At 47.1% G+C, this 70686-nt stretch overlaps 3 protein-coding genes and 2 long non-coding RNA genes across 5 annotated transcripts in view; 3 read left to right on the forward strand and 2 right to left on the reverse strand.

Annotated features, from left to right (window-relative positions):
* Nucleotides 1-10419: 10419 nt before the first annotated feature.
* LOC121835679 lies at nucleotides 10420-25243 on the reverse strand. Its single transcript, XM_042290127.1, has 2 exons — nucleotides 25234-25243; nucleotides 10420-11130 (listed from the first exon to the last, which is right to left on the reverse strand). The coding sequence occupies exons 1-2, from the start codon at nucleotides 25241-25243 to the stop codon at nucleotides 10589-10591; spliced, it is 552 nt and encodes a 183-aa protein (XP_042146061.1). The 3' UTR covers nucleotides 10420-10588.
* A 444-nt stretch (nucleotides 25244-25687) lies between these two features.
* LOC121835680 (SEC14 domain and spectrin repeat-containing protein 1-like) lies at nucleotides 25688-42398 on the forward strand. Its single transcript, XM_042290128.1, has 8 exons — nucleotides 25688-25882; nucleotides 26318-26377; nucleotides 26704-26812; nucleotides 28748-28832; nucleotides 30057-30155; nucleotides 39776-39889; nucleotides 41096-41252; nucleotides 42367-42398. Exons 1-8 carry the CDS (start codon nucleotides 25786-25788, stop codon nucleotides 42396-42398), a joined length of 753 nt encoding a protein of 250 aa, XP_042146062.1. The 5' UTR covers nucleotides 25688-25785.
* A 5081-nt stretch (nucleotides 42399-47479) lies between these two features.
* LOC120840759 lies at nucleotides 47480-53589 on the reverse strand. Its single transcript, XR_006077759.1, has 3 exons — nucleotides 53092-53589; nucleotides 52338-52480; nucleotides 47480-50915 (listed from the first exon to the last, which is right to left on the reverse strand). It is a non-coding gene; the product is annotated as an uncharacterized LOC120840759 (long non-coding RNA).
* Nucleotides 53590-53901: 312 nt separating this feature from the next.
* Nucleotides 53902-60065, forward strand: LOC121835681. Its single transcript, XM_042290129.1, has 4 exons — nucleotides 53902-54034; nucleotides 54111-54233; nucleotides 54738-54824; nucleotides 59862-60065. Exons 1-4 carry the CDS (start codon nucleotides 54002-54004, stop codon nucleotides 60063-60065), a joined length of 447 nt encoding a protein of 148 aa, XP_042146063.1. The 5' UTR covers nucleotides 53902-54001.
* Nucleotides 60066-68854: 8789 nt separating this feature from the next.
* The window catches only part of LOC121836043, a 5995-nt gene continuing 4163 nt past the window's right edge, over nucleotides 68855-70686 (forward strand). Inside the window, exon 1 of the long non-coding RNA XR_006077760.1 lies at nucleotides 68855-68962. This is a non-coding gene — a long non-coding RNA (uncharacterized LOC121836043). The remainder of the gene's footprint in view (nucleotides 68963-70686) is intronic.

Genomic DNA, 70686 nt, shown 5'->3' on the forward strand with positions numbered 1-70686 from the left:
TGTTAGGTGTTTTTTTTTACTTAGGCGTTCTAAAACCTGACCACGTCCCACCGTTACTAGACCCGCGTCCAACGTTTTTAATTGGTTTTTGTCAATTTGTGATGTCACGTGACACAACCCGCCAGAGCACTAGTGCGCCAGAGTAACTCGAATTCATTTGGAATACGGCCTTGATTTCGTTGTTTCGTAACCATAGCGTAATTAATTATTTAAAAAACTAAAACATTTAAATTTAATTACTAACACTGTTTACAAGCGTTTATTTGATTTTGAAATCTACTTAGGCGCCTTCCAATCCACAGAAAACTGCACGCACATCGACATTATCAATGGCGGCCGTCGACGGTTAAGCTGCAGCTATGGTCTACTGCAGCTGCGCTCCTCTTCTGCACTATAAGGTTTGGAGTGTGTCTTCTACATATACGGTTTAATCGCCTAGTCGTAAAGTTTGCTCTGGGGAAGGTAAGAGTGGGTGCCCAGTGTCCAGGCAGGTGTTTCCGCTTCTCGAGTGCTCGCGCAACGAAAGCAGTGGACGTAGCTTCATGTACGTACGTATGACACCTTCCCCAATAAAGCTCGCGCGCACGGACGCACACAATGTTTTGTTTGAATTTCTAAAAAGCTTTGAACTCGCGCCAAGGGGTGGGGGATCATGGTAGCTAGCGTGAGCAACGCAAAAGGAATAAGTCTCTTAGCGGAACCTTATATCCCTTTTTGAGGCTTCTACGAATTTCCTTTACAATTTTAGCGCTCTGCCTACTACAAGAAAAAAAAAAAAAAAAAAAAGAAGAAGAGAGAGAGAGAAGACATCTGAACAGTTGAACAAATGAGTCAGTAAAGAAGAGTGTGACATAATTTTGTTGACATTAAGGGCTTCAAACTGGGAGAGGCAAGAGTTGATAGTATACTGAGCACCTCTGCAGTTTTAAGCGTTAAACGTGTGGTGTAATGAACCTGACAGCACTTGAGCACCTGCTGTGCACTTGCAGCTCCCACATAGCTCGCAAGTGTCGCCATTGCTGGGTACTGACAGATTGTTCCAGTTAGTGGTTTCTTCAAACTACAACTTATGTGGTGTGAAGCTAACACGACGAACCGAACGCTCGCGGCGCATAAAATATTGGCATGGCTGAGAATGACGTCACATGCAAGCTGCGTACCGTAACCACAGAAACATCCCAGGTACAGTCAGCATCAAAATGAGGTGGAGCGACGGCCAGATTCAGCTTACCCCTGACGGGATAAGCCGTGTAGAGCAAGACTGGAACAGGCTGCTGTGATTTTGTGCAAGGGGGAGGTTAATGGTAATGATAAGCTGTGCATTTAGCCAGCAACAACTGATTGTAAACAAAGAAAACATGACAGGCGTGATGATGCATCAAAACCAACAGCTGGCCCTGCAACGAGTTCTCCCAACCTTGGAGCCTCGCCCATGCATGAAATCTCGGTGGTCCGTTCCAGCCTCGCTCTCAGTGCTATTGCGACAGTGGCACCACATGTGAGATTTTTGCCACTCCGGCCGGTGTGGCGACAAGCCAGCTCATTTTGATGCCGCCTGTACAAGAGCGAATCCAGCCAACGTGTTGAAAGCCCATTGAACAAGCTGACCTAGCAGAGACGATTGTTGCACCTTTAGCAACAAATACAAAAATCGCACAACCGAATATGCTTACTCTTTGGCCTCCCATCAGCAGGAGGATGGTAGGACTCTTTGCTAAAAAATCACACTTCATTAATGTTACGCCCTCGCTAGCCCACACAAAAGCTGGTTACATTTTGAACAACATATTACTCTGATTATATCTAACAAAACTGATGTACACTGACTATTTACACCTCCACCCGCCCGCTAAATTTACCAGCCGTGTTTATTGTTTTTATCATGCCCTAGATTTGGAAGCAAGCCCTATAACACCTTCCATGTTAAGACCCGAAATCACAGCATGTGTGTGCTTACGCTAACTTCCTACCAGTCCAGACGAAAGATAGTTGCACTCTTAAAGGGGCCCTGCAAGGCCTTTTTTTACTGGTTTTTAATTTGCACCGAACCTGAGCGCATTGAACGTAGTAACTCGAATTTCGCTTTATTTTAGAAGTTATAGGCAAATTAAAATTACAAAAACAAGCAAAAAGTAACCTCCTTCATGACATCCTTGGTCGCTTGAGTGGCCGTGAACTAGAGAAGGGGTAGCGAGCTCAGCGAGCGCTCACGGCTGCCGCACTCCGTTTTGACGGCTCAAGAGGACGCCACTAAAGCATGTTCTGGATATGAAGCGGGCAGCCAGGGTGGCTCGCAATACATGTGCTGCGCAATTAAACACCAATTCGGCATGACATTTCATTGGCCACAAACGACAGCATACATACGGTAAAGATCAGTTCAGAACAAGAGCCACTTCGCGCTGCCATACCGCGCAACGGCCAAACCGCAAGCGAAACCTGCTTCGAAGGCCTTCAGAACGCTCGGAACCGGTTGTATCCTCGAGCCGGTATACAACCACAGCGCCGCCGCGTACATCCGGGACCTTTGTAACTCACTGCTCGTTCGTGCCTCATCCCACTACCCTTTTTTAGTGTGCGCAGCCTTTTCCACTGCTTGGTGGCGGGTATGTCGACGGGTCATTTCTTGTTTCCGTACTTTATAAACTGCATTTGTTTCTTTTCTGATCTAAAATACTGAACAAAAGCTACTTTCATAAGTGATTGAAACAGTTGTCAAGATGTGGAAACCACAAAAAAGGTAGATGCTTAAATATGATTGCCGGGCCCCTTTAACAAACCACAGACTTTTACAATAGGTGAAGAATTCATTAGATGCCTCTGCCACAAGTGTTATGCACAGGCTTAAAGTTGCTGGTGCAAAAATGATTTCATAGAGATGCCCCTGTGCATTGTCTGTTTCATGACATTGGCTGAGGTGGGGGGAGGGGGCATACCATTTTGGATGGTAAGAGCGACAACCTCTTCTGTCACCCCACACAAACCCTTGCGAAGGAAAGCAGATAGCGCTATGACTTTGCTGCGTAACTTGAGGCAGGGGCTTGTAGAGAAGCAGAGAGTGAAGTGTCTTCCAATACCAGCTATGACACTACCGTAAAACACTGATAAGAAACTACAGCAAACAAAACCGCATATAGGCATGACTTGCCAACATAAACCCGTGTACCGTAAAATCCTGAGCAAGCGCCCACTCAAAATTTCTAGACATTTCCTCAGAATTTAGGGATGGGTGCTTCATAGGTCATCAATATGCAAAAAATATGTGTCCAACATATGGAAGGTTACTTAAAGAAGGGGATGGACAACAATGACTTCCAATAGACAATATGCGAAATTGTTTGAACGCCTGGCAACACTCTGTGCGCTGCCATCTTTGTTGCGTCGAGATTTCTCTGCTGTTTGTCACTTTCATAGCGTTGTCGGTAGCAATTGCGGCCTACTGCTCATTCTCATCGCTCCTCATTCACACCTGCGAGCTAAGGGTTAGTATTGTTTGACGCCTTTCTTGCGCATGTACATGCTTATTGCCACACCGGTCGCTGGTTTCTCGCCGCAACCAACATGGCAGACATAAACTTCAGCTTGAAATTTGGCTTTGAGTGCCGGCAAAGGCGCGGGCACGGGCTTGGGCTTCTGGTTTTCGAAAGCGCTTTCTCTGCGCGAATGTTTGTGCGAGTAAAGGATTTTTCAGAACTACGCTTTTGCACCCTGGCCTTTGCCAGCACCGAAACCAACTAGTGAGACAGAGCATGCTCTTCGGCGCCTCACTACATGGCACTATGCATTTCGCATATTGTCTATTGGCAAATGCATTTACTGACCCGAAGTTCACATATATACCGGGTGAAACAAGGACACGGTAGGCTCTTTAAACCGACCGGAAAATTCGGTTTCTTAACCTATCGCGCTACGACTTTGTACAGCGTTGCCCACACATGGTGCATTTTTTTCGTAAAATTTGCAAAGAGCGGACTTACCTGAGGAAAAAGTAAAGAAAGAAAAAGGCTTAGCTCCTATGGAAACGCAGTGACGCCACCGGTCTGCAATCAACACGGCGCCGTTTTGCACGGTAGACAAGAGATGGCGCAAGCGGTCGCGACGCCAACTGCCGCCAACGAACGAGCAGACGACGCCGAGAGCCGGCGTAATTAGCAGACAAGGAACTGCAGTTCCTTGCTGTTACCGCGCCTGTCTTTTTTGTGTCTGCGACTGTCGCCGCCTGCGGAACGCGCGCCGCTTTTGAGTCGAAAAGCTCGTCTGCTAAAGAGCCTTTGAGGAATACCTCGGCCGGCTCTCGGCGCCCGTATGCTCGTTCGTTGGCGGCGTTCGTTGCGCCATCTCTTGTCTACCGTGCAAAACGGCGCCGTGTTGATTGCAGACCGGTGGCGTCGCTGCGTTTCCATAGGAGCTAAGCCTTTTTCTTTCTTTACTTTTTCCTCAGGTAAGTCCGCTCTTTGCAAATTTTACGAAAAAAATGCACCATGTGTGGGCAACGCTGTACAAAGTCGTAGCGCGATAGGTTAAGAAACCGAATTTTCCGGTCGATTTAAAGTGCCTACCGTCTCCTTGTTTCACCCGGTAGGTGAAGGAGGGAAAAGGGGAAAGTGAAAGCTGCCACAGTGACAAGAGAAAAAAAAGTAATGTTTCACCCTCACCTCTTTTTCCTTCTCCTATATATGGTAACTTCAGGCCAATAAATGTTGTTGCAAGTTAGAAGTCATTGTTGTTGTCTGTCCCCTTCTCTGTGTTACCTTCCTTATGTTGGATACTGTTATCAAATTGCTTATTTTGTACTTAAAGGGGCCCTGCAATCATATTTAAGCGTCTACCTTTTTTGCGGTTTCTAAGTCTCTTGGAGTTCGGGCAAGCCAGCGGGCACGGGGAGAGTAACTAAATATCAGTGCGCCATATTTTAACCGGACGACGCGGAAACCTCCTTCGCCGACGGGAGCGACCCACAGTACCGAAAGCGCGCAAAATGTGACGTCTTTGGTCCTGGGCTTACTACTGGTCAGAGCCGCTAAAAGCTTCTTTTTAGTCGAAATACAAAATGTAAGTGGCGCGAACCATTTTAATTATTTATAAAAATAGTTTTTGTTCAGTATTTTAGGTCAGAAAAGAAACGAATGCAGTTTATAAAGTACGGAAACAAGAAATGACCTGTTGACATACCCGCCACCAAGCAGTGGCACCGACACGGAAAGGTCCCGGATGTACGAGGCGGCGCTGCGGTCGTATGGACAGGAGGATCCGACCGGCTCCGAGCGTTTCGAAGGCCTTCGGCGAGAAGCTCTGTCTTGCGGTTTGGCTGTTTGGCGGTATTGCAGTGCGAAGTGGCTCCCATTCTGAACTGATCCTTACCCCATGTTGCTGTCATTTGTAGCCAGTGAAGTGTCATGCCGAATTAGTGTTTAATCACGCAGCAAATGCAATGAGAGCCGCTCTGGCTGCCTGCTGCGTACAACCTATTCAGAACGTGCTTTGGTGGCGCCCTCGCGCTGTCGACACGGAGTGCGGCAGCCGTGAGCGCTCGCCGAGCTCACTACCCCTCCTCTAGTTCACGGCCACTCAAGCAGCCAAGGACATCATGAGGAACGTTATTGTTTGCTTGTTTTTGTCATTTTAATTTTCCTATAACTATTAAAATAAAGTGCATTTTGATAAAAATAAAGTTTAACTAAGTTACTACATTCAGTGTGCTCAGGTTTGGTGCAAATTAAAAACCAGTAAAAAAGTCCTTGCAGGGCCCCTTTAACTTTGTACAAAAATATCCTTAGCCTATTTTGCAAATGTTGCAAAAAGTGGGGGTGGGGGGTTATTGTTGCATGGGCAGATTCTTAATATTTCACGGTAGGTAAAGAGAAAAAAAAAAAAAGTGTCTGTGAGAAGTTGAGGCAGCTATGGTCGGAGGTGACAACAGTGTTCTTGCCAATCTCCTGTTTAGTGTCCGGTTCCGTGGTACTTGACGTGAGGCACCCACTCTTGATGCGGAAGTGCAGATCATGTACCTGCTTGCTCCTCTTGGTGCCGGAGCCTTTGGAAGGGCTGCCGGCGGACACTGGACCTGCGCCTCTAGTGATGTCCGGTCGACACCTGGCAATCTCTGTGGGCTGCACCTTGATGCATCGCCCGTGCTTCCTGGCACTGCTGTAGGCCGCTTCCAAACCAGGTGCAAAGGAATCGCCTGCAGCTCCTTGTGCGCTTCATTTCTAACAGCACCTGCTCCAGGCAATGGTACCGCCACTGTTCTTATTGAATCTGCTGCAGTACGTCAGCAGCATCCTTTGAAAGAAAGTATCATGGTGTATCTTTTACTAACAACCCGTTCAGGACCAGCTAATATTCATCCTTTCTTTGTTCCTCATGTGTCACTACTTTCCTCTTTTTCAACTACTGCCTGTTAAAGAGACTGTAACAGATATGTAGATAGATAATTGACAGTTGCCAAGGTGCTGCAGAACAAAAACATTGTGCAAGTTTTAGCATGTACAGAGAATATCATCCCATGAGTCGACTATGCCACGCTTCCATACGATCCGAGGGCCGTTTTGAGGGGGTGCAGCAACCGCAGACGAGCCTGGAGGGGCCTCATCACGACCAGCATGTGTCAAAGGAACCAATTAGAAGTTCCTAATGGTGGCCGTGTAACCCATTAACATTCATACAATATTAACACAAAGTATGGTCTGTGACATATGAGCAGGGAAAGTAGGCAAAGTTTTTCCATTACCTTGTTGGGTTAGGAAGTTCCCAGTCCATGATCCATGACATATTCGTAGCTTGGAGGTAGCTTTCCAGCCACTGGTAAGTATCTCGGTCACTAGTGAGAGTGACGCGAAGCACGTCGATGTTGTCAATGCAGTTCTCGGTGTCTCATATCTGTCCACCTCGCACGTAAAAAATCTCAAAGTCCATCATCATCACAGGTAGAACGAATAACGGAATTCAGCTGCTGTAATGCAAAACCTTGCAATTTTCACGCCCTCGTGTCGGTAGGCACGAGTGTGTTCGCTGCTTGTAGCGCGCATGTTTAAATTTGCAAAAATAAAAATGCATGTGAGCTTATTAGTTGTAAAGGCTGAACTGCAAATTGTGCTAGAACTCGGATTGTATAATCTGTTTTCTTTAATTGAGAAGTTCTACTGAGGGGCGTCTGCTTTTTATAAATGGCGGGGCGTGCTGGCTGTAGCATGTAAGACCTTGCTGCGCAATCACGTAGAAATACAAGTTGAACAACATATTTAGACTTGCTTTGGTGTTGTATGATATGCTTTACTGGTGCGTTATCATAAATTATGAAACAATGCTTCCCACACTTGCGGGAACAGAATCTGCTCTAGAATCTGGTTAAATAATGCATACTCATCGATATCAGTAATGGTAACAACTATGAAAATAGCAAGAAATAGGAGGCGACATACCAACTCAAGGCGGCCAAACAAGAAAATCCCAAGTGAAGCCAAAAGTAGAGCTCGCGGTCGGTGGGAACGCCCCTGTGGAATTAGGGAAAGGACTCATTGTTTTTTAGTGTAACAGAACATGGTTTATTTCGAGTGAAAACTGATTTCAGTAAAGCAAGCGAAGGCACGTCCACCTTCGACCGTCGTTTGAACAAGAAGGGAGAAGTGGCCCCCAAGCTTGGGTAAAGAGGGGGGCTCGTCATTTATGACCCCGCGGTGGGGCGCGCTCTCCCTGCGGCTCCCCGTCCCTCTTCGCAGTTTCCTGAAAAGGGGCCGGTGCCTCAATCTCGGGTCGTCCTAGTCGTTTGCCGCCCTTTCTTCCCTGCTCGGGCATCTCCAAGTTCTCTTCTTTTTATTTTACAACACGTTCCCCCCAAAATGACGTCATTTTTTTTTTTTTGTCCCGTTATGCGATCTCAAGAGGGTGCAATAACTGTACTATAGGTTTTTTGAGCGTTGACCCTCTGGGCATCTTGAGCAGGCATGATCATACTTTGCCGTCTCTTCCCGGAAACACCTGCTGGATCCTAGCGAGTCCCCACTGCTGTCGGGGTCGCAGGCCGTTGCGAAGAAGAACCAGATCACCCCCTTCCAGCAGTTTTTCTTGGCGTTGTTTCTGGCTTTGCACATTCCTCAGTTCCGCCATGTACTCTTGGCTCCATCGGCGCCAGAAGGCTTCCGTTGTCATCTGTCGGTGGGTCCAAAACCTGCGAAGGTTGGTGTGAACACCTTAGACATCTTTCCTCCCTATGCTTGGCTGCGTCGTCAGTCGTCTGCCCGTTAAAAAGAAAGACGGACAGAGTGGCACGGGCTCTTTGGGTTCAGCAGGGCAGGCAGCTGTTGCACAATTTTTTCTTTGCAGAAGAAACAGCTATCAAGTTTCGTTCATTGATGCAGTAATGCTGCGGAGGATTGATAGCGTTCTTCAGAACTTCCCTTCTTCTCGTTTTTCTTCTCTGCCCTTAATCCACGTGGCTGTTGCCTCGTGCCTATAGCTTGTTGTGTAGCTAGGTTCCCGCGGTTCTGGACTTCGACTCTCAAAAAGGCAAGCAGTCGTGAGATTAGTGGCACGATACCTCGTTCAATGGTGCTTGTCTCCATCGGCCGTTCCCGAGAGTCCTCAAATCTCGTGGACATCCCACCAGCTGAAGCGTCCAGCGTCGACACGTCTGATGCCTGCTCGTTCACGATCGTTCTGTTAAAATTCAGCAAGATTTCTTTTGTCAGTGCACGGTAAACCATTGGAAACAGAGGAGCACCAAAGGTCTGATGCTTCTGTCCGAGTGCCTCCAGCCTTTGGAGATGGGAGATGATGGTGTCGTAGAGTCAACGGAGACCCCGGACGTCGTCGGCGTTTCGCACTGGCTGTAGATGTAGGAGCTTCTGCATGTGTGTCTGAACGAGGATGTCCTCATTTCTGAAGCGTTTCTTCAGCAGAAGCACCGCGTCCTCGTAGCACCGTGATGTGAGAGGCAAACCCCTGATGGCACTTGACGCCTCGCCGGTCACCGCAGCCCTGTGGTACCCGAACTTGTCGAAGGTATTACTTGCTCGAACTGCTCCCAGAACTCTTGCCAGGAGAAGCTTTTGCCGTCATACTTGTGCAGCTCGAGCTTCAGGTGCTTCACTCGACAGGCAGTCGTTGTCGCGTTTCCGTTGTTGTGCATCGCCGATGAATCCGAATTTTGTGGTGCCCTTGCTCGGACTTCCTTCAACTCTTCCTGAAATGTTGCAATATAGGTGAGGACCTGATCATTGTATTCAATTGTTTGCACAAAGTTTTGCTCGGCTTCTTCCGGCACCAGTGGCTCGATGGCGGCGTCCACCTCGTTCAGTTGGGCTTGGAGGGCACCAAGCCTTGCGGAAAAGATGCTGAGGTTCTTTTCGTTTTTCTCATTGCTTTTGATGTATGAATCAATTTCAGAAAGGAGTTTGGTCACCTGTGTTTGCAGGGCAGTTCGTTTCCCCTTGAGTTGTTCCATGGTCCGGAGCTCGTTGCCTCAGCCGTTGGCGAATCCAAGATGGCTCCTGCCTTCTTCTCGTTCGTCTTTTTCCCTTTTCTGTCGTTGGATGTTCTGCGTTGGAAGTCACGTCCTAATTTCCTTCATTCCCGGGTTTCGGCACCAACTTTTTAACAGTGTGGAATTAGGGAAAGGACTCATTGTTTTTTAGTGTAACAGAACATGGTTTATTTCTAGTGAAAACTGATTCAAGTAAAGCGAGCGAAGGCACGTTCACCTTCGACCGTCGGTCAAACAAGAAGGGAGAAGTGGCCCGCACAAAGCAAGGTCCAAGAGGGGGGCTCGTCATTTATGACCCCACAGTGGGGCGCGCTCTCCTTGCGGCTCCCCGTCCCTCTTCGCGGTTTCCTAGAAAGGGGCCGGTGCCTCGGTCTCGGCTCGTCCTCAAAGTCGTTTGCCACTCTTTCTTTCCTGCTCGGGCATCTCCAAGTTCTCTTCTTTTTATTTTACAACAGCCTCTAAAGGTGTCCTTTCTTGTCTATGGAAGTAGGAAGCTTCTGGAGGCGACATGAGGTTACCAGGGGTGAAGCCAGAAGCGTGGAGGGACACGCCCCCAATGATAACCAAAAACCAAGAGATGCTATTGGACAGCTGTTGAGCCAGCTCTCCTTTTCGTCCACAAGCGTCTCTTGGTTTTTGCTCATCGTTGGGGGCGTCGTGTCTCCTCCACAAGCTTCCTACCTCCATGCGAAACGGCGCTCTGTTGTTTGCAGACCAGTGGCGTCGCTGCGTTTCCATAGGAGCTAAGCCTTTTTCTTTCTTTACTTTTTCCTCAGGTAAAATCGCTCTTTGCAAATTTTACAAAAAAAATGCACCATCCGTGGGCAACGCTGCACAAAGTCGTAGAGCGATAGGTTAAGAAAGCGAATTTTCCGGTCGATTTAAAGAGCCTGGCGTCTCCTTGTATCACCCTGTAGAATGCTTTCAAGGTTCAAGGTTCAAGGTGTTTAATGGCACAACTTCCACACAGCCGAGTGCCTGAGGCAGCCAAAAGGCAGAAGCCCGTACAGCCAAGTGCTGGCTGCCTCCTCGGCTGTGTGTTAACAGGTGAAATGATGATGATGAATATACAAATGAAAGGGAGGAAGAAATGATAGGTACACAGAGTTACTGAGCTCGGAGAGCACACGACACAGTCCTGCTGAAGTCGCGGAGTTCGTCCCCAGTCCCCGGCAGGGGTGGGCGCGTGCGCTCAGGTAAGGACAGGTACGTGCTCACCGCGTCGGGGAACAGCGAAGCTTCGTGTCGCCGGGTGCGGGCGCGGAGAGGGATAGGGCAGCCTGTCCGGCTAGAGATACGGGGAACTGATGCTAGGTAGGAGCCGGCCAGCGAAGGGCCAGCGGCAACAGCAACGAGTCGGACACGCGCCACTGTTCGTCGGTGGCTCAGGCGGTGCCAACCAAGAGACCGCAGGCGTTCATCGTAGTCGGAGGAATGGTCGTGGCGGGCCAAGGTTCGAGTCGCGCGGCGCTGCACACTTTCTAGGCGCTCAGTGAGGTGTATCTGATGAGGGCTCCATATTGAAGAACAGTACTCCAGTCGAGGAAGTACCAGAGCCGTGTACAGTGTTTTCAGGGTCTCCCGTCCGAAACGCCGTGAAAATCGAGACGCGAATCCCAGTACCCTGCGAGACCTGCTCACCACCTTAGCTGCACTTGTGAAGACAATTGTATCTGCTCACCACCTTAGCTTGCTGCACTTGTGAAGACAATTGTATCTGTTTTTGTATTTTATCCTCGCAGTACATGTATTGCAGTATTTGTGCTCCAGAATAGGTTTTCGAGTATATCTGACCAGCCCTGGCTATCTATTTCCTGGTGGGCAGCTTCTATATAGCATACAGATGGTCTTCGTCCCAAATTCAGAGGCTAGAAGTATTCGATTTCATGTGGCAGACTACCTACCGAGCAAGTGCCCACTCAAAATTTTGAGATAGTCACAAACCATTGGGGGATGGGTGCTTGTTAGGTCATCATATTAACATGTATATATGTGTACTGTGCACATTTTTTTTTCTTTCTTTCAAATGTTATAAAATTTGGGGTTGGGCACTTGGAATGGGCAGACGCTCTAAGCACTAGAACAGCGACCACGATCATCATTCTTGACCCCAAGTACACATGGTTTAAACTTTCAATGTTATTTTACACTAATAGGTATGGGGATGGGTTAAACTAGTTGGTACGTGTCTGTTATATGCATTGGCTTGTGCAAAATACACAAACACACACAGGAAGGAATGGGGCTCTGACCGCTGTCTACAAACTAAGGTTTACTACTCCTTCCTCTTCATTCCTGTTTACTGGGACCACTAATAGTGTTCACTTTTTTGATGGCTACTTAAAAATGATTACCCCTCTCATTGGATTCATATGTGCAATGTTTGACAAGTAGTGAGCCTGCTTAAAAATAAGCAAGCACATTAGAAAAGAACCATGCCAGTGTGTAGTTTTACTTTTTCCACATCATTTTAACAGCAATCCATCGAGCTTGGCATGTTGTAAAATTGTGAGCCACCATTGTCGAGAAACATCACAGAAAACTTGGGTGATGTGACTTTCCTCCAAGACATTCCAGCTTGTCTCACTACCTGCCCCACAGTTCCATGAATGTGACTTAGAACTCTTATGCCTTGGCACCCTACTCACTGGATCTGGCACCATCGGACTTTCATCTATTCCCTGCGCTCAAACAAGATCTGTAAAGACAGCCGCTCCAGCAAGGAAGCCGTCATAGACGCTGCACGTGAGTGGTGTGAGGACCAAGAGAAATTACTTTTTTCTCAGTGGGTGGGCTCCACTAGAAGTGCATAACACTCAAAGGAGACTTTGCAGAGAAATAATAAAGGGCCATTTGCATGTGACAGTCCCATCAAAAATAGGCTCACTACTTCTCAAGCTTCCCTTGCAGACAGGTTGTCTACCAATCTTTAACAACTTTCTACAGTACTAGCCCACAGTTCTTCGTTATGCTTCATATTTTTTGTTGGGCGTATTTGCGCGCCTTGTGTTGCACTGCCAGTGCTCGTGATGTAAATTTGCTTTCGTGCTTGCCTGCTCGCAAGTGCAATGTGCCTGAAATAAATGGATGGATTTCTAAAGTTGTGTGCAGGGAGTTTTGTTGTCGGGTCTGCTGCATATATAGTCGACCATGCTGATCATCTGAGAATGTCTTGCCTCGTATATTTTCCCTACTGGTTTCAGAAAAATTAGGCATTCCATGATTTGACTGCACATGGCCCAGTGGAGGTCATGCAGCCAGAAGTGTCAGTATTCTGTAGTGGAAATTTGGGTTGATGGAACCTCGCAAGTGGTTAACATCACCAAGTTTGGAAAAGAGGACAAACTGAGATGAGAGTGCTTATTTTTGTAGCTGCTGGAAACAGAAACGTCAATGGCAATGTGCCCAACATGTAGTGCATCTTTTTGCGGCTGCATTTTGAAACCCTGTTGCTGAAGCAAAGTTCACGCTGGCTGACCTCGGTTTCCCTTTATGTCTAGACTACCTATTCACCAATGCCAGGTGCCAGTTTGGCCAGCTTTTTGTAGTCGCAAAGAAAGATGGAGGTCAGGCAGGCAAAGCCAGCCCTCGCACCGGGGGGCTATGTTGCACGTTTTGGACTCCCAGGAGACTAGGGAGAAGGAAGTGACGTCAACGATGCTCGCTGGATGTTGATTGGTGTAGTCGCTGATGACAGTATCTGCAGAAGTTGCCAAGACACGTTCATTCACACCTACGTCACTTCCTTCTCCCTAGTCTTCTGGGAGTCCAAAACGTGCAACATAGCCCCCCTGTGTCGAGCACAGGCTCCAAGTCACTCGGGCAAAACTATCCGAGGCTTGCGGACATGTGTGAATACAATCCTTTGAAGATATTCTGAGGTAAGCATAGCTAGGACAAATCTGACACCTGCTGTCTGCAGCACGCGTACGCATAACAGTGGGCATGTGGGCATATCACATTGCAGAGGCTAATTGGTAAGCACAGCGAGGACGACCCTTGACATCAACCAATTCGTTCACACACGTGCCCAGTCGTCGCTGCAGGTGAGGACGATGACAGTAGATGGCCAGTCGGCTTGTGGAATATTTTCTCACTGCCCGCTTCCTTCGCTAAATTTGTAACAATCGCTACGTCACTTCGCGTCACTCCACTGTGGGTGTACGAGTGCGTGCACGCTGCCCGCGGACATGCTTCAGCCCCTCGAGTGATCGCGCAAAAAAAAAAAAAGCACTGGTCGAAGCAGCTGCGTTCACGCTTAGTACCGTTTCCAGTGGAGCACAAAAAAGCTGACATCGGGTATAGATCAATTTCGCCGCAGGGTTACAGGCTTGACAATGCACTTCTCCATTTCGACTAGCTGCGGGGAGCGCGATTGATTCTTGCAGAGGCGTGACAGTGTATATGCAAAGCACAATTCAGACGTGCACTCGCGGTCCAGATCACCGCTTGTGCTCCGTTGGCGTCTCATACGTACCTGGCGCGATTCCTGTTGAGGCCAGCAACGGGCGAATGATGTTACACCCGTGAATAATGCTGCCAAGCGGCGAGTTGGGCATCGCTGTAGGGCAGACTACACAACACCGCAGCGGCGCGTCGTTCGAATGAAATAAAACATTAGCTACACTGGACGTTTTAGCGAAAGCCAAACGAGCTGGGTTTATTTCCAGGCCGTAAATGACTTCGGAACGCTGGCAGCGGTCACGGGTCCTTAGGCCTAAACACACCCTTCCGCCCTGGAGTACGCGAACGTTACGGCAGAAAGCATAAAACGGCCGTAGCGTAGCTGCCCAGTCAGCATTGAGACCTGTGCGCGTATGTTATCCAGTTTCACACTAACGATACCTTCCAATATCTAGGACTGCACCAATGCACTTTTTCGACTGGGGCGTGGAGTACTCCAAAACAAAACGGCAGGGCGTCTGCTCGCGTCGGCGGTAGCGGGGGGGAGGGGGGCTGCACGCAGCTTAGAACAGCCCGTAGCGCGCGCGTACCACGTGACTGCGCCAGCCAATCGCGGTATTCATCTCTCCTCCCTTTCCTCCTCTCCCTCTTTCTTTTCTCTCTCGCGGGGCTTTGCCGTGGGGGGTCTCACAATACGCGGCCGGCGTGGGGCGTCGAGCCCAAAGTGATGAATGTCCCACAGCAGTAGTCCGCCGAACGCCCAGACGTCGGACTTGAAGGGGAAATTAGGAGTTGCACGCACTCCGGAGCCATCCACCTCACCGGGAGGGCGCACTTGGACAATGGTGGTAGAGGTCTGTCTCGGAGTCTATAGTGCTCCTGGAGAGGCCGAAGTCGGCGACCTTGTAGCAGCTGTGTTCATCGACGAGCACGTTCCGGACGGCCAGGTCCCGGTAGATTATCCCTCGGCTGCCGATGTAGTGCGTGGCCCACGAGCCCTGCCGGGCGAACTGCTCCAGGTCCCTGGGGCCCTTGGGACTTGTCACGGGACGAACGGGAACAGCTGGTCCCTGGTCGGCGAGCTTTCCGACCGCGGCGCGGGTCCCGAAGATGATGAGCCGGCAGTCCCTGACCGAATCACGATCCCGACGGCCCACGAAAACGACGGGTTACTGGTTTGGCCCGCGGCCGGCTGGGGTAGCGGGGCCGCCTGACGAGTCACGCGCAGCTGTGGTCCCTGGACGCCGCTGAGCTGCCGCAGCCAGGAGACAGTAGCTCCCGAACGACGCGAAGCAAAGGCTGGAGGTCCTCTTCGTAGGTGCGGAACGTACTGCAGTAGAATGACCACTTGGTCTCCGACCGCTTGTGACGACGCTCGCACCGCGCTCTTGCGTTGACATGTGGCACACGTGAGCGTAGGTGGCAATAACTGACCAATGGCAGTTACGCGTACCCTTTCCCTCGGAAGCCGTGCTTGGGGGATTCCCCTACGGGTTCACCCGGGAGCGAACGCTGAGGTGACGTCTCTAGGTCACTGCTTGCCAGTAAACAATGGTGTCTGGCGCGTTCGCGAAGGCAGCAGGTGTATTGTGCTTTGCACTTCCCTTAATGTGACATTTCGCCACTTACAGGGGCTGTCTCTACGAAAACTTCGGATAATAGTTCCTCCGTCTACGCAGATTGTAGCGAGACGCCTGTTGTTCATTGTCGGCGTTATCTCGCGCTGCGTGTGCATGTTTCTGCGGGGGCTGAGTTTGCTCGTTGGCCCCGTTTTCCCTCTCATGGTAGGGTTTCAGATCGCACACATGTACCGGCCCACTGACTTTTCTTGATTGCAAGTTTGTCAGCTTGTACACGAGTGGGGAGAGATGTTCCTGCACTCGGTACGGGCCACACCACTTCGGAGCCAAAGCGGCCGAGAAGCCTTTGCTGGCATCACTCAGAACATGGTTGCGTCTGAGGACGAGATCGCCCACTTTGTAGCGGAGATCTCGATGCGAGCGGTCGTACTGAGGTTTTTGTTTCGCTCGCGCTACCCCGAGATTGCGACGCGCCTCCGAGAAGGCTTCCGTCATCCGAGTTTGTAGCTGCCGCGCGTGGTCCGTTTGCGTCGGCTGCGCGTTGTCCACCCCGGCGCTCGCCCCTAGGACACGGTCCATGGGGTTCGGAAGCTCTCTCCCGAATGTGAGGAAAGCGGGGGTGAAGCCCGTCGAATGGTTGAGAGTGGTCCGAAGTGCGAACCCGATCTCGGGGATATATGCGTCCCAGTCACGGTGCCTTTCCGCGAAGGCGGCCAGCATTGGTTTGATGTTTCTGTTACATCGCTCCGTGATGTTCGACTGCGGATGGTAGGGCGTGGTTGTTCTGTGCTTTATGCCAAGGGCCTTGCACGCGTCCACGAATACCTTCCCGACGAAGTAGCTCGCTCGATGAGTCAAAAGAGCTTCGGGGAACCCAAAACGGGTGAAAACCTCCATGAGCTTCTCCGTGATCGCTCGGGCTGTCAGCTTACGGAGTGGAAAAAGTTCCGTCCATTTGCTGAAGTGGTCAGTTACAACCAGCAAATACTGGTGTCCTTTAGGGCTCCTCGGTAGGGGGCCGACCACGTCGCAGGCTGCCAGAGTCCATGATTGCTGGCTCGGAATCGGTTGCATTAGGCCCGGGGGTTTGCCGCCTCTTGGTTTGAAGCTTTGGCAAGAGTGGCAGGTGCGGGCATAACGGAAAACGTCCCGTTTCATGCCCGGCCAGGTGGCGATGCGACATAACTTTGAGTAAGTCTTGGGGCCGCTCGCGTGTCCGGCCAAGTGCGAGTCGTGATAGTAGCGCAAAACTGCGTTTCTCAGACTGCGGGGTACCACTACCTTAAACGCCTCGTCGGAGTCGTTCTCGGAGGGTATGTACCTCAGCAAGAGCCCGTCATTGCTCAGCAGATATGAATCCTCCGTGCCCGCACCAATACCAGATACGTCCCGGCACTCGGCGCCTACTACAATACCAGTAGTGTTGCGCCCGGCGGTCACACCGCCCGCCTCCACGGCGTCCGACTCTTCCGCGAGTCCGTCGATCACCTTTCGACAAAACGGATCATTCTGCTGGGCTTTCAGAAGCTCTTCTTTGCTGAACACGATTCTCACTGCGCTCACTGCGTCTAGGTGGTTGATCGTCTCGTCCGGGGTGGTCAGATCTGCTGCCTCCCTTTGGGACTGAGTCACGGCTTCGCCTGACACTGTGAGTGTCGTTGGCTCGGCCTGGGTCTTTGCGGAAATCTGTGTGCAGTCTACGGGGGCTCGTGACAATGCGTCCGCCACCACGTTTGTGCTGCCTTTCCGGTACCGCACGACGTAGTCGTATTTTTGCAGCATCAAAGCCCATCTTGCCAAGCGACCAGCGGGTTCGCGAAGTCGGGAGAGCCATATTAGGCTTTGGTGATCTGTTTCGGTCACAAAAGTGGTCCCGTCGACATAAATGTCGAAACGCCGGAGTGCAAAGACGATGGCCAAGCACTCTTGTTCGCATGTGCTGTAGTTCCTTTCAGCTGGCGTCAACGAGCGGCTGGCGAAGGCCACCGGTCGGAGTACACCTTCGTGCTGTTGGAGCAGGACCGCGCCCAAGCCAAGATTGCTGGCATCTGTTTGGATCAGAAAGGGCTTGTTCAAGTCGGGTAGCTTGAGTTCAGCTGTGTCCGCGAGCGCTCGGGAGGTGCGGCGAAAGGCCGCTTCCTGCTCGGGACCCCAGCTCCAACTCACGGACTTTCGCAGTAGGCGCGTCAGTGGTGCTTGAAGCGTCGCGCAGTTTGGGATGAATTGGCGATAGAAGTTCACCATTCCCAGGTAGCGACGGAGGGAGCTCACGTCGGTTGGCGCAGGAAACTCCAGGATTGCCTGTAGTTTGTCGGGATGTGGCGCAAGGCGCCCGCGATCCAGTTCGAACCCGAGCAAGGCGATGCGGGTTTCGGCTATTTGAGCCTTTTCGGGGTTCAGGGTCATTCCCGCGGCTTTTAGCCGGTCGAGTACGTCCTCGAGATGACGTAGGTGATCTTCGAAGGTGTTGGAGTAGACGACAATGTCGTCGAGATAGGCCATTGCGTGTTTCCATTTGGCTTCTCCCAGTACTCGGTCGATCAATCGCTGGAACGTCATTGGCGCTCCGCACAGACCGAAGGGCATTCGTGGGAATTCGAAAAGCCCGCGGTGACAACAGAAGGCTGTTTTTGCCTCGTCACCTGGCTCCATCCGAACCTGGAGGTAGCCTCGGCTAGCGTCCAGGGTGGTGAAGTACCGCGCACTGCCCAAGTTGGACAGAATCGAGTCGATGCTCGGTAGCGGGTAGGCGTCCTTTCGTGTGACGTCGTTGAGACGGCGGTAGTCCACGCAAAGACGTGAGCTGCCGTCTTTCTTCGGGACCAACACCACGGGGAATGCCCAGGGGCTGTTAGATCGCCGGACAACTCCGGTGTCGATCATTTCGTCCAGGGCACGGTCGATGGCTTTTCGTTTAGCCAAGCTTACGGGTCGAGCGTTCTGCCTTCTTGGCAGTTCGTCGCCCGTGTCAATGCGATGTCGCACTTCATAGCGGCGCAACAACGACGACAGTCGGGCTTTTTCTCGCCCTGACACGCTGCATGATTGCGTGAGCAGTGGGTGCGTCATTTCCCCGATGGGGGCGGCGCTCGCTGCCATGGGCGCTGGACTCGGTGTCTTGGGGTCAATGGCCCGGTTTAGGGAGTCCCTCGCTTCCTCTCGACTAGGGATGTCGCGAACCACCCTAGGTTCGATTTCGAAAGGTTTCGATATTTGCGAAGCGAACTGAGGTTCGATTTCGAAAAATTTCGATATTTTCGTACCGACCGAGGTTCGATTTCGAAAAATTCGCAACTTTTGTCCACAGCGGAGTTTCGAATTCGAAAATTTCGAAGCTTTCACGGTTTCTAAAATTTCGAATTCGAATATTTCGAATATTTTTTTACTTCAGGTTCGATAAATTCGAAGATTTCGATATCCTTTGTAAAAAAAATTCGAAAACTTCGAACGCTTCGAATTTTTATAGACATGAAGTTCGAACAATTCGAAGATTTCGAATTTCTTTTGGCATAAAGTTCGAAAAGTTCGAAAGTTTCGATTCTCTTTTAACGCTAAATTAAAAAAAAAAAAAAAAAAAAAAAACTTTGAAGATTTTGAATTTTTTTCTAATCCAAGTTTTCAAAGTTTGAAGTCCGATTTTCAAGTTTTTCTACAGTTTCAGTTTCAAATAACGTTTTCACGACTCACTTGTTTTCACAAAATCAAGTTTAGAAAAGTTAGGGTGTGATATCTAGATTCTGCGAAGTTGGTAAGGCAATTAAATGAGACGACGAGTGTCCCGGACGTGCTAGAATATTTGCCAGTGCAGAATTGTGACCGCCAGCCCCCCGGGGGGGGGGGGGGGGGGGGGGGGGGGTCTTTATCACGCAGTAGTGATTGCACGAACACACTGTTTTACGTGACTCATCCAGTTCGAAACGGCCAGGGGCGAGCAGGAGGTTGAGGCTCAGAAAAACCTTGAAGCGACCTGGCAAACTAGCTCGCCACCCCTTGCACGCTGGTAGTAATCCGATCCGGTGAAGTTTATAATTGTCCTGGAGGTTTATTTTCTGGGACGGAGGAATCGCCTCGCAAAAAGCACAAAAGCCGACACAATTCGAGGTTGAGGAGCGTTCTACCATACAAGTGGCGTCGGAAGAGGAAAAACGGGTGGAAAGAGGGTAGCGGGGGGGGGGGGGGGGGGGGGGGGCCTTCAGCCTCCTTCTCCCCCTTGCAGGTATTTCGGACTGTTAAAGAAAACAATACGGGGAAAGAGGGCGTGGTCGAGCTTATTTTAATCTGAAATTATTTATGCATATGTATAGCTACTGTCGCTCTTCACTGCATAAAAGGTTGCGTAGATGGTCATTGTTAGAAACTCGTTGTCAGAAGGCACTGCTCGTCACATGCTTAGTGGTTCGGAAGTTCAAAGCTGTCTTTTCGACCTAAACACCTGTGCCGATAGTAACAAAAGAAAAAAAAAAAAAAGAATAAATGCGGGAATAAAAAGCAGGAGAAAAAAAAACTATCAAGAATTCGTCGGAAGTGTTCTATTCTTGCATATTCAGAGGTTCAGAACTTCGAAACAAGTTTCTTTTACCAAAATGTGTACAGGCTAAAAGAAACACGTCCCAGGAACGTGAAGCGAAAAAAAAAAAAGTTTTCTTTTAATGACGTGCATAACTTGAACACTACTAGAAATCTTCTGCCATGAGTTAATTTATTCCTTAACGTGAAAAAACAATAAATATATTATTTTGTATTCTGCAGATGGCAATGAGATGTACTGTCTGTGGTGTTAATTTAAATGCGATACCTCAAACAACTTAGACGAAAATAAATATCAAGTTTAGGTCATAATTGCATGCAGATACATGTTTGGACATTTCTTCGAAACTCACGTTGAATAACAATAATCACATCTGAAGACGGCACTTACCTACGCTATACATAGATCATTCTTAAAAAAAAGTATAACATATCTACCATAAATAGCTCCGGCTGCAGCGTGCTTCAAATCTGGCACAAACGATAATCGTCAAAAACCCGTCGTCCTTCCTCGCCCCTTCGGGGATTTATTTCTTTAAACCTAAGCATGCCAGAACATTGAAATAAACGACATTGTCTTTCGTAAGTAACGCAGCACCGCGTGTAAAAGTTCGAGAAAAAAAAATTACGAATGTACCCCACTACTTGAAATCAAATGAAACCGTCCGCCGGTCTTTCGAAGTTCGACGAACGTCGAACTTTTACCCTAAAAGTTCGAAGTTCGTCGAACTTCTGACTTTTCAGAATCCGAAAGTTCGAAACTTTTCGAATTCTCTTGATAAATAAGCTCGAAAGTTCGAAATTCATCGAAATTTTTGGTCAGTCAAGTTCGAAAGTTCGACAAGCATCGAACCTTGCAGCGCAATAAGTTCGAAAGTTCGAAAAAGATCAAATTTTTTAGCGTAATAAGTTCGACGGCTCGGAAAGCGTCGAACTTCTTAGCTTAACAAGTTCGAAAATTCGACCTCCGTCGAATTTTACGATATAGACAATTCGAAAAATCGAAATCTTTCGAACCTTTCGAACCGCTTGATTCGATCATCGAAACTTCGATTCGAAAAAAGTTCGCGGCATCCCTACTCTCGACGGCTCGTCGCGTGCGCCAATGGTGGCGTTGGCGGTACGGCCGGGGGTTCGCAGAAGGGTTTCAGGGGTGCAAACGTGCCCTCCCGATAGCCTGCGCTGCTGACGTCGATTACAATGCCTGTTTTGGCAAGGAAGTCTCTGCCCAAAATAATGGGCACCGATAGGCCAGGGAGATGAACGAAGCGTTGTCGTCTTACTCGATTCACCCATCTCGCGACCAGCCGCGCGGTACCAGCCGAGAGGGCGGTTCCGCAGGCTAGGCGAAAGGCAGTGTTGCATTCTCGGAGTCGGACAGAATTCTGTCGGAGGTGAGTCAACACTTCATCGCCGAACATCGAAGCGCTTGCTCCGGTGTCGAGGAGTGCCTTGAATGCCTTGCCGGCGATCGTTACAGAAATGAACGGGGCCGGCGTGCCGGTCGGGAAGCCTATTCTGTAGGCGGTCGGCAAAAGAGTGGCCATGGGACCCTCTGATTCTTTGTTAGCCACCGGTCCGTCCGTCCAAGGGCCGTTTACCGGTGGCTTTGCTCGTTTCCCGCGCGGTGCGATTCCGTGTTCGGCGAGCGAGTTGCTCAGCACGCGTCTTCACCTTGCTTAGTACCACATCTGGAACAGGTGGAACAGGTGGAACGCGTGCTGAGCAACTTTGTAAGCAGCTTGGTTTAGAAAGGCTCAGCAAGTCTGTCCAGGCGGCTCGTGGTCTCAATCTGGAGGTTTTCTTCTCAGTGAAGACCCATAAGGACACTATGCCGTTCAGGGCAATTGTTACACAGAGAGAGTCATGGCAGCTGCATGTCTCGAAGTATCTCCAGCATCACCTATCTTCTTTGAAGTTAACTGATCCTTTTCTAGTTCGAAACTCTGACGAATTGGTAGATTATCTAAGCAATGACAACCCTGGATCTTGTGATCTGGTTTCAATTGACGTGGAAGACCTTTTCTACTCTATTCCTCATGGAGGTCTCATTGAAGCGGTTCAACTTTGCATTGACTTAAACGGTTCTGTTGCCTTCCAGAATTCGACTGGTATTGCTGTGGAAAAGTTTTTGGATCTTCTCCGCTTTTACTTAGAGTCCACTTTTATTTCTTTTGAGGGCAACACGTTTCTGCAAAAATCCGGGATCTGCATTGGGTCTAGTGTTGCTCCTATATTGAGTGACATCTACCTAGCAGGTTGTGATTGTGCTATTGCAGAAAGGTTAGATGATCGTTTTTTGAAAGTCTTCAGGTATGTTGACGATTACCTGGTGGTGTTTAAACCTAAGCAGGGCTCACGAAGTGCTGACTTGGTCTCAGAGTTATTAGACACCTTTCGGGAGTGCTCTGGAGGTCTGCGGTTTACGAATGAGGTTCCAACTAAAAAAGCTTTGCAATTTTTGGACCTCAACATTCGTCTTGAAACGAGTCACCTATGCTGGGCTTATGAGCCTAGAACAAAAAAGTCCCTCCTTAGCTATGAATCAACGCACTCAAAAGTTGTAAAAAGAGCTATTGCAAAATCATGTTTGAGAGCTTCTTTATTGAAATCCTGTGTTCACAGAAGTTTCAACAGCTTTCTGTGTCAAGTAGATAGGTTAACAAAAGCGGGTTTCCCGAAACTTGTCATAGTGGGGGTAGCGGAGTCACTTTTAAAATTATTCAGGAATCCCCTTAACATACTTGACAATGTTAGACAAAAGCCTGCCTCTCGACCGGTGGTAATACCATATTTGCACAGTTTTTCCCACAGGATCAAAAAAGTGGCGGTTAAATACGGAGTTCCCATAGTCTTTTCAGCACCTTCCAAGCTATCCCGTTTGTGTGCGTCCATTGAGAGAGCAGGACTTCAGCGTGTAGGGTGTGGAATAAACCATCGCATCAAATATGTAGCTTGTGCTGTGGGGGTCGTTTATAAAATACCCTTTTCATGTGGGAAAGTGTATATTGGGCAGACGGGCAGATGTATTAATGTTCGAGCTCGGGAGCATTATCTGTCTTTGAGGTCTTCACCTTCGGGTCACCTAGCCATTCATTGTGATAGGTGTGGTTGTTCCCCTCGGTTAAGTGACATTGAAATTTTGGCTAAACATTCACAAAAAATGGCAAGGGAAATTCATGAAGCGTTTTACAGTCGACAACACGGTCCCGATCTATGCGTCAGTTCAGAGTCAGTGACGTTATACAGTGAAGAGTTCGAGTTTCTTCGGAGTTTAGGCACGTCTCTTTAACACTTTCTTTCTGCTTCCATGGGAGTGATCCTATAGACCGACACGCGGAGCAGCTCTGTTTACCAACACGGCCGGAAGGCCGCGCATGCGCGGTAGCTATGTGGGCAAAAGCGACCCGGCTGTGCGTGTTTTCGCCATTGCGTTCTATGGCGTGCGCTCGTTGTTGACGTTGTAGGGACGCTTCTAGCTTTATATGTGGGTCGTGTTTCCTGGCAACGTATGTCGTATGCTGTGCCCGACTATTTGAGCTCGCTACCCGAGCCTGAACGGCGGCGGTATCGAGACAAACTGTGCGTGGACAGCGTTGCCTACGAGGATCCGTACGCCGTAAAAAAGACCTGCCGGGCTTCCGACGTGAACTTGCTGTCACCGAAGTCGACGGCTCACGTCGTCGTTTACTTAGTTTTTTCGCCCAGCCAGTTCACGGCCGACACGAAGCAGGCGTACAAGTCTCTCGAGGCCTACGATTACGTCGATTCGGTTTCCGCACTGCCGGCGGGATCAGCAGACTCTGGGTCTGCGGAAGTGCTTTATTAATGAAATAAGTACACACAGCGTCTTCAAGTAAAAGTATGCTATTCTTCTTACTCTCATGACCACAAGGCATGACAACCAGTAAAGGTTGTCCGTTCTGCAGTCTTGGCGGTAATACGTTACAAGTAACGGTGTAACCAGGAACGCGTTACTTTTCAGTAACGTAGTAAACTACTCGCTCCTTGTTCGACGGAGTAACAGGTAACGTACTTACGTTACTATTTCAAGTAGCGTAGCTTCGTTACCTCGTTACTACAATTACACTTCAATTTTTTCCGTGTTTTTAGGCGTCAAGCTCTTTTTCTTTCCGTTTTTTCTCATGACTATTTAGCTGAAACCGTAAAAAGAGGTAAAGTAAGTATGTTCAGTTTCTGCATGAACATAATGTTTCTTGATATATGAGCACACCTTTATCGTCAAAACCGTAAAACGTGTTAAATCATAATTTAAAAAGTAACGCAGAAGTAACGTGCGTTACTTTTTATCGGTAGCGGTAACGCGTTCCTTTTATTTTTAGGCAACTTAGCTCAGTAACGCGTACCTTTGATTTGCAAGTAACGAGTAACGTATTTCGTTACTTTTTTTCGGTAACGCCTGCAACATTGCCGTTCTGCCGCCGATCCCCTTCTGCTTGGTAGCACAGGCGTAGCGAGCCTCCGACGGGCGCTTGGCCGGTGCTTTCTGCGCAAACACTGTGGCAACAAAATCCGGGTGGTCTCGATCAGACGACGGTTTCCCTGCACATAAGCAAGCCTCGGGACGGAGATTGAAATGGAAGCCGCACTTGCCTCCAAGAAAGTGCTTGCCGCACAAACGGTCGTTCGCGCGAGGAGACCATAATTTTCGATCCACGGATATTATCCACCTTCTATGCCTTTCAGAGTCTGCCGGGAACTTCTGGAAACTCATTCCGCGACTTTTCTTGCACATTTGGGTGCAATTAACGGCAGCACAGCTTTGCGGCATGCTGAAATGCCATGACGCCCATGCGAAACGTGCGCTCTTTTGCCCACACCCCCCGACTCCGGCGCGATCGCGTGCCTACATGCAGCCAGGAAAGGGTTCCGACATACCAAGAGTCCGCGTGCAAGACAGGTACGCACAGAGCATTAGGGCTCGCGCTGTGGTTTTTGGCTTTTTTTAATTTGTTTTTTTGTGTTGTAATGGTATATAATGTTTAGTTTGTGTAAAAAAAATTCCTCAGATGGCATATGACAGAGAGGATATCCTACATGCTGGATTCTCCTTCTTTTATTTTTCATTTCTTTTTTTTCTTATGTTGAAATGTTTTAAAAAGATGAGAAAGAAAGTAAGTCGTGAGTCAGCGCTGTGTCTGTGTCCCTCCTTCTACTTGTCCTTGTGTTTGTTTGCGCTGTTTTATTTCTATGTTTACAATGCATCACCGACTAGCCCACCTCCAAACATTACTCTAGTGCTCTTGCGATGAGCATTAGCGAAGGCGCTATCGACGACGCGCTACTTTAAATGCCCAAGACAATCCAATCCCATCCAATCCCAAACCTTCTTGTTTTTTCTTCCTTTAGTTGTTGCTTGGTTTGCTTGCTGCTCCGTATCCTTGCTTCCATGTGATAGCTGCTTGAAGACCCAACTCTGTCGGTAACGGATGCGTGCCTTGTCTCTTTGTTGCTGCTCGCGTTATTGATACGACCTTGCTGCCTGATAGTGAACGCGGTACGGGCGCTGCCGCCGAGGGATGCGTGACGTCTTCGGCTACGTTCGCGACGTCCACCACGCCAGGCGAGTCGGATAAGTCTCGGCGTAGCAGTCTGCACTGCTGCAACACTCAAGCGATCCGGCCACTGTCTGTTGTTTTCACGACCTAATTGGTCACTATCTTAAGTGATTATCTCTTGTGTCCCGAAGTGGGCTGCACGTTGCGTTCGCGTGCCAAACGCGTGTTTTTAACGGCTTTTTCTGTGTGCGCAGAAATTCCAAATCGAAGAACGATGTTAAGCACATTAGAAAGGAAGGATACAGAACGAGCGGGATCCGAGAAAAATCAACGCAACCCAAAAGCTGACGTGCAGGGAGACATGATGTCAGGTATGTACTGTTTGTTTACTGGGAAGTAGTCCTCTTGCCCGTCCATGGCATGTCTTGCTCTGGAGCTTTAATCGTCGGTGATCAACTCAGCAGGCTTCTACTCCGGGTATGTCATGACTTTACTCACATCTTGCTTCGTCTTCGATGTTTTGCCTTTTCAGTGCATCGCTTGCACTGTCGTTCTTTAATCCCCTGACGGCTTTTTCTGCTGACAGCACATTTTCTAGCATTATTATGTCCCATCAGAAAACGTGCTCGCTTTGCATTGTTTTTGCAAGCCTCGCAGAGTTTCGCTGGGAACCAGCACAAATCTGGAAGCCTGCTGACATGATTGAGCCGGCAGACAGTCGTGAATTTCGAGGGCGTTTTCAGTGTCTCTATTTGGCAAGGGCTGAAGCTATCTAGGGAACACACCACCCTCTTTATGTTTTGCAGGAGAACTTCAGGCTGCTGATATCGTCGAGATTCTGAAGAAGCGGCTGGCTTTCATGGCGGGTAAGTCTTTTCTCCTTTTAAATGGAGCTTAATTACCAGAATGCAGATCCCCCAGCCAGGCACGTAGCTAGGATTTTGTTTCAGAGGGGGTCCGCCCATGACAAAATGCTGTATGAGGGGGAGAGGAGGTCCCACCAAAATGGAAGATTTTTGGGGGAGGCGAGTCCACAGTATACAATGCAGGCTCTATGAATGTTCTTTTTTGTAAACATTTCTTCACATTCACACAGTATCACGAAGAAGGAGTTGTCATGCTCAATAGTCGTCACCGTCCTGATAGATGCGTTGTTACGCCTTAGCGCACATACAACTTCCTCAATTAACAGGCGGCGAAGACAAGAAAGGCAACGCGCTCATCTCTGTTCCTCCACCCTGCGACGACTTTATGCTTCAGGACTTCAAGGACACGCTGACTTACCTGATGACCCTCACCCAGTAAGCCGACCCACCATTGTTCACTTCTTTGCTAGACCCTTGAATACTCTGCAACGCGGTTGGCACAGGCAGAACATGGGCACTTTTTTGCCTTTTAATTTGAAAGGGTACCTGAATTTTCCCCAAATGAGTGCTTTCTGCCACACTAGTAGTTTCTGTGAAAGACCCTTGAATCTAAGGAAAGAGAAAAAGAAATGGCTATCACTGGTTTGTGTGAACAGTGTCGCGACATGTACCTGTGTTTAATTGCTCTTGTATCTTGTCAGAGTTGTCAAAAAGAGTGACAGCAGCGCTGTCACTCTTTTTGATTGCTATTCACAACTTGAATGATCTGCATTTTGATCTCTGATTAACATATTAACATCTGGACTGCATCATAATAATGTTTCGTGTATGTTTATACAGCCGGAAGTTAGTCTGCCTCAATGGGCGACTTGTCTCTCAGCTGTAGATGAGCAATTCAGCCAGTGCAGTTCAACCTCTAGCTTGGGTCCGCTAGTCATTAAAAGGACACTGACAGGGTATTTATGCTCGCAAAGGTTCTTGTTTGTACAAAACATATGAGAGCCCAACTACCCAGAAAACTGTTCACGGCTCAAAATTAATTTTCTGCCGGAAAACTGCCGATCCAGAACTGGCCGGTTTGAGTCGCGCTCACTCTCTTCTTCGTGGTCACGTGCCGTTTTCTATGGTTAAGACACAACCACCAATTATAATCAAAGTCGTGGGTCATCGAAGGCTCACACACAATATTAAAAGTAGAAGAGAAATATGATACCCATCTCTTGTGGCTTCTAGAAAGCTGCAAATACGTCGATAGGAAGTAAAAAAAAAGCTGCACAGCCATGTGACTTTTGCCAACTCTCTCCTCCTCTATATTTCTTCTTCCTCCCCAGTCCAGTTTTGGTTTCGAGCATTTGCGTTTTTTGACTTTATTAAAAATATACGTGACGCTGTAGCCAAATATTGATTGGGTAGTCTTCTGACACCATAATAAAGTGCCTGGCAAAATATAAAAAATAAATTGTGGGGGTGTCGATGTCTCTTTCATGTGCACCACGCTGTAGTGATACACGACTGCACGCCGGTATGATGGTCATCCAGATAGACACGGGCAGGGGGTGGAGATTGAACCCAGGATCCGCGGGTTCTGCGGTGTAAGCTTTAGGTCCTCGTGCTCTGAGCTGGTGTGCACCAGCCCACTCGGCCACTGATCCCCCCTGCAAGGCTGCATTGGTTCGAGCTATGCATTACAATAAATGCATGCCTCTTATTTTCCCGAGTCTCATGTTTCTCGCCCTGCGCTGCTATTTCACTTAGTGTTTTGAACGTCTTTGTACCCTTGGGCTTTTGGGCCATCATCATATTTGGTATGACTCATTCTGCCGATAATGGGGTTTCAGGTTGCTGGAATTTGTCTTTTATTGAATTTTAACAGTCTTTCTTTTTTCACTCATTTCTTACGACAAATCTAGGTAATAGGAGATTGTGACTTCGCTAAAATTCAAAGCTTAATATTTGTAGAGAAGAAAGCATATTTTTTGTAATTGTATGCACAACACACAGGAAAATTATTCTAATTGAGATTTCCACAGCTTATCGCAGTGTCAACACATCTGTTTGCTTGGGTAGCCTTCGGACTACCAAATTAAGCTCAAAACGTTTGCACTTTGTTTTTTTAAAATATTTATTAGGCTACCCAGGGTAGCTAATTGGGTACTTTTCAGACAAACTTGAGCTGACGCAAACTTTACTGCAGGCACCTTTCATTATTTTTTTAATTACTTGGAACCCGGCATATGTATGACCAAGGCCAGTTGAGTTGATTGGGTTCAAATCTTATTACGAGCATCGATAGCATTCGGCTAGTTTTTGTAATCTGTCTTGGCTACCGAAATAATGATGCACTGAACATGCTTGCTTCGTGTGTTTCAGTGATGATGATCGGGGTGTAACGGTCGTTATCCAGGGTGACAGTTCCTGGGGAGATAGGCTGAAGCCGATAATGGGCATTAATCAGGTTTGTGTTCCAGCTTTTTATTTGTTTTTTATGGAAGATCAACCACTTGTCCGACAGTGGTGCCAAGGACTGTTTTTGTGTCAGGGACCACCAGAATCATAAATTAGGTTGTATATAGGACTTTTTTGATGAATTTATAATTTGCAGGTATTTCTTCCGTTCCTGGGTTGGGAATAGATTTTATTTGTTGCTGGTGGAACCTATACAATGACCAATCTATTTCTCAGACAGGATATCTAAATTTTTTTTGTATACTCTGGTATGCAGCTTCATATTTCTTTCGTACAAATACTGTCCCACTAGTTACCTACTGCCTTCGGGAGCATTAGAGTATACAAACATTTTTTTTACATACAGACTTGTGGCCATAGATTTTTTAATGATCAGTTTCCGGTTTAAAAGATTTTGCTGTTTTGCACGGGATACTCTCTGAAGTTTTGTCTCAGAGAAGCGAGACTTCCATCATTTCCTTCTCTTCCCCATTTCCCACTCGTGGAACCAAACTGCCTCGGTTAATGCGCTTCTTTGATGCATGACTGACGTCACTGTCCCAATATTAAGGTGTGTTTTTCTGGGGCTGTTTACCCTTTTCAAGTTGTAATTAAATTAGCCATTTCTGCTGAATGTGCGTTCCCACTTATTTCATTCCATTTATTCTAGGAGCTATAATTCTGCACAGCAACCTTCATATACTTGTCTAATAGTAGCTCTTATACCACATAGTGTGTGTTCTCTTGCCTCTTTTAATCGAGGAAATTCTGATCGGTGGCACTTAGTGTGCATCTGAGCTCCCTCCAATGCAGAACACGCACCAGCTCTGTGCTTTGGAGCTGAATAATGATGTCAGTGTCATGCATAGCTGTTTGGTGGATCTGAATAATGATGTCAGTGCCATGCATAGCTGTTTAGGCTACACTTTCAGTGCCGTCCGGCTTTGGTTTATGAATATTCCTTTCTGATACCGACTGGTTCGGTTTTCCGATTCACAACAAGTGAACTTCTGGCCTTGAGTCTCACCCTACGGTGTTATCCACGGCTTTACTTCTTAGACCATATCACGCCGTTTTCATGGCACCTCGCCTAAAAGGGACCGTTGGCCGTCTTTGCAGTGGCACTCTCCCGGTCTTTCCGATAGTGTGTCAATGGCGGCTCCGAAGTGGCTCCTGTGTACTTCCCGACTGGAGTGCTGTTCCTTATCAGTTGTCTGTTGTTCCGTCCGTGCAGGACGTCTTGGGGCGCAGGCTTTGCTGCACGTTGGTGCTCCGTCCACACAAGTCCAAGGACTCAAAAGCGTCTCTTCGGGACAAGCAGGCATCCACGCAGGTGAGGAGGGTACTGTGCGCAACTTGTTTGCTCTTTGTTCTTGACTGAGCAATAGAAGCCGTCTGAGTGGGTAGCAGAACAAATAAAATGCATTTCAGGCTTGTTTGCTTGTGGAATCGTACAATTGTAGAAAACCATCCAAACGAGACTAAATAAAAGCTATACACCTTTCCAAAAAACACTCCTAGGCCGCCGCCATGTTGCTGATGCGACTGGTGCGACTCTCGCGCCCTCTATCAGCTAGAAATTTTCTGCCACTCTCTTGGACTGTGAGAACCCGTTCAGCGCGATTCTCTATGTTGTGCGGTTTTGCATTCAGCGTTTTCTGGCCCCTCTTGAAAGTTTCCACTTAATTTTTTTTTGTGCGAGCTGCATACACTTTCTGTGTTACATTCAATCGTGGAAATTAGGGCTGGTAAGTGCCTGCCATTCAAGCTTTTTTGCTCAACATTCACCGGAAACGAAGGTGCGGAAGACGTCGAGTGGCCCTCGACGCAATTATGCGAACAGTGACAATTGTTCTCCCCCTTCCGAGAGATAATCTGCATAAAGACCTTCTCAGTCATCTCCAAAAATAGTTGTCCAGGTTGGGGTGGGAAACGGGTCAGTCGCGTTCGTTACGTTGCCTCGGTGATATTGTGAAAAAAAGAAGCTCTCCCCAAAACGTGCCCCAAAACGAAATCACCTTGGATTCCGTCCGATCGTCAAGATGTGCCTGTCGTCGACTGTGACTGTCGTCGAATGTGACTGTCGTCGAATGTGACTGTCGTCGAATGTGACTGTCGTTGAATGTGACTGTCGTCGAATGTGACTGTCGTCGACTGTGACTGTCGTCGACTGTGACTGTCGTCGACTGTGACTGTCGTCGACTGTGACTGTCGTCGACTGTGACTGTCGTCAACTGTGACTGTCATCGACTGTGACTGTCGTCGACTGTGACTCTGTTATTTGAGATCTTTCTCAAATAAATTCTTTTCAGATAGCGCTGCATCGTGTGGTATGTACAATATATTGTTCGAAAGTTGACATTCGCTAAACTGTATGTCTGTGTCCTTTCCATCAGTAAACACGTTATCTGTGAGCGTGAAAACTGCATGCCTTTCGGCTATCTTTGTTAACCATGTTGATAAACCTGAGACTGGGGCAGAAATGAACACATAAGTGGAAGGAACAGAAAAGGACAGGACGACGCTTCACCGGCTTGCTTGCATCCTACTGTATTATCTTTATTTTCTGTTGTAATTTATTTTCGACAGCTAAGCGCTTTGTCAATTGACACGTGGCTAATCAAGCAACGCCGTCAAACCTTATTGTAAAAAATAAAATAAAATTACAACTAACATTTTAGTTGCATTCGTTCTGTCGTGCGCGTACCCAACAAAAATAGTTTGCAGGTTTTTTATTGTTTCTTTCAAATGTGGTACAATGCTTTCTTAATGTCCTCGGGAAAATACATGCACCATGAAACACGACATACAGCGGGAAAAGACGAGAATCTAGCCACCTGCAGTGTATGAAACTGTGCATGCGCAGGCTGCACCTATCGAAATCACAGTCCACTCGGTTAGGGTTAGCAGGGACGCCAATGATAGTCTAGCCTCAAACCCAGTCACTGGGCTCGAAAGCGGTTTGCAGCCCCTGGGGTCAAGGGTTTCTTGGAAAGGTTTGTACCGTATGACGTTTCTTGTCTCGCTCATATCAGTGGGAGGTTCTAACGTTTTGTACATGGCCGTTAAATACTGACTTAGAGTGACCAAGAAAAGCAAATTTTTTAGTTGGGTGATTAGTTTTCAGAATAGGCACTTTATATTTGTAAAACTTGGATGAGGAATCAGTTTTAGAGTGCAGCTCTTAGGCGCTCGTTTTAGGGTTGAGTGACGTCGCTGTCGGTGTAGCCGTGGTAAATTGAGTGGGAAAAATGATGTCATGTGAGCAACATCAATCCAATTCCCTACTGAACTTAGCGGTTAAAAGTGACATCACGTCACCTCAACACCAATCCAATTGCCCGCTAAATTTAGCGGGAAAAGTGACATTACGTATCCTCAACACCAATCCAATTCCCCGTTAAATTTAGTGGGAAAAGTGACGTAGTGACCAATGTTGCGGAGTTGCCACTCCGGAGTTTGAATGATTCCGGAATCATTCCGCATTTTCACGACCCCGGAATGGAATGAGAATGGAATGGCGGCAACGTTTAGAGGAATGGAATGGGAATGGAATTAGGTGCCTTTTGCCCGGAATGGAATGGGAATGGAATGGGTATGGTTCTTCTTCTTCTTTTTTTTTTCTTTTTTTTTTTTTTGTGTTTACGATCAGCTAAACCGAGCCAGTCAGCGAGTCAGTTGCTCAGAAATAAAATGAGCGGGAAACTGCTAGCCCGCGTGGAGCCCTAACAGACGTATACGCCAAACAAATGCAATTAAAAAAACAAGCGTCAAGGCAAATGGGGAAAGGGGGTAACGTAGCGCCTTTCACGGACGCGCAGGCGTCGGGCTTCGATGGCGTTACACGAGAGCGAAACAAGAAACCAAGCACCAAGCAAGAGGAAAGGGAGCGAAACAAGAAAGAAACCGCCATGCACAACTCCTCGTCGTCCTTCTTGTCATGTTTGTTTTTGTTGTTGCGACGGTCTGTAGAATGCACGCGTGCGCGCAGACTGAGATCTGGGAGCGGAAGCGACTCATAACTCGCAGAGCTCTGATAACTCGTTGACTCGGGCGCCGTCGAAAGATGATAGGTATTGCAGCCAACCCTGCTGCCTTCCACGTTCATGCGTGCGCACTCCTTTGAAGTGCGAAGGGTGGGTTTGCTTCAGCATTAAAACAAAGCGAGATTCACTTCCCTCTTTTCTTCTTGCGCTTTGCACCGAGGCTTGCTTTTTTATATACTGCATTTGTAGTGTAAGTCCGCCTATTACTTGGTCTTTGTTCCGATGCTTGTTTTCTGTGTTATATGTTTTAGTGGGTTGGGGTTACAAGCACGCTAGCGGATTCCTGCTCATTTCCTTTGACTCTAGTCTCTGCATACTTCGTTTCACCTTGCGATATGGATCGCTGCGGACGCTACGAGTCACCTAGGCAATCCAGCACCGTGAGCGGGACTGCAGGGTCACGCGACACTCAGAAAGCACTGGATTGGTTTCGATGGCTCTCGTGCTGTCTGTTGAAGTCCATCATAAGGTGAAGTAGACTATCGTCACCGCTCTTGGTGTGACCGAACTGACTAGACCTGCAGAGAGATCGTCCCCGCCAGACGAGGCGCGACCGTTGCTGTGAGGGCAGCTGAGAAGGAGAGCTGGGTGCTAGCTGCCACTGAGGTTTTGGCTTCCGCGCGTCTTGGCTGTCCGGTCTGCATTCGTGCTCCTTGTCCTGGACCCTATTTGAGGTGGTGAGAAGTCAGTTGGACGGTGTTGTTGAGGAAACACGGGTAATGTCAATTCGAACGGTGCGGTATTACCCCGTTAATTGTATCTTGATGTGAAGAGCTTTGTCAACGCTGATTTCCCGACCCGTCGCCACAACGCGAACGACCGACACCGAGGTAAAAGAATGAATCGGTTGGCACCGTCTGCTGCCTGAACCCGCCACTCGATCAGCGCGAAGAGGAACATCACAATTCGGACGAGAAGACAAGATAAATACAGATCGAGTCATGGCATCGTAGAAGACATTTTTCTACATTAGTCGCAAAGAAAATAAACAAGCTGCACGTTGAAAGTTGTGCAACGAAACTATACACGGTGCAGTCGGCGTATATCATCAAACTTTATTTGCCATCTGAAGAGGAAACACGAGAATGAGTATGCGAAGGGTGGAAAAGGGCAGGCGAACCAGCCAAAAATTGAATTGAATATGATAAGAAATCTCGAGATTCGTAAAGCAAGCGTGAACTTGTGCGTTTTAAAACAGGTTTCGTGACATGGTCTATACGGTCCCTTGTGCTGCGCCGCAGAGGTTGCATTTTGTCAGGATGTGTTCTTGCCGCTCTGCATGGAGTCGCTTCCAGCAGTGTACGAGCCGTGTTGCTGTATTTGAAGAATACAGTAATTTAGCTTAATCCTGCGCCACGCACGAACTGGATATTTTTATGGTCTTATCAAACAAACACGCTGGCCGCGTATGTCTTAAAAGTCAAATGCAAAAAAGTTAGAAAAAAGAAAAGAAAATGAGTGGATTTAAGTTTTGCTGTTTGTTGCGAGCCACGTGGTCGCGAGACCGATGTCTTAAACAAACATCGACTTATCAAGGGGATTTCTCGATGTTTGCAGTACATTGTAAATAAACACTTTTTGCCACCAGCGGTCCGCTTAGTAAAAATCAGTGCTTTTTTTTTTAGGAATTTAGCTATTTTTTTTTTCGACTTTCTCTGCATTTGATAATGTCAGCTTTATGCTGCTTATGCCGGCAACAAAATGTAGCTCTCAAGGGCCAAATTTTAAGTTTAGGAATTAAAGGAATGGAATGGAACGATTCAGCCATTCCAGGAGTGGGAATGGGCTCAGCGTCTCCATTCCTAGGAATTGAAAGGAATTGAATTATCGAAAACTCTAATTCCCCGGAATGGAATTGGAATAGAATGGGGGTGCCCATTCCGCAACACTGGTAGTGACCTCAACACCAATCCGATTCCCCGCTAAATTTAGCGGGGAAAAGTGACGCCACGTGACCTCAACACCAATCCAATTCCCTACTAAATTTGGCGGGGAATATGACATCACATGACTTGGTGCCACGTCACTTATGAACAAATTCATTTTCTCTGCTAGATTTAGTAGAAAAATTGACATCATGTGACCTTAACCAGAATTCAATTTCCCTCTAAATTTAGTGAGAAAATTGACGTCGCATAAGTTCAGCATCAATTCAGTTTCCCCTCTAAATTTAACAGGAAAAGGATGTCAATGACTTGGTGTCACGTCACCTATGAACAAATTCGGTCTCTCCGCTATATTTTGCGGAAAAATTAATGCCCTGTGACCTCAACAGCAATTCAATTCTCCTCTAAATTTAGCGGCAAATTTGACGTCGCAGAACCTCGACACCAATTCAGTTTCCCTACTAAATTTAGCGGGGAAAATAACGTCACATGACTTGATGTCACGTCACCTATGAATAAATTCAGTTTCTCTGCTAGATTTAGTGGGAAAATTGGCGTTGCAAGAAAAGGAGGAGGAGGAGGAAAGGAGGGGAGGACGAGGAACAGAGGAGGAGGAGGATCCTACCCTTCCCTCCTGCTCGAGAGCTGTGCTCTAATTCCGCATTACAGATATTTGTAAACGTCTTTAATATTTTGTTTATGCACATTAGCTTTTGCAAAATGGATACTATTACAGCGGAGCTGCTAAGGGCTAGGTTCCCCAGGATGGTGTCCGTGTATGTCGACACAAACCTACCTGGACAGCTACCGCCATCTATAAGCGACGGCGGCCAACACACACCCAGTATGGTTTCCGCCATCGCTCGTAGATGGCGGCAACCTTTCCAGCTACTATAATAGAATGGATAGTTTGGCGCGTTGGTGGGAATTCATCGTAGGAAGCAGGGCGAAAAACAGACGACGACGAAGAAGAAGCATACAGTGTATAGAGTACAGCTCTGCTGGTCTTCCTTCTTCACAAGAGTGGAAAGGCTAAACGTTTTTTATGAAGCTCGCATTTCTTTTTCTCGCCTGAATGGCCTCTCCCCTTAGCAAAACAAACTAGACGGAGATCATCCCTTTGCAGCAGATAATCCATTTATAGTCGGGTACAGAGGAGGTTAGATGCAGAAAGGCCATAAGCCCCACAAGTACCAATGTTGCCTGCAGTCTTCCATTAAGCGGCATTGATTTTCTCAGAAACACCAAAACATTGTCCATGACATGAAAATCAGGAGTGAAAGAGGTGATAGAAGGCTGATCAAGCCTCAGTCCACAATGATTATCTCTCAAACTAATGATGGTGGGTCCTTGCTCATATTAAACTTTTTTACACCTTTGTGCTGTGATCAAACCTGAATTTTCAGCATAACAAAGTGTGTGCACCTGTTCAGTATGGGGCCTAATGTTTAGTCAGGTATGTGGGGAAACTATTTTTACGGTTTACCTCATTGCAGTATTTTTACCTCTCTAGTACAGTGGAGTTGGGCTGAAATGTTTGTAGCCATTTTTCTTGCATATTTTTACCCCGAAAATTACGCTCCGAAATTCTGAGCCTGAACTCGTGTTAGTGTCCACACTTTGCTTTCTCTCAACTTCATATTTGGCTATGAAGTCTGGATAAATTTGACTGGACTTTTTAGTAGGCTGCTGTTTGGCACCTTACGGTTGGTTGATCTTCTTTCTTCCAAAGGAACAGTTCTTTCAAGAGCTTTGTTGCATTCGACAGTTCCAGCATTCTGTCGAAATTCAATGGAACCTTTTCAAAAGCGCTCGCCATCTGCCGTATTTACTCGATTCTAAGCACCCCTCTTTTTTTTTTCAAATCCGCTATATACTTCACGAGAGGGCAGTGGTTAGATTCGAAGTACACTAAATGTTACAAAATTTAAGCAAAGAAATATTGCTTAATTTTAAGTGAAATGAAAGGTGAAATAGAACATGGAAGGTACAACAAATATGGGAAACTGTCACTCTACTTGCCGGCACAGCGGACAGCACACCATGCGACACGCTTTACTCAATCGCTTTCACCTGATGACAAGTCCTCACTGCATCCGTCCGAGCTGCTGCTGCTTCGGTTGCTGTCTTTGTCCCACAAGAGGTCATCCCCAGAATTGTCAAGACTGTTCATTATACAAGACTTCTTGAATGACTTGTCCAAGACGTCGGCCCCAGACTCTGTTCTACCCATCCGAAATCTAGGTTGTGACGGTTAATAGGGAGGCTTTCTGCAGCCTCCCTGTCAGTCTTCTTGCGGTTGAGGCTCATACAGTGGACTCCTCTTAAACGGAACTCGAAGGGACAGAAAAATTTGTTCCGTTTATCAGAAGTTTCATTAAAGCAAAGCACATAAAATGAGTGAAATATGACTTTATTTCACAAGCATGATGTCCAGCTAATGTAGCTGACTAGAAAAAAGAGGTAATGGTAGTTTGTTTTGCATTTTGTAATCGCTTTTTGACGAAGTAGGTGTGCATGCCTTGGAGGTACAAAGGTTTCTGTTGACTGCTGCACCTTCCCCAGAAATAGTTTTAAAGACTAGGCCGTGGCGCTTTTTAAAACGGCTGAGCCAACCGTCGCTCATTTTGAAGTTATCTATTCCCAACTGAGACGCAATCTCTCCAGCCTTTTCTTCCGAGGATGGGGCCGCTGATCGGGAAATTAGCACTTCGCGCGCGCTTAAACCAGAGAAAAAGGACGTTCTCTATTTCCTCAAAAGGCGTCTTTCGCATCCTCCTTCGGTCGGTGGCAAAGCTTCCGCGCTTTACAGCGTCAAATCTTTTCTTTGTCCTTTGATATCCTTGAGAGTGTAGACTTCGGGATATCGAACTTCCTTGCGATCTCCGTCTTCGAGAGGTCACCACGATCCAGCTCTTGAAGGATCTTCATTTTCGTAGCAAGCGAGATCGCTTGGTGCGGCCGCTTTTTTACCGCTTCCATCACAACACGGCAAGCGGACGCTGGTTTGTGTACTCGATGGTAAACGTGACGCGCAACAGACGAGGCGCTAACCCTAATGGCGGTAGAAAGACTGGATTGGATTGCCTTAATATAATGGCTTGGATGGATGGATGAATGGCTGTACCGTACCCTTTGTAACGAGCGGCACCTCGCGTCACCTAGCCTAACAACTTTTTTTTTTTTTTTATAATAATATTTGTAGAAATTTTGTTCTAACACAACCCTTTCCCTTTAAAGTGTCCTCAGTCTTGGCTATTGCATACTCCATGGTTGTGAGACTGCTGTAGCTATTTCCGATGTCCGCGGTCGCCATGGGTAGTTTCGGTTTCGGTCCCGTTTAACCGAAGTAAGCAAAAAGGGGGGTTCCGATTACCCGAAGAATTTATCATTAAATACATAGGAAACCAACCGAAACAACCTTTAGAGTTCCGTTTATCCGAATTTTCCGTTTAAGCGAGTTTCGTTTAATGGGAGTCCACTGTACTCTTGATGCAGATTATCTTTGAATGGCTCATTTGCCGGGACGTCCAGGGGCTAAAGTACCGAGGTCATCCCGCCTGGCACGACCACCAGGTCGCAGCCGCTGATTCGAAGCTCTGCCTTCACCTCCGGGGTGAAGTGGCCGCGGAAAGCGTCTAGCACAAACATAGAGTGCACGCCGTCGGGTCCGCCAAGCGATGCCCTGGGGTGATGTCGCCACACAACATATGATCCGAATCAGCATAAGCTGCCTCGTCGTCCAGCCTTTCTCTTGGAGACGGACAATGGCATCTCCCCCGGAAAAGCCTCTTTTTTGGGCATATTTTTCCGCTTTACAATAACATTTGGCGGGAGCTTTCGGGTGTCTGCCGTTATGCATAACATAAACATCACGCGCTGCTTCTTGTAGCCCGTGGTCCGGATTTTGATCTCTTGCACACCTACTTCATTGACGGCTGACGTCTTTGGCATGTCAATGAAGACTGGCGTCTCATTTGTGTTGCCAATCTGGCCAAGGCCGTAGCAGCGTTCCCTGCGCAGCTTCATCGTGTACTGCTGAAAACTGGTCAGCTTATGTTCAAAGTCACCCGGCAACGTTTAACATATCGTCGTGCGGCGTCTTGACAAAAATTAATTTCTCTTCATCATCCGTTCTACCTAGCCACGACTGACACAGGACACTTTACGAGACACCTGCTTTTGTGTCGCAAACTTCATCGCTTTCACTGGATGGCATCAGCTGACTACGTGGTCCCATGGTCTTCTTACGGGTCGCAGCGTTCTGGAAAAATCTGCTCCAGCCGCTTTCTTCATCGAATCAGCCAGGACCTGTCCTCGCTGAAGCTCTCAGCAGCGCTCTGATTTCCATTCTTCTCCGCAAATGAGATCACTGTCCTCTTGAACTTGAACGTATAGGACGTTCTCTTCGTACAAATGCTGACGCGAGGTTAATCAAGGACTGATCAAAAGCCGCCAAAACGAAAGATGCAGTCGACGCTCTTCTAGAAGAAAAAGAGAAAGAACAAGAAGCACTCGCGAGCATGCGGTTCTTGTGTTGCCGTCGATCCAGTCACGTAGAAGCTTGTTTCCATCAATCAACATCGCCAATAGCTCGGTGATCGCAGTCTATCCTTCCGCTGAGGAACAGCAGTGTGCCGCGCTCAGGTTTTGAATTGCTCTCAAAAAAGGAATGCTTACATTTGCGTGCAAACTTTTATTTTACCGTTCTGACTGAATAATTGGGGAGGGGCTTAGAATCGTATAAATACATAGCCGCCGAGCCAATTATACGAGTCTGCCACACGCACTTTGACCATGTACTGGACACGAGGGCTGCATCATTGCCCCGCTTGAACTCAGCTCTCATCGAAAGCAAGTACTGCGTCAGCATTTCGCAAGAACTCAGATCCAATCACTAGCTTCGTGCCCAAGAAACTGTGACCGCCTATGTTGCACGATGGGGTTTCGGGGCGTCATCTAGTCCGAGTCTGGTATGATTGGTGGAGGTTCTAAAAATGGCATCCTCTCTGTGACATTAGGTGAAATATGTCAGCCAGGCCAAGCTGTTCAAGTTGATCAGTCCCCTTCAGTTGACACCCGAGTTTGGCGGCACCCTGCAGTACGACCACTATGACTGGCTGAGCAGACAACTGGTGAGTAACTATAGTTTGTTCTGCTTCTGCATGTGTTCTGCACATGGGTTACTTAAAGGGAAACTGAAGCGGTTCTGTATTTGAGAAAAAACACTTTAATGGCCTTCATTCTACCTCTAGGATCAAAAATATCGAGATTATTTTTCAATTTGGTGCACGGAGGCTTCAGAAATTAATTTTTAAAGTACCGTCGAAGCCCCTCCTTCCCGGGGCGTGACGTCACACTAGGAGTTTTCGGAATCTCTGCTCTCGCGCGTCTTCAGCGCCTGTCAAAGCTGCGCACGCGCACTTTTGCTATTTTCAATAAGGTCAGAAGGAGACGTCACTACTGATGTCAGTGCGGAAAAATATACCTGGCAAGCTTGCAATTCCACGCGCTGCCCACACGAGCGACACGCGCTTGGCGGCCCAAGGATCCTAGTATGATGTCACGACTGGTCGGAGGTTTTTCGCGTTTTCTCGCTTTTAATTGCATCTTCAGGGAAAGCGAATGTGATATTCAGATTCACGGGATAAAAATACGCCAGAATTCACCTCTAACTCGTTTTTTTCAAGAAGTGTTTCAGCTTCCCTTTAAATGTGTCTGCAGTCACACCTTCCAGACATAGACATTCCTGCTGGACACAAGGCTTCCAACCTAGAATGTCGTTCAGGATCTAGAAAGGGACTTACTTATGCATAAAATTTAAAAGCGACTTACGTCTACCTTTACTGGGTTAGAATTTAATGAAAGCGAGTTCTAGAACCCTTAATTTTTATTTGATTAAATTGTCACAGATGCGCTTAGCTGGCGACAAGCTTGACTGCGCACGTCATTGGGATTTGTTGTGTCGAATTTGCATAGTGTGCTTCAAGAGAGTCAGTTGTTGCAGACAAAAGAATGTTCAGCCATAACAACCGGTACCAAACTTTTTGTTACGCTAAAAAGCTTACCGCCATGTAGCAGTTTTCATACTAAGCCCGAGCTAAAAGACTTGCTCGAAACAGCAACCACCAGACGTATCCTTTCAGATGTCAGCTTGGCTCAAGCGTCCTTCCCCCAGTTTGCACTTGTCAAATCTTCTTCAAATCGACCCTCCTTGCTACTTGTAACATTAACTGACTGCATCGCCGCTCTCCTACATTGATTTCTTGCACCCACACACGCATGTGATTCGGCTGCGCCTGTCGAGGTTCGTGGACTAATTTTCTGGCCTTGTTTTGCAGGCAGTGGAGAAGTACATCAAGGAGGTGAAGCTGCTGTCGAAGCACACGGATGTGGCCCTCGGATTCTGCCGTTTCCAGGCCTCCCCCGGGTCTCCAGATGTGCCCTGCCAGATCGGCCCGGCCATGGGCGAGGTCATCGCTCGCACGGTGCAAAGCGGTACGCCTGCTCTCACTTGTCCCTTTCCTGCTGACTTGCTGATGATTACAGGACGTGCATTCGAGCTAAATGAATCAGCTGCATGCACTTGTGTCATCTTGTATTTTTGCTTGCATTGAAGCGGTGCATTTGGGATAAGCAGTTTTTACGGGCAACCAAGTATATCTCACTCTGCATAATAGGTTCGCCCATCCTTGCCCATCAAAGCATAAAAAAACCAGTACAGTGTAGACCGCATATAACGTATGTCGCGGGAGTCGCGAAAATCCGCACTATAAGCGGTACCGCACTATAACCAATACATCAATTTTTCAGGCCAAAATACATGCCATAAGACAACTTACCTTTGTAAAAGAATTTATTTTATGTTAGATGCAAAATAAAGCTTAGTCTGATGAAACTCTTTATTTCAGTAAACCCCCCGTTAACTCGAACACGGATATCTCGAAAGATCGGTTAAGTTGAAACTTTTGTGCGTTGCGAAATGAATCCCCATTGGCACCATGTATTTTGACATCGCTTATCTCGAAAAGTTTCCGGGACGGGCATCGGATATCTCGAAACTTCGCCTGCAAAAAAAAAAAAAAAAAAAAAAAAAAAAAAAAAAAAAAAAAAAAAAATTTTAAAAGGACACTGAGGCCCGAAGGAGAAAGTTTATCTCAATGGCGGACGAAGCGACCGGGACCTAAAAATAACGCTAACAAAGAGAGAGAGAGAGAGAGAGAGAGGGTCTTCCCAGAAAAATAAACAAAAGAAGGAAGCGCCAGAGAAAAATAAACAAAACAAGGAAGCGCGTGAGAAAAATAAACAAAAGAAAGCGCCGCGAACGCGTTCCGGGCGTACAGAACGCGACGAGCGTTCAAGGGCGTTTGTTTTCTTGCTTTTTGCTTTCCCCCATCTCCCGAGACTTTTCTTTCTCCCTTTTTCTTTACGCTTGTGGCGTTCTATCGGCTCTCCCGATCTCGTGGTCGCCGTAGTCGCCACGCCGCCAAGTCGTTGTCGCGTCGCCTTCGTTCAACCCCGTCCACATGGATGACGGCGGCGCTCTTTGAGGAATATGTGCTTGCGCTGGACCGCTGGACTCTTGTTTCTAATTCATTTTCTCTCGTTTTAGTAAGTGATTTCTTGCTTAAAACGGAGCTGTGATTGGTACAATTTTCGGAAGCGCTAGATTTTCTAAATCCGCGGTCGGTACTTCGGAAATTGCGGTACTCCGCTTATCTCGAAATTTCGCTTATCTCGAAATTTTTCCCGGTTTTTATGACTTCGAGTTAACGGGGGTTTTAGTACAGTTCTGCCTCAAGTGTGTCACACATTTTGAAAGAAATGAGCGGCTTTTGCCTGGCGCAGCCTTTTAACGGGGTCGCGGGTTGCGACGGACGTTGCGAGCGTTCAGTATTGCTGACCCTAATCACTTTTCTCCGGAGATGAAAACGCGTGAAAATTCGCATCCTTCATACGGTACGCGCCAGTAATACCTTGAACTTGAGCACACGCATGAAGTGCGCCAAATAAGAAATCCGGGCGATGTTCGAGGACACAAATGCTTAGAAATCACCACTGTAGTCGAAGTAAAGAAACACAACGACACGGGCGTTTCTGCCGTCTTGAGAGCGCGGCCATGACATCGCCGCACGAGTAGGTGGATCTTCCCTTCTAGTACGTGCTGGGTTATCATAGCGACACACAACGAAAATTCAGTCAAGGATAGCGCTTTTACGCAGAACGATGAGATGAACGCCGTCTACGACGACAATCACAACCGACGCCATGTTTGCGGATAGAAGCAGCCGGCCCGCGACCGGCATGCAACTCGCGCGAACACTTCTCCTCGACCTGCGATTGGTCTGTCTTTGCTGTTGTTTGTTTCTTTGTTAGCAATGCAGCGGAGGGACGCACGCACGTGAACGACAAGTGCGTGCGTCCCTCCGTAGTGCGTGAGTCCCTCCGTTGCTATGGCAACTGAAGCCTCTCTCTTCGCTTCTTCCCGCTTCTTCGAGCAACCTCCTTGCCCCGCCAGGGCCGCTTGCGGCCAACTTGCGGCTCGCGCCGTCAGCGCCGTTATCTAGTGTTGCACAGGGAAGCGTGCTCGCTGCTCCGGTCGTTGGCACGGTCGTCGGGCTGTGCCAGAAACCGCACTATAACCGGTATTTCCCTTCGCGCGCCTGCATTTTAAGCGGTATGTAATTACATGGAGTTCTATGGGAGGCGAACCGGTGGTTTAAAAAAACCGCGTTATACCCGGTCCTTCACTATAAGCGGTTACGTTGTAAGTGGTCTATACTGTAGAAGGTTATTCACATGTCGTCAGCACGACCGGTGGGTGAATCAGCTTATCGTACTCCATTAACAACTTTGACTGAGTGAGAGGATTCCGTTGGAGGCCCGCTCTCAGCATGCTCCTGAATAACTCCTTAAAGGGGCCCTGAAACAACTTTTTGACTGGTATTTAATTTGCACCGAATCTGAGTGCACTGAACGTAGTAACTTAGTGAAATCTTTCTTTTCTCGAATTTCACTTTATTTTAAAAGTAATAGGCAAATTAAAATTACGAAAACAAGCAAAAAATAACCTTCATGATGTCCCTGGTCCTGACTTGGGTGGCCGTGAACTAGAGGAGGGATAGCGAGCTCAGCGAGCACTCATGGCTGCCGCACTTGTGTCGACGGCTCGAGAGGGTGCCACTGAAGCATGTGTTGGCTGGGCTGTATGAAGCGGGCAGCCAGGGCCGCTCGCATTGCATTTTTTGCGCGACTAAATGCTAATTCGGCATGACACTTCATTTGCCACAAACGACAGCAAACATCGGGTAAGGATCAGTTCAGAACGGAAGCCACTTCGCACTGCAAAACCGCCAGACAACCCAACCGCAAGCCAAACCTGCTCGCCGAAGGCCTTGGGAACGCTCTGAGCCGGCCGGATCCTCCAGCCCATTCGACTGCAGAGCCGCGTGTGCATCCGGGACCTTTCTATGCTCGCTGCTTCACAGCAATGTGTAGCGTGCGTCGGCGCCTGATCCCACTACCCCTTTCCAGTATGTGCTGCCTTTTCCACTGCTTGGGGGCGGTATGTCGACGGGTCATTTCTTGTTTCCGTACTTTATAAACTGCACTTGTTTCTTTTCTGGTCTAAAATACTGAAAAAAATGACCGCTTCTCCACGTGGTGAATGATGTTGATTGGGGCGAAGCTGTGGTGGTGCTGATAATACTGATTTTGCTCATAGGTAGTGCTGATGGTGCTGATTTTTTTTTATTGCTCATAGGTAGTGCTGAGTTCCGGGTTGCGTTTTGACTTCATTATACAGCTTTATGGTCGGTGAAAGGCAGAGCCAGTGGTTCTTCTAGCGGATCCATCCTGAAGTTCGCAAAGACTAGGTCTATGCACGCCAGCATCCCCAGCTCTTGAGTTACTACCACATCTCAAAGCCCCCTACTCTTCCTGCAGTCGTGGCCGAGTGGTTAAGGCGATGGACTAGAAATCCATTGGGGTCTCCTCGCACAGGTTCGAATCCTGTCGACTGCGCAAACATTTTTTTATTTTTTAAGAAGACAGATGGGATGGCAATCGATGTGAGCATGGACGCCGGACGGACAAGGCTAGACCCTAAGGAGCTTCGCCCCTAAAAACTACTTTCATAAATAATTGAAACGGTTCGCACCACTTATATTTTGTATTTTGACTAAAAAAAGGTTTGAGTATGCCTAAGCACTTCTTCTGAGTTGTGAATGCGAAAGCATGCACGTCATTCTTTCGTCTGTGGCGTATCTGCAATGACGGCAGAGCGAGCCCTCCCCTCGCCGCTCTGACCTTGAATGCTTCGTTTTACCGGCGCGCTGATGGACACGCAGCGCCATGGGGTGGCAGTTGTTGAAACTGACGCGCAGCTGCCAATGGAAGCCTTGTTCCTTGAAACTACGACGCGCGCCAGCCATTGGGACAAGCCGAAATACATCAGCTTTTCTCCGCTCCTTTGGGATTGGGGAAACTAGATGCCGTTGTCTAGGCTTTTCGCATGGTTTCATAGCTGGGGAGCTGGCTTCACTTGGAGAAAGGATTTAAGGTGCCATTTGGCGCGGCTTCAAAGCTCATGACGTCTGCTTGCTTCATGGGACAGTTAATGCTCTCACATTAAAAAGCTTTTAGCGGCTCTGACTAGTCATAAGGCAAGAGCTGGCGAGCACCTACAACGTCACGATGCCGTCGCATGCCGTGCGTGTTCGGTACCACGGGGCGCCCCCTTAGTTGAAGGAGGCTTCCACGTCGCCTGGTTAAACTATGACGCACCGACATTTAGTTGCACTCTCTGTGCCTGCTTGGTAGCCCAAACTACTGTCGAGACCGGTTATACCGAAGTCAACGGGAATCGAATATCACTTCGCTATATCCACTATTTCGTTACAACCAACTTCGGGTAACGAAGTGCAAAAGGAAATGAGAAATCGTAATCGCTTCGCTGTAGCCGCTATTTCGTTATAACCGGCTTCGTTATAGCCGGTCTTGACAGTAGAAGAGATGTGGAAACCGCGAAAAAGGCAGACGCTTAAATAGGATTGCAGGGCTTTTTTAAGATCAGAGTTTTTTGGTTTTTTTTCTGAAGGGGGGGGGGGTATGTGCACATCCATGCTTTGGGAAATATTTTAACTAGAAGAATACTGAAACAAATGTTTGCGCACAAAAAATTTGAACTTGTTGCTTCTTAACGTCTTCTTGTGTCGAGCACACTTTTGTTGGAAAGGAAGGCATGCTCTCAAAACTCTGCAGTCTTTCCACGGGAACGAAAAGGATCCAGGCGTGCTTGCCGTCTCCACGTCGTCTTGATCTCTTCCATCGTCGTGATTGTGAAGTGGCAGTTCCACTGTCACTAGGCTTGATGTACTCATTGTCCGAGTCATTGTTGTCTCTTCAGCCTAGCAACGCTTTGCATTACCTCCGAGCGTCCATAATCCAGAACAAGGACAAAAAAACAGATATTTCCCACCATAACAATTCAATTATGTCACCACCTAGCAAATGCAAGTTGTTCTAAACATGTTTGATATTGTGTTCAACAGATAACAACACATGTAACCTCCATTAGAAAAGTTTTTGCATTGAAGACTCGCTTTTTTTGTCCAAAGGTCAAAATTGAGACGCATCTATAGGTGCGTTCCCCCAGGGTTCGTACAGCTCCTTTAAATCCCTGAATACCCTTGATTTCGTTAAGCCTTTTAAGGGTCTTTAAATATCCTTGAAAGTTGAAACGAATCTTGTATTCCTTGAAAATCCTCAAACAAATGCGTGAATGCCGTGTCGTCTGGCAACATGGCATGTCGTTTGTTCTAAATGATACAGCCAACCCAAGGCGCCCCGTGCCATCGCCATTTTTGCTTTGCGTTGACTGTGTTGAGGATCAAGTTGGTGAGCGTGAGACACTTTCAATCGAGATTGAAAGCCGAAATGCCGGATGAAAAGTGTATGTTCCAGCCATCTTGACTGGAACGAAAAGACTATCACCAGTGGGTGGGACCAAATACGGATGACTCCTTCCGAGCGAAGTGTGCGATCTGTCGAAACGCTATCAAAACCACAATGGCTTGCTCAATATTCCACTGTCGAAGGAGTTAAAGTCCTCTTTACGGCTAGCAAGGCAGAAGTATGCTGCATACTTTGGAAGAGCACAAGAAGAAAGCAGCCAGTGAGCAGAAAATTTTGAAGAGAAAAGCAGTTGAAGTGGAGCTGGAGGGAATGCATTAGAGGAAGTTGAAACTCCAGAAAACTCTGAAGTGCCTGCTCGAGTCGGCGGAATGCTTCTCAGAAGATGCTGAGGCAAAGAATGACTTGATACTTTTGGCCAAGGCCAATAGTTTTCACCGAGCAGCAAAAGAAAAGGAAACGGCTATAGCTGGCTGTAGAACGAGAAATTCTTGCCAAAAAGGAGCTTATTTCTTAACTCCTGTCAACAAAGAAATTTCTTTGAACATTCCTTGAATTTTGTCTTCTGATACCCTTGAAATCCTTGAAAAGTCCTTGAATTGTGTATCTAAAATTCTGTAGGAATGCCGGTTCCCCAGTCATTCAGAAAGCACTCAGCTGTGGCAGCCGTTGAATACTTCCTATACGCCTCGCAAGTGGGCTCATTTTCGTCTTCTGCGCATGAGAAAGGAGGCGCGAAGGCGGGAGAGGAGGTTGATGACGATTCCGACTAAGCTCCGCCCTCGCACATGTCGGGTGAGGCCGGGGGGTAAACAAACATCGGCGTCGGCCATGGCGGCCGTGTTGTAGCGGCGATCGCGAGTCTTTTATTTATTGTAGCCCGGTTAAAATTTGCCGAGTCCACAAGATCGAGCAGCTTTGTGCCCCTTACGATTCCTCCGTCGTCTGCTAGAGGCATTTCGAAGATTCCAAGATGAAGACGACGAAGAGCACCAACGAGAAGGCGCTTGCCTAGCCTCGCGATTGAAACGCCGGTTGCGCCGGTCACTACGAGACCGCCGCCCGATTGTACCGGTAAGTTGCCTTTTATCTTGTTCTTCCTTTACGAACACAACGGATTTTGCCTTCTAGCAGGTCTTTATAAATCTTATGTGGCGGAGTCGATGGGCGCTATTAATCGAAAAAACGGCCGAGAATGTAGCGTTTTCGCGATCCTCCGAAGCCTATCTTCGCAGGTGATACTTAGGAATATACACACTCGTCATTTCGACTCGAAGCTGCACGGAGGCCGTATAAGCTATGTTCCGTTTCATTTTAAATGCGGTCGAAGTTAAATCTACATGGGCGAATCCCGAGCTTTGATCATAGCTGCCATGCATGTGCGATCTTGCAGTACAAGCGCTGATCAGATTCTCGCGTTTGTAATTTTCGCTTCGTTCGCATTTAGGTGAGACGCAGTATAGTCATACATCGTATTTGGTATAGTAGTTGCAGCCTACGGTTGTAATCATGGCACTGTAGAAAAGCACAGAGCTCAAAACTTGCCGCAAAAACGCGATCGTTTTTTCTTTCAGGAATGAAATATGAATGGCTGTTACGTGTAATACAGTGAACCAACTCGGACAGTACAAATTTGCCGTTTCACATTAGCCAGTATGAGTGAATTGCCGACGAAGTACCGATGCCGCCTTTCTGCGAAATGTGTTGCGCAGTGTATCTTGGAACCACATCGACGCTGTCAGTGTCTGACGTGTTTTTGCGTGTCGCTTGTCTTTTTTTTCGTTCCCATACCAAGATAAAAATTCGGAGATCGCGCACTATCCAAGCCTAGCTAACGAGCGCCCCATGAAATTGACACGGGAGTAAACAATGACTAACATGTACATATTTTTGTTCGCTCAGCAGACTGGGTCAAGCAAAAGCCAGTGTATAAGTGACAAACTTTCTAACATCATTTGTCATTTCTAGGTCCCAGATGGGCTGTTGACATCCAGAAACACACCAACAGATGGTGGTCATACAGCGATTGTGAAGACATTCCCATTTGGATCCACATTCCTAGTCCACTCATTGATCATCTTTCCTTGTTTCATCAATGCCCAAGTATGCCAGGCGCCGATTGACTACTTGCATGTGTTAGTAATGGTGGCATGCGAGGCTTCAGTATTGTCGCTGCAGATAGGGCTCACCCTCACACCAATGCTGTTTGTGGTGTACCTTTCCATGGAATTGTTTGGTTGATTCCAATTTCCTAGAAACGTTAATATTCAGTTTGGTGGGCCTTGAGTAGATTTGTCGAGGACGTCTCATCTCTTTCCTGGGGGTAATACCATGTCAGCTGCTTTGCATGAGCCACTTGGAAACTGTTCGGACCGCTCTAAAGCACTTGTGATTGACCTTACCTGTTGTGTCCATGCTAATGCTGAAATGTAAAGTTCACTGAACCAAGTTTTACTAATGAACAAACACAATCAGTGGAAAGGTTGAATAACTTTATTTGTTTTCTCGAAGTATACAGTGTTTCATACATAATACATGATGCTGGCAAGGCTACTTTCATTAGCACGCAGGCAACTTAGTCTACATTCTGTTTCACGATAGCTTGGTGAACTGTGGAGGCTACGGCTTCTGCGACCCAGTAAGAATGTCGGAGCGAGGCACATGGACGCATGTCACAGGAGCGTTCGTGTCACCGCGCCAAATGCAAGGACCACCCGCCAGAACCGGCTGTCGTCTTACAACCACATGCTCAATTTGCCCATGAATCTGTGGCGGGTGCTAATGCTAGGGCGATGTTTTGAGCGGAAGTGGTCGATTCACGGCTACGATTGTTTGAACTTCGATCACAAGCCATGTTTTTCTCAAAAAAGTGTTGATCTATATTAAGTGTCGCTAATCAGTAACATGTGTCTTCGTCTTTCTGCAGTGTCGTGTAGTGTTGCGGTCCGAAGAATCCGACGGCAACACTACTAAAAGAAGAAGAAAAAACAAAGCCTAGAACTATGTTTTGTCGCAGATGGCGCTCTTGCTGTGGCAATAACGAGGACTCGACCGTGGAGTGTTGTCACGTGCCTGGCTCCGATGCTCTTATTGGGTCACAATGTTTGCCAATTTACCGAGAAACGGAGTATAGTGTCTCACCTGTACATGCTATAAAACAAATGAGATGCCAGGTGTAGCAACTCTCGCAGCTGTAGCCCTTATATTATTCTTTGCTATGCTGTTTGGAAGAATACATAAAAAAATCAGTTTACAAAGCCGAATCTAATTTTTTGCCCTCTTGCATGTTACAAAAATAAAAGCATCACGCCTGAACACCAACATCTGTCTCTAAATTATTCCTTGCTGAAATGAAAAATAAATATACTGTGAATATGAACCAATACAATCTCAAACAGGTTTAAGAATGGATATGATTCAATAAACAATTATTTCAATCTGCAAGCTTGAAATCAAGTATGTGTGTGCATACTTGACCCTGGTCTTTCGACTATTCCCCGTTGACACTTGTTCTCGAAGGATAGGGACTTCGTCGATTTCACGGCAGTTCAAGCATTGGTCAGGCAACATGCTCATGTTTATAGTTTTGGCTGTGCTATAGGAATAACAAAGGTGAGTTGTGTATTGCTGAGTCAAAACAGAACTCTCAGGTCTAAAAGGCTTCTTAAAAATGCACTAAATCTGGTTTTGACTTCATAATTACATGACTCGAACATAAACTACTCACTTCAGCAAGTCTAAGAATTCACAAATAATCTGTGAACATGTATTCTGCTTTTATCTTCATTCACTTATGAAACTGATTGCTTATATAAAATATGCAATCAGTCTTGCACACCTCCCCATTGCGAGAAGGAAAAGGGAGATTCGTTGGCTTTTTTTTCTCGCCGGAAAGCAGAAAAAGAAGAGGAACAGGTTTCAATGTGCACATAACGTTGAAGTGGGACAGTTACGGAAACAAATTCTGCATCTTCAATATTCATGAAGTAGGCAGATTACTTTCAAGTCATAAGAGGATAAAGTCAGAAACAACTTCAGCTCGGCTTCAATCAAATTTTCCCTTTAGATCCAGGGACGTTTCACCTTCATAAGGTCATCAGTACCAATTGGCATCCATTCAGGACTGTAATGGTAGATGTACAAGCTTGACCTCAAGGTTGCAGTGCCCTCCTTTCATCTGCTTGCAGTGCGACCCCTCGTGCACTTGGTCCCAGATGGTGAAGCTGGTGCTGGACAGGATGTCGTCCCCTGTAAAAGAGTCGTCCCAGTAGTCAAACGATCCGGTTACACTCTTGAGCAGCGTATTTGTCCTCCCACGCCATTACCAACTGAAAATCAGTGAAACCCTATTTTTTAAGCAGCAGAATGCATAAATGAACATGTCTATCCCATTCCCTTCGTACCGAATACCTGCCAGCATCCAAGGGATGCAAATCAAAATAAATAACATTGCATTATTTGCTCTTTTGAGACTCCTTGAACTTAAACCAACTTAAACACTACCACAATTTTAAAGCTGGGAACTTCGAGGACACCTCTCCATATACCGAGATTACATGCTTGTCCCACTCCTGGCTTGTCCTCATCCTGGCTTGTCCTCGGCAGGGTTAGCCAGCGTGTCCTCATACTCCTGGGCTTTTAGTCTTGGAAGTTAAAGCTTTGGTTTTTGTCATTGCTTGGTTGCTGGTAGATGCTGGAGGAAGCTTGTACTGTTACTTTGAAACATCAAGTTTACAAATTGAACACTAACCCGTATTGATGGTTGGATACAGAAGCTAGATTTGTCATGTCAAGGAGGTTGTCATAAAACAGTGGGCACGGGACTGAAATTAGCGGCGGAGTGAGCGACCGAGGCGCATTCGGGAGTATCAAAGAAGACGAGGTGTGCGAGTTTTGCGCGAAAGCAGGACGATCGGCCAGAGATGCGAGAATGTGGCGTCGAGAGAACTTGAAACGGGCTAACTGCATGACTGTTATCTGAGCTACATTAACCAGAGGAGAAGAGAGAGTAACAAGTGAACAACACTCTATGGCCAAGGAGGTAATTGACCAGGTTATTTCACCCAAGCATCACAGTAGTCATTTCAACGACCAAGAAAAATACATCCAAACATCAGCACAGCAATAACAGCAGCGAGCCAAGGAATCGGGTTGTGTGTATGTTTATACAGTCTCAAACTTGATCTGCCTCAACGGGCGATGAGTCTCCCAGCTGTAGATGACCGCTAGCCTGGGGCCCTTAACGTGCATCACGTAGCAGTGATACACGACCGCACGCCAATACAGTGCTCATCCAGATCGAAACGGGCAAATGTGGGGATTGAACACACGATTCTGGGTTCTGCAGCGCGAGCTTTCACTCCACATTCTCCGAGCTGGTGCGTGCAAGCCCCCTCGGCCACCAATCCCACAGTGCCAGGGAATAACATATAATAAATGACAATGGTACAGTGGTCTGCAACAGGTAGCTTTTCAGTGCCTTGAGAAACCAGGTTGAGATCACGTGACACTTTCCTGCCACATATGGCTGGCAAAATAGAGATGCATAAGTCGTAAAGCAAGTAATAATTTGATTTTGTTTTTACTAAAGACATCAGCATCTGTATTTGGCTTCCACAACTTCTGAAAGCTACCTCTGAGTGCATAGAGTGGTTTCTTTCATAATCTTACCTCCATGGAGAATTTCCCAGCTGGTAACGGGGCCGTGAAACGCAGACCCCCTGAAGTCGCACAGGCGCCGAGGGCATTACACAGGGCCCGCAACATGTCCTCCGAGCAGAGGGCCCTTTCAGAAGCCCGGCAGCCGGTGGATTCTGTTGGAATGATAGGGTAGGGGGAACACAAGCATTTGCAGGTTAACGGACCTAAGAAAACTAGTAGGCAGGTACGAAAACATGCTACTCGCCCCCGCAGCGTTTGCCTCACTGGCACTTTATGGTGAAACAAATCAGCAGCGAGCGACTGATGGAACACGCGTCAGAAGAACAGTTCGTCTCGAGTTTAACACCCTAGGACGGCGCTTTATTGCGCGCGTAAAGCATTGGCGTAGCCAGGTTGGGATTTCGGGTGCGAAGTACTGAACACCCCCTCCCTGGCTACGCCACTGGCAAGAAGTGACATCGGATGTCACTTAGACACGGCGCTATCACTGCTAAAATAGACTACCATCGAACACAGAGTCGTGACTGCGAAGTTAATGAACCACATACAGATATCCTACCACACTATCTGTTTGGACAAGTGGCATACAATCTGTCGCTGGGGGGAAAGACTAAGAACAGACAACTGCGCACTCGGCTCGGTCGTACCACACCGATCGCCTAATCCGCTGCTTTTTCGTAACATTCCGTTTTACTTTGCTATACTCCTTTCACGTGCAACTGTTTGTGAATGATGCGAACTGTACAGAAACGACGTAACTCACCTCAGCGAGCGCCATGGCGCGGTTCTCCGGGTTCCAGCGCTGCGGGAGATCGGCCTTCGAAAGCTCGGCAGCCCGTTCAGCTCGCCGAAGAGGGCTGTAGCTACACTTCGGTGCTTCACGGAAACACCGAGACACTTGCTGGCGAAAAGGGGTCTCCGCCAAAAAGTAGAAAGGCTCACTCGCGTCGCACATCACCGTGCTGACGTTGGGGGGGCTCACATCAACATCTCACCGCCGAAGACCGGGACGCATATTGGTGCTTCGTATGCTCCCAGGGTAAATTCTTTCGCGTCAAACGAAGTAACGTACATTTGGAGGTATTTCCGGTCTCTTTTTTCCGTATGCCGCGTCCTCGTTCAAGCACTAGCAGTGGATTTCCGAGAGCCACAGAAAAGGCCTTCCGCAATGGCTGCGGAGAAAAGACGACACCGCTTTGTTTACCCCCGAGCTCCCGCCCGGAGCCATCCTCCAATCAGAGCGCGGCGAGGTGACGTCACGCCACCGGCCCAACCGGCCTGCGCGAAAGAGCAGACGGCTTTCCCTCCGTATAAGAATGGAAAGGTATTTTGTGTTTTATTTTTATTCATGGTGTAGTGTCACCATTTGGCAGTATTGCTTAATTTTAATTACTATAAAATCCCATAAGAACGCTCATTTAAAATGGAGAAATAAATCTTCTCTTGCAGGCAGAGCAAAGTCATATTCCACAGTGCAATAAACTCGCGGGAATTCACTACAAACTCCCATGTCATGGGAGTTCATAGCAGTTTGTGGTAGCAGTTTGTTATTCTGCCAGGATCTGGTGCCAACAGCTCTCGTGTCCTGCGTGTGGTTTGTTCCAGGTCAGAGGCTTCTTGAAAGCCTGCAGTGCAATGTGGAATTTGGCTTCAAGTCCCACTGTGGTCAGAGGATGGTGAAGGAGAGGGGCAGTGCCTACAGAAAGGCAAGTTCCCCTGCAACAGTGTGGGTGGGCATTTACGGCGCCTGTTGTGGTTCTGAGCGGGCTGTGGTTTCTTCAGGTGAAGGCGGCGTTGGACTGCGTGGTCCAGCTCCAGCAGTCTTTCCAGGAGGACTGGGAGCGGGAATTGGAAATCCTCAGGGGCACTCAGCAGCTGGAAACTTTCTACAAGGAGGTGGAAACAGTTGAGTATTAATTTCCGTGTGTTCAATCTTTAATACTCATTATATTCCATTAATCTGTGAGAGAAAGGTTTGTGGTGGCATTTATCTGCTGATTCGGTCTTGACCAGTGGGAATATCGTTGATTTGATCTTTGCTGTCAGTTTTATTTTACGGCTTTGGTTTTACCTTCATATCGCGCTGTCTGTTCCTGTACCTTGAATGAAAGCAGCGACAGGGGCCCAGCAATTTAAAACCAAACTGCTAATGAAAACATCTGGAAACAGCGAGGAGCTGTATTATTTGACAATAAGTTTGCAGCATGATCTTTGGTAGAGTAGTTTCTTACTTTGCCAAGCTGGTAACTGCAAATAACGGAAGAGAAAGATAGAAAAATAGCATCTGACTGGTAAGGAGAGCCCCTGAGTGAGTGGATATTGGCTTCTTTTGCATTTTCTGGCTCGTTTAAACTTGCTTTCTTATACGCTCTTCATTCTTATCAACCATACTTCGTGCTGCTTGCACAGATGATCCACTGGACCAGCGTCGAGAGGGACAGGCTCTTGCAGTCTGGCACCAAATCTGACTTGGATAAAGCAAATGCAATGGCCATGGTACGTTTTCTATGTTTGTTTCTTTAGGGCGTTAGCATGCGCATAACAGTGAGCAGCGTCACACATGTCAACCACATTGTCTTTAGCATCACATGCTTTTTGACAGTCTCAAGCTTGCTCGCCTTTCTGGCATCAACTTCTCGCGGTTTCTGACTTTTCCTTGGGCATCCCGACACACGTGTTACGTAGTACAAGAATAGTACAGTGCAAAACCACTGCTGGGACTGCTTGACATAGTTCGTACTCGGACGGATGCCGGATGGAAAATAAAGTGAGCGAGGAATGGTTGAATGTAGATGGCAGAAAAAAAGTTCAAAACAGCACAGCCTGGAGCATCCCGTGCAGTACCATGCACCTGTGCTGGCTGCATTGCCTATTAAGGCGACTTACATGCCTCATCATTCAGTCGACCTTCAAAGTCCTTGAGTAAAGACACGTTGACGGCACGAAAAGTATGAAAACACGTCGGCGACACGAAAGGTACGAAAACACATCGGCGACACAAAAGGTACCAAAACCCATGGTTTGCCACTGCACCACGAGATGGCGTTACTTGTGCCAGAATCTCTCTTTCAAGCAGCGGTGAAGAGCGGGCGTGCGACATGTCGTGAGACTATTGGCGCTAAAAGGGCGTCGTCGGAGAGCGCGCTTTCTTTGGAGGTTCACTATCACCGGGATCAGTGCTTGGACTTTCACCTTTAAGTCGTCTTAAAGGGGCCCTGCAAGGTCTTCTTTACTGGTTTTTAGTTTGCACCGAACCTGAGTGCACTGAACGTAGTAACCTAATGGAACTTTTCCTTTTTCGAATCAAACTACAAAAACAATCCAAAAATAACCTCCTTCACGACGTCCTTGGTTGCTTGAGTGGTTGTGAACTAGAGGAGGGGTAGTGAGCTCTGCGAGCGCTCACAACTGCCGTATTCTGTGTCCACGGCTCGAGAGGGTGCCACTAAGGCATGTTCTGGCTAGGCTGTATGAAGCGGGCAGCCAGGGCGGCTCGCATTCCATTTGCTGCGCAATTAAACACTAATTCGGCATGACACTTCATTGGTCCCAAACAACAGCAAACACGGGGTAAAGATCAGTTCAGAATGGGAGCCACTTCGCGCTGCCATATCGCTAAAAGGCCAAACTGCAAGCCAAAGCTGCTTGCCGAAAGCCTTGGGAACGCTCGGAACCGGTCGGATCCTCCAGTCCATACGACCGTAGTGCCGCCGTGTACATCCGGAACCTTTCCGGCGTAGGCATCTGATACCACTACTAAAATATTAAGGTGGGCTAGTTGGATATGCATATTTCGAAATAAATAGCGCGAAGGCTTGACCTTCGCGCTATTTATTTCGAAATGATACCACTACACCTTTCTAGTATGCGCCGCCTTTTCCACTGCTTGGTGGCGGGTACGTCGACCGGTCATTTCTTTTTTCCGTACTTTCGAAACTGCATTTGTTTCTTTTCTGATCTAAGATGTGAACAAAAACTACTTTTATAAATAATAGAAACGGTTCACACCACTAATATTTTGTATTTCGACTAAAAAGAAGCTTTTAGTGGCTCTGACCAGCAGTAAGCCCAGGATTAAAGACGTCGCATATCGCGCGCTTTTGGCACCGCGGGTCGCCCGCATAGGTGGAGGAGGTTTCCGCGTCGTCCGGTTAAAATATGACGCACTGATATTTGGTTGCTCTCACCGTGCCCTCTGGCTTGCCCGAACCCCGAGGGACGTGGAAACCACAAAAAAGGTGGACGCTTCAATATGATTGCAGGGCCCCTTTAAGGATACCATAAAAGACCCTGTGATTTTTGCTTGATGGCTTGGTTGAGAGAAAGCGACCACTGGCAGTTTGTTTTGCAAGGCATAGAGACTTCCAGTTAGAATTGTTGGTGCGAAACTGATGGGCAAGTGAAGTGAAGGGGTTTTGATGGAGGGATGATGTGTTGCGTGATCAGACTGGGGCAGCTGATTTGGATTAACCTAAACATATGAATTGGCAAGTTTTCACTGTGTACTAAATTTAGTAAGATCAGGCAGGCTGGATCAAAACCTATACAAGTTTCTCAATGGAGGTGCTCACTCTACCTTGATTCAGTATTCTGAGCTGTAAACTAGTTGCATCTTTTGAATTCAAAAGCTATGCTCACTGTTCGAGTCGCATCACTCAAGGTCAAAGTATGCTAACTACGAAGTGCATGCTCAGCACAAATACATTCCCCATGGCATTTTGTTTATAAAGTTTTCAGCTGATTGAAGAACGGGTAGAAATAAACGAGTGAGGAGCTTTAAGTTAAAGGGACACTGACACCCCCCAAAATTTTTTTTTAATTTTTTGCCAGGCGCTTTATTATGGTGTCGGAGGACTACCCGATTAATATTTTGCAACAGAGTAGCGTATTTTTTTAATAAAGCCAAAAGACGCAACTGCTCGAAACCGAAACCCGACGGAGGTCGGAGAAGTGGAGAGAAGAGAGTGAGTGGCGGAAGTCACATGGCTACACGCGACCGTGTGTTTTTTTTTTTTCTCTTTCCCGTAGCAGACGACGTGTGGCGTACTGGAACTGTTCACCGAGCGATTCTTTTGCAGTTATGTATGTTCCGCTCGTTGTTCTGTACTCCAAGATGAGTTGTTTTGTACATTGAGGAGTTGGAGATGAGTAGTGAGTGCCCGTGGTGAATTTTGATCGGCTCCGAAAAGAATACACCCAAGATGTTGCGTGAAGAGCTGGCTCACATACCCTGCGTCCGAAACAGAAGTGGCATTGTGCGACAGAGTTTCCGAAAGATCAAAGGGATCGGGACCAATGGCTGGCTGCAATTCCTGTAGACCATTTACGGGCACCTCGGAAAGCGGACGCTACCTGATTTATATGCTCCTTGCATTTTGTGGAAAGTGATTACATTGAGTTCGCAGGTGTCAAAAAGGAAATCCCGTACCATTTAATTCAGCGACGTGTCGTCCACAACATTTGTTTCTTATTTTTTGTTTCTTCAGTGATAATTGTTTAAAAAGAAAAAGAAATGTAGACATCAAAAAATATCTGAAGAAAAAAAAAAAAAAGGTTTCACGGGGGATTGAACCCGGTCCTACCGCGTGTGAAGCGGACGTCTTTCACACTGAGCTACTGGGGCATGCCGACACTGGGAATCTCTTTACTTAGTAATAATTCAGCCGATAAACTGTAAGTTGGAAAGTTTGCTGCCGATTTCCCTCTAGCAAAAGCACTCCCGGGTCGAAGTAGGGATGCACCGCGCATTGGCGACATTCTCACGTAGTAAAGAAATCGTACGCGTGCATACTCAACTCGAAGTAGACACGTCGTGCTTGACGTTTGCGCGAGCGATGTCTTCAGCCACGAGAAGGGAGCGACGGCTCGGCGACGTCTTCGTGCAAATCGGCTTGGTGATCGGGCGTGTCGTACGGGATGAATACCAGTCCTTTTGATCAGTCCCAAATTTCTCTTTTAAAGGCAGACAAAATTTGCCGGTACCGCGAACGAGAGTTCTGAAATAAAGGTCCCACGCCCGTCGTCCGCTGCCATCGCCGTCCCTGCGAGTCCCACGATACGCGAAACGACCCACGCACAGATTGCTTCCGGTTGTCTGTGGAACTTTTTTTTTCAATCAACGTATTTGCAGCTTTTTAGAAGCCACAAAAAATGGGTTTCCTATTTTTTTCTATTTTTAATATTGAGCGTGTGCCTTCAGTGACCCACGACTTTGATTAAATTTGGTGGTCGCATCGATACCTTAGAAAACGGCCCGTGACCGCGGAAAAGAGAGTGAGCGAGACTCGAACCGGCCAGTTCTTGATCGGCGGTTTTCGGGCGGAAAGAAACCGAATTTCGAGCCGCAAATTCTGTTCTGGGTAGTTGAGCTCTCATATGTCACGTACAACTAAAAACCTCGGCGAGCATAAATACCCTGTCAGTGTCCCTTTAAGTAACTTGCTTTAAAAGAATAGAATACAAAGCCATCCTGTCTGTTTATGCATTTGTTCTTCTGTACTGTCAAGCCGCCCTCCGAAACTAAAAGGGAATCATAAGTACAGTAGGCTCGGCAATGATTCAAAATATGATATTTCATACTTCTGGTTAATTCAAACAAATATAAATATTTTGGTAGTCCTGCTATGTTTTTAATGTATGTATTCATAAGCCGCTCAATTCGAACATCATTTTCGTGCAATTATAGTGTTTGTTTCAGCAGCCCCGCTGAATGCTCCTCTTTCCGAGCACCAGTGCGCTGCATAGAGGCAACACCCGCGGAGCTTGCTTCCACGGTTGTTGCTTCTCCGCAGCGCACCAATGCTCAATGAGAAGCGTTCTCAATGGGGCTCAACCATAGCACACATGAGCTATGAAAACGGGCACCACGCAGAAATTACTACAGCAGCTTGCACGAACGCTGTGACAGGGCAGCGAGGCATAGGTCCACGTCACAGCGTCTGCACAAGTTGCTATGAAAACTGCCACGCGGCGCCCGTTTTCATCGCTCATGTGTCCCCCTGCTTATTAATTCACGTTAGACAACTTGTTTGCCTGGTTAACAAACTTAATTTTGTTTTCAGTTGTCACATGCTGTCTAAGCAGTCCACAATAAACATTTTTGAAGGATAAACAAACTTATGTCATACATTTCACAAATGTTTCTTGTGTGGCATACCTGCTTATGATCAGTAGGCCTATGTAGAGAAAATCATCAAATATTTGCTTTATTTGTGTAGCCATTCATATGGCAATTCATAATTTTATCTTGTGTCATATTTAGGCGAATTTCTGATAATTCAAACAAAATTCGTGGCTTTCTGGAGTTTGAACGAATGAGAGCCTACTGTACTAATGTTCTGCGAAATGAAAGGCAATGCACAACCAACGAATGAAGAGAGAGACAATATCGCCTCCCAAGTACTAGCAGGCCGTGCTGTCGGCATGGTTGGAACCTTTGCTTTTGCCCACCCTCTCAATCTAGGGGCGTACGTACAGGCTTTGCATCTGCTCAGAGGCATGCGCATGAAGTTTGCTGCTGCCCGTTTCTTGCAGGACATCTTTGCAAGGTACTCGCGCCTGCGGCAGTTCTCGGCCAGCCTGTGCAAGGAGCTCCCCCGGGAGGCCGACAGCATTTGCTCCGCCATGAGTCGGCTGGACCTGGCCTGCGAAGACTTTGCGTCCCACTTCAACAGTCCCCGGGAGTGTCTGTCTCCCGTCCTTGACCAGGAACTGCAGCAGGTGATGTCCTTTTTCTGAATCTAAATGCTGGTTCGCCCACTTGTGACTGCTTACGGCTGAGTGTGTTAAAAAATCTTATGATCTTTTACGGCGACGGAACATACTGGCACCATTATCGGGTAGCTGTGTAATAGTTACAATTTCCAAATATTTGCTATTTTTTTCGCACCTTATTCTTTTGTTTATCAACCTGAAAAAACTGTTGACAATCTTATGAACGACCATCTCTCATAGATAGTACATACATTTGTTCTCGAAAGCCTTATGTTTATGAGGAATAATTGATTGAAAACAATGAAACGTTTCGGCTGCTTATGGCTCGATTGTCCTGAGGCTGCAGAGATTGGGGTAGTGGGTTGTAGAGAGGTGGGATAGTTATGATTACGATTTTGTTGCATGAAATGGTGGACCTCATAGTTCCTGATATAATGAATCGGGGAACCTAGGATTTGCTTCCTGTGCTATGCCTGTCCTTTGGAGTGAATCCAGTCCTCCAAATTCTTTGGTCTTGTGGCAAATCTTCGTTCATCCTAGCAGCGCTCATTCTTGGAAAAGACCACCAAATGGTTGCTCAGAGTGTGGCTGCATCTGTGAGCCTGCTTGTGTGCTCGTCGTTCTTGTTCTGTTATCTACACAGGGTGCCTAGCGACCAGGAAAACCGGGAATTGTCAGGGAAATTTTAATTACCGGGTAAAGTTAGGGAATCGTCAGGGATATTGACAAAAAGCGAGCCCAGTCAAAGAACATGAGCCAGAAACGCCTTTGAGTGCCCTTAGCAAAGACTTGAGAACTTGGGTGCAGAAAAATGGGCAATCAATTCTGCTTGGAGTGTAGCGCTGGCTCTGCTTACGGGATGTAGAGTGTGCTACACGACGCAAAGCGAACAGCCGACAAATCCATTCCAAGCCTTCGATTGGATTGGATTGAGGGCGCGACACTAGGCTAGATCCAGTTAGAGCTACTAGATTTAGTAACAAATGGGAAAGCCACATACCCCACCCGAATCCAATCCAAGCCTTAAGCCGAAAGTATCTGAAAGTGTGCATCTGGCGGCCATGCGGCCATGCTGCCATGCTGCCATTCGGTTATTGACGTGTGTGGTCGAGTGTCGCGTTTTCATTGTGTTTCCCTTCCGGAAGTGGCCTCTTCGCTGACGATGTCGCTGGCAAGAAAGTGCCCGTTTAATACGTACTGGACGAACTTGAATATTTCGGAATATGCAAGTTGAATTAAGCCCGTGCAAATTGATCCTCACAGTGCTCAATGCTCAATGCCTTGTGTGGTAACGGTATTATACATCGAACTGCCTCTACAGTGGTCAGGGAATTTCACCTGAAATTGTCGGGGAAAACCACGAAAAGTCAGGAATTTCAAAATAATAATTTGCTAGACACCCTTTGTATACCCCAAGGGATTGTATTTTTCCGTTTCAGATGTCGACTTTACTTTCATTGCCTCTTCGCCCACATTGTCCTTGTACACATGTGCAACCTAGGCTTTAGACTCATAAACAGGTTTCCAGTCTGCTCTGCGAAAGTTTTGGTCAAAGAAAAGCTGAGAAAGTTTTGTAGCCACGAAACTTAACAATTTCTATGTTGGAATTGTGCGAAGTTGCTTCCTGTTTCATCTATGCCTGTTCTTCAAATATTTTTTTTTTCCTTTCTTTTTAAAGGGCCCATGAAACGATTTTTGGGTTGGGATAAATCATTTTAGATTGGGATTTTACTAATAGCACATCGTTCAGTGGACCAAAAGAAAAAAGGTAGAAAGTCAAAAGCCTGACTTTCAGTGCGAAAATTTGAAAACAGAGCGGACTATTTCGTACCTCCTCCCCTTCGCAACCTCTCTGCCTTTTCACTGTGATACATCCGCGGTCCCAAAAGCGCGTTATCGGGTCCAAACTTACGTCACACGCAACCGGACCTCACTTATTCCCTTCACCCCTAAGCTGACATTGTGGTGGAAGCTACGCGCTTGCCGGACCAATCAGCCGCCTCCCTTTCATCACCTGACTTCATTCTCTGCAGCCACATTTGCCACGCTCACGTGGCAAGTGTGGCTGGCCCAACGAGCACGTAGCTTCAACAGCACTGTCAGCTTCGGAATGAACGGGGTGGGGAAAGGAACTTTTGTCTGAATTTTGAGCGACGGGCTAATCTTCTAGGGGGAGAATGGATGTGTCCGGGATTACACAAACGAGAGTGCGAGCAAGAGGGGACTCCCCCTTTTCGTCTTTTTTAACTGTTTGGTGGAATGCGCGATTTATGAGTTGAGGAGGAAAGCGAAACAGAAAAACGTTGGAAAAGCGTTTCATGACCCCTTTAAAGATTTACACATTGTTGAAAGCATATACCGTGTACCTTCGTACCATATTCATGACATGCTGTACAGTCGAGCCAGATTAGTGTGCATACATCATTTTACGTACGTTCTCCCGCGGCGTGTGAGCTCTGAAAGGAGAAGCACGCTTTCAAGCGTATTGCAACGCGCACTCGCAAAGCTCGTGTTACATCGCACGCTCGTAACTTCTATTGTAATGAAGTGAAACGCGACTTAATTGCGGCTCCTTTACGTTTCAAATATGCGTAAACTGATCAGCACCTATTATGAAAGCCTATGTATGCTACATGCTCTTGTCCATGGCGTGCTGTGTGCCAAAAGATGGCAACATTTTGTGGAAATCCCACTTATATCAAAATACGGCTATAGCAAACATATTTTGAAATTGCGTCAGCTTCGTTATAACTAAGTTAAACTCTATTGTAGTATCTAAAAGGTGATCTCTGGCTGCCATTAACACCGCTTTCTATGTGACAGACCAACAACGGGTCCATATCACAAGAGCGAATGACATTTTAGCGAACGGCGACGTTTGAGCGAATGGTCGTTTTAGCGAAAAACGGGGCCGCGCGTTAACCCATCCGTCGCGCTGCGCTTTACGCCGCTTCGCGGCGACAGTCTGCGGCAACTCATTACAAAAATATGAACTCACTTGGCCCACTCGAAAACGCCGCTTCGCGGCGTCCGACTATTCGCTAAAGTGTCATTCGATGAAACGTGGGCGTTCGCTAAAACGTCGTTCGATCAAGTGAGTACCTCCCGACCAACAACATAGAACAGAAACGTCGGTGAGGGGTCTTCATCTTATAAGAATATCACTGTGTGCTAATTAGTTTAAGGTGTAGTTGAACGATTTTAATATTTATAGACTCTTCAGCTTGTATGTTTTATATTGTTTAACTAGGTTTATCTAGGGAAAGAGAGAAACATTATTTATCAATCCAAGTTAAAAGTGCTAATCCCATCTATGTGTCTAAAGCCCTGCATATCCATGGATTATCCTTGGGTATCTGCGGATATTCACAGTAAACGGGCAGATGTGGATAAAAATTAGACGAATTTTGGCGGATTGCAGATTGGATGCGGATATCAGGGGCTGCGGATGCGGATATCCGCGGATCCAGATTTAAATTTTTGTGTGGTGGCATTCAGTTGGTCGACTGAATGGCACTGGGCAGTTCATCGAAAAATCTTAGACGTTTCGTCGTACACAATTCTGCTATTTTCGTTACAAACTTCTTGCGTCTCGCCTTGATTATAGGGGGAGGGGGGCATGCTTTGGTTAAGCGCGCCTGAGTGAATTGTGCTCTAGCTTTCAGCGGCTTGGTGAAGAAATGCGTTGTCGACGAAACGTCACAGAGGCATGTGCCCACAAAACGTACAGCGTCGATGAACTGTGTGTCCATGAAAAGTTGACCACAAAACGTGTTTTCACAAAACACGTTTCGAAGAAATGCTAGGGATCCTCAGAAAGTTCTGATTCTTACTGAAGATCACTTCAGTTAGTGCGTTCCATTTTGTCAAAAATGCCATCTATAGAAAATGTAAAAAATGCAGGTCATCAATCGTCCCGAGAAAGCTAGTACATTGACGGGGAAAGAGCAGAAGACTTTCTCCGGGCAGAGTGTCGTGGACTCCTAGGATGATCGCATAACTAAGATCATTTTTCCTTCGACACGCAGTGTCTCGGGAAGGCTGATCGATTTTAATATAAATACGATGAAACCGATAATGATAAAATGATGTCCCCCTTGAATGGTAACCCAAAGACTTCTTTGTACAACTTAAAAAGTGGTATTTGTATTTTGTTTTCTTTTTTCATTCACGCTTGATGTTATGATATACAATGAATGCCTGGGTTCTGAGTCGGATGTGGTTCTACATTTTGCCTAAGCGGTTCGGATACTGATACGAAGTATGTGGATGCGGATCGGATGCGGATAAACTGTTATCCACGCAGGGCTCTATTTGGTGTCCTTGTTTGTCGTTCTTGCTAGTGATGTTTATTGGTCTCAGTAAACACATATTGCTCAAAGGACAGACGAACACATAAAAAATCCGAATTAAAAGTGCTAATCCCATCTTTGTGTCCTTTTTTGTCGTTCTTGCTAATTATGTTTATTGGTCTTCACCATTTAGGCTTGAATACATGCACTCAGGGCAGTAACATAGTGGTATTGTTTCTGGCAGTTGTTTTATCAGTAGTACCTAACCTAAGTTGTTACCTAAATGTTTCTGGCAGTTGTTTTTATCAGTTGCATGATGTCTGACCTATATTTTTAAACATTTGCTACCTCTCTTTTAGACTGACGCTTTGTCTTTCCCTGAATTCAGTTTTGGGAGTTACTCAGCAGCATCGAGTCAAGACTGAAGAACCCTCCTGACGACGACGTTAAAACAACCAAAGAAGTAGATAAGTTGCTGACAGAGCTTCAGGACACTACCTCCGTCATTGGTGAGGACAGAAAAATAAGTTGGAGTGTTCTCGGGCTTCTTGGAAGTTATGCAACATTTGTCTCTATAGTTTATCGGGTTTCCTTTTGTCCATCTGCCTTGTCCATTAGAGTCCCAGCTCCAGACGCTCAAAGAGACATTCCAAAGCCACGGAGAAAGCTCAGAGGGAGAAATCTTCTGGCTTATCCGGGAACAGATGAGCCACATCAAGGCCCTTCTCTCGAGCAGGAAGAACGGCCTGGTTCAGGCAGGCCAGTTCCTCTGCTGCGAGGAGAATGCACTGCAGGTGAGGATTCCTTGCACTGTGCAGTAGCTCGTAAGCATAACGGGGACTCGTTGCATTTTTTGCAGTAGTACCTCTGCGGGTGAAAATAAATTTCCCTGCATATTGACAAGTCATTTGTAAGACCATGTCATGTTTGCATTGAACTGTGTGTGTCCTTAGTCTCGGGGCCATTATAATTTCGGGAGGTTGGAGTAGGGCAAAGAGATAAAAGAGATTGGTGCAATTAAAAGGGGAAAGCATGAAGCATTCATCCACGTCCAAAGTTTGGCATGCTTTATGGTGTACAGTCGAACCTCGATATAACGAACTTCAATGTAACGAAATCCTCGATTTAACGAAGTATTTTATTTTTCATAATTTTTTGCCCATAGACCCCATGTATTTTTAGTCTCTATATAACGAAGTCCATTTTGCTGCTATTTCAATATAACGAAGCGCCATTGCCACAGAAGGCAATAAATAGACTCTAAAAAACAACTTCGCAAAAAAAATTGTGGTTAAAAAAAAAAATTATGCGCAAACGCGAGCGCTTTGATAGGTTACTTCACGGGGACAGGCCTTCCAACGTTCCTAGGCTGCCCGAGGATGCGGCGCCGGTAGCGCCGGCGAGGCATGCGGCAAAGCGGATTCCGTGGGGCTGGCCAGAAAATGCCGAGCAAAAAGTTTACACGGCATAACAGCATCACCACTGACATTCACTGATCATCATAATCCACTGTACCGCGGGTAGCGCGGGAGCCAACTTCAGCGGGGGAGCGACGTGATGGCGCGATATGGCGCGACGGGCGCGACCGCACGGGCAGTGCCATCTAGGAGAAGACCGAGAAGACCGATTATCGTCTTGCGACCGTGATGTAAAGCAAAGGCGCAAGCACACTGTGGGCGCAAGGGGGCAAGTAAACTGTGCGGGCAAGAGTGCTGTGTAGGTTCGAAACATTGGCACCGCCTAAACTAAACAGCTTTATTTTTCAACCGGGCGGTTCACTCACGTGCTTGCTGCCATAAGGAAACGTAAAGTTCTTTCTTTGGATGAGAAAGCAAACGTTTTGGACGCCATCCTGAAGAAAGTGCCGAGATCACGAGCACTCGGGAAGTGCTCGACGCAATGGACGTACTGAGGAGGTACACGGCGTCGCATAGGCAGCAAGATGCCGTGCAAGCGCTCTGGGCGCTCGAACGCCGTATGACGCTGCTGCTACTGCCGGACAAGGCGCAAGCAAAACTTGAGGATTACTTTGCCCCAAAATAAATGTAATTTTCGGTGAGTTTTCATACCCGTAAAATGTTTCGGAATTTTTTTTTTTTTGCATGCTAAAGCCAAATTTCGATTTAGTGAAATTTCAATGTAACGAAGTAAATTGCGAATTTTACCGACTTCGTTACATCGAGGTTTAACTGTATCTAGGGCAACCAACAGAGCTAGCTCCTGTGCATCAGAAAGCACAATCATTAACCCAGGGATGGAACTGCTGCACCAATTGGGTCACTGTGTGCCTAATGACTTTTGATGCACCACACTAATACAAAAGTATAAATAAGAACAAAATTGCACCAGCATTGACACTGGAACTTTCGACCCAAATGGGACACCAGTGGATTCGAATCCGAACATCTGTATCTGAAGGTTGCTGCCGCCAACATTAGTTGTTGTTGTTGGTGCATGCTCACCGTGTTTTTCTGAAGTCCTGGAGTTACTTCTTCATAAGGTCTAAATAGTGTAGCAAACATGTAACTATTGCAATCCCGCAGCCCGCGTCGGCCCACCCCGCGTTGGCCCACCCCGCAATTCCGTGCAGAAAACTTGGAGACAAAGGCAAGCAAGTAGTGAGGCGTATGACGGATCAAGATAGGAGCTGCCAGATCGTTAACGCTTACATAATTGCGCTCTTGGTGCTTTGAAGACGGTGTGCGCGAAGTCAAGAGCTATCTCAAGCGATTTGCCAGTGATGTCACGAAAGTGCCTTTGACAGCAGACTTGCTGCAAGCTGTGACGAAGTCTCGTGAAGTTTACACAGAAAGGCTAAAGGTTGAAAAGCAAGACGACGAGAAGCGAAAGAGGAAGAACAGTGATGCGAAGGAACCGAGTACGAAGAGAGCTTGTCCCCAGGAAGAAGAGTGACAACTTAAACGGTGCATCATCTGTTTACTGACTATCCCTGTATGTGCAGTCATTGACTGAGTTGGGTCTCGAAAAAAAAAGGCTCGAGGTACACCTAAGCACTTCTTCTGAGTTGTGAATGCGAAAGCATGAATATCGTTCTTGCGCACGTCCTCGTGAAGTGGCCACTCCGTGCTGACATCAGCCGTGCCGCACTCTCCAGAGCGGCAGCATGGTCGATTCCTTTTCTGCGCGCTGATCTGCCCAAGCGCGCCAGACGCTTCGTGTTATGGGCGCGTTGGCGGCGCGGACACGCGGCGCCATGGGGTGGTCGTCGTTAAAACTGACGTGCCGCAGCCAATGGGAGCCTCGTTCCTCGAAACTATGAAGCTCGCCAGCCAATGGGATTGAAGCCGAAATCCATCAAATTTCGGCTTCACTTTACCCTATTCAGAGCGGGGAGATTAGGTGCCCTTTGGCTAGGCTTTTCGCGTGGCTTCAAAGCTGGGAGCCACCAGATTGCCACTTCACTTGGAGAAAGGAGTTTAGATCCCGTTTTGCGTGGCCGCAAAGCCGATGACGTCGGCTCGCTCCACAAAACAGTAAATGCTTCCACATAAAAAAAAAAAGGGAGATGAAGAAGATTGAGTTTGGACAAGTGCTGTTGCGGAGGCTAATGCAAAATTGGTTTAGAATCCTGAAAAAGTGAAGTGTATCCATGAGCGTTTGGTGAAATCCCAATATATTTATATGTCCAAGGACATTAATTATCTTATTCTAGTCACTGAAAAATGAAAAACCATTTTTTTCCCTGTATTTTATTTTTGGTACACCTTACTAGTGAATGCTGAGCAATGAAAGTTGTTTGTACTTGCTTATATTTGCCTCTTTGCAAGTTGGTTTTATCATGTGTCACACTGTCATGGTCAGTTTTGCTAAATATGTGGTGTGGAGTTTGCACGTAATTTTGTGAAAAATATTTGCAACTAAAAAGTTTATTGACATTACCATTAAAAGTTCACAAGGGGTTATCTGCATGTCATATTTTTTTTTGTTTTTTTTAGAACCAGGTGACATTTAGCCTCCATTTTTACATTCTTAGAACTCGTATGCTGCTCCCAACTTGCTTCAAGACCTTGTTTTTGCTGCTCTCAGCTTGTTCCAAACTGAAGTTTTCTCTGCTCCCAAGATTGCTCCAAAGCTGCTTTGCCCAGTTCCATCCCTGTTAACCTTATTTAGGTTGGGGTATGGCTCGAGCCAGCTTTATGATTTAGATTACATAATATGTGAAATTTTGAAGATTAATAGCGGCTTAGGCTAGGCACCTAAACAATAGTAGAGTGTTTCAGGCAATCTTTTGACAATATTATCTTTAACATTGTGCAAATCTAACAGTGCGTAACAACGAAGACCAAAAGAAGGAAAACACAACACAGGACTAGTGCTGTTTTGTGTTCCTTCTCTTAGTCTTCATTGTTACGCACTGTTACACCTACTCCATTCTAAACTTCCACAAACTAGCCCAGCTCTCTACTTTGTTACAATATGATTTGCAAAGCTGATCTGTGTTTGGAATGGCCGAGCCAAATTGTCATCTTATGTTTTATCTTGGCTCATCCTTATTGGCAGCTGGTGTCGTGGCTGGACAAGCTGAACAAGCTCGTGGAAACCAAATTTCTTAGTACCGGCCACAGAGTCACACAGGCAGAGCATGACAGAATGGACGACATGGCACGAGTGAGTTCCTTTTCTTTAAAATCAACTTCAGTGACTAGCCATTTTCTCTAGTACTAGATTTTCAGATGCTCTATCTACCAAATTATCCTTGGAGGTTAAATGCATTAGTCTTCCGGTGTTTGCAGGGACATGTTCTATGTCAAGAACGAACAGTTGATCGTCTCTAGCGTTCTGTGAATATTTGAAATTTCGAAAAGTAGTTTCAAATAATACACTATTCGATACTTGCTTTGAGATTAACTGCACTATTCATATTTTTCAAGTGTTGTTCGCGGCCGAATCGCCTTGTTGAGTGCGCTTCATACTGAGCACTGGTGCACTGCAGAGAAGCAATGCTCGCAAAAGCGCGCTCCGCGGGTGTTGCTTCTCCGCAGCGCACCGGCGCTCGGTATGAAGCGCACTCAACGTGGTAACCTATTCATACTGGAAAAGTATGAATAGCGCGATTGTGTGCTTTCATCATGCGAATACTTTATTTCTTTCTTTTTTTCAAATGTGAGATTGAAGAAAAAATATTTGCATATAGCAAGGGTTGGAAATTCACTCAGTGAAGTATAGTTGGCCATGTTTCTAGGTTTAATTTTATGTCAGATCCATCGTTTGCTTGCCATCCCAAGGCATCAGACTTTTTGAGGTCACAGTCCATAAATACAGATACATTAAATTTTTTTCTGCATTTACACACTTTGTGCAGATGTCATATTAGGTGCCAATAGGACACAGCAAGGTACTGTGGCACGTCTCTAGTAATGGAGCCGTACCCACGGCTGGTCGGGGGAGCGCCACAGTAACCATGCTTTATAAATTGTAAACCTTTTTAGGGCGCTTTCGGGGTGCCTTTCGCCAAGCAAAAGTGCCCTACGAAGCTCACTCAGCACGAAAAGCAATGCGACCGTTCTTAGGCAATATATATTGCGAGTATCCGGCGGCACGTTCAGGTATATCCGCGACTCTGCGTATAAGAATTCGTATGAAGTCCAACTGCTGACCGCCAAAGCCCGCTCGCACGAATCAAGTTTCGTTCACGGAGAGGCTACCAGACACTCAGCTTACAGCGCAGCTTGCACTTCGCTGTGCCATTCTGTTATGGATTAAATGAGTATGAGTATGAGAAATTATGCCTAACCACTTTCACGATTTCACTGTCCGAAAGCGGACCGCAGACAACGGCTTGTTAGTTGACATCAATGCATCCGATAGGCGAAGATTATTCGGAGCTCGGCAATTCCTTGACCCAAGCTTCGTCAAGTGTGCGCGACACTCGGTTTCATGGTTGTTCACTTCCTCAACTACGCACTCACGCTTGGCTTGGCTTGACCTGACCTGACTGCTTGGTGGCAAATGAAAACTGGCTTGGTAGCTTGCTAAATTGGACGGAATTCGAGTCTCGTGGATTCCAAAATTGGAGGTGCGTTGATTACGGGAGGGAAAAAAAAAATGTCCAAATATTGATACCCTTTATGGGAGGTGCGTTTATTATGAGAGTGCGTTTATTGTGCGAGTAAATACGGTATATCATATTTTGCGAAGCAAATGACATAGTATGTTTTACTAGGGCTTTTTAATGCAAAATCACTCATTATCCCGAAATCTTTGGAATTGAGTGGAGTTGCCCTCTAAGCATGGTGCAATGTTAGTGAAAGGCAGGGGGAAACTCTTTGATATTTGAATCGAAAATATTCGGCCAAAACCACTATTTGCACATGACTAATCATCTCAGTGGC

Source organism: Ixodes scapularis, unplaced genomic scaffold (genome assembly GCF_016920785.2).
Source record: "Ixodes scapularis isolate PalLabHiFi unplaced genomic scaffold, ASM1692078v2 PGA_scaffold1__304_contigs__length_218370807, whole genome shotgun sequence".
Classification (NCBI taxonomy): domain Eukaryota; kingdom Metazoa; phylum Arthropoda; class Arachnida; order Ixodida; family Ixodidae; genus Ixodes; species Ixodes scapularis.

Coding starts and splice junctions, on each gene's coding strand:
- LOC121835681 (XM_042290129.1), top strand. CDS start 54,002: ATGGTGAAGGAGAGGGGCAGTGCCTACAGAAAG. Junction 54,234..54,737: donor TCTACAAGGAGGTGGAAACA/GTTGAGTATTAA, acceptor CTGCTTGCACAG/ATGATCCACTGGACCAGCGT. Junction 54,825..59,861: donor AAGCAAATGCAATGGCCATG/GTACGTTTTCTA, acceptor CGTTTCTTGCAG/GACATCTTTGCAAGGTACTC.
- LOC121835680 (XM_042290128.1), top strand. CDS start 25,786: ATGTTAAGCACATTAGAAAGGAAGGATACAGAACGAGCGGGATCCGAG. Junction 25,883..26,317: donor GCAGGGAGACATGATGTCAG/GTATGTACTGTT, acceptor TATGTTTTGCAG/GAGAACTTCAGGCTGCTGAT. Junction 30,156..39,775: donor ACAAGCAGGCATCCACGCAG/GTGAGGAGGGTA, acceptor CTGTGACATTAG/GTGAAATATGTCAGCCAGGC.